The 72,089-nt window shown below is 42.9% G+C and overlaps 2 protein-coding genes across 3 annotated transcripts; one reads left to right on the top strand and one right to left on the bottom strand.

The window, feature by feature from the left end:
• Positions 1-26,876: 26,876 nt before the first annotated feature.
• PRSS54 (serine protease 54) lies at positions 26,877-37,921 on the top strand. The gene is given in 6 exon segments (XM_008702578.2): positions 26,877-26,915; positions 26,917-26,965; positions 29,331-29,502; positions 32,753-33,011; positions 33,595-33,726; positions 37,113-37,921. Coding segments are annotated over 6 exon segments (1,185 nt in total). The 5' UTR covers positions 26,877-26,879; the 3' UTR covers positions 37,650-37,921.
• A 110-nt stretch (positions 37,922-38,031) lies between these two features.
• CCDC113 (coiled-coil domain containing 113) lies at positions 38,032-63,390 on the bottom strand. 2 transcript variants are annotated; one of them, XM_008702579.2, is made up of 9 exons: positions 63,210-63,390; positions 62,003-62,129; positions 60,885-61,046; positions 57,433-57,588; positions 56,367-56,447; positions 53,807-53,962; positions 48,813-48,920; positions 39,153-39,308; positions 38,032-38,183 (listed from the first exon to the last, which is right to left on the bottom strand). In XM_008702579.2, exons 1-9 carry the CDS (start codon positions 63,308-63,310, stop codon positions 38,097-38,099), a joined length of 1,134 nt encoding a protein of 377 aa, XP_008700801.1. In that variant the 5' UTR covers positions 63,311-63,390; the 3' UTR covers positions 38,032-38,096. The 2 variants fall into 2 exon arrangements, with proteins under 2 accessions (XP_008700801.1, XP_008700802.1); XM_008702580.2 differs by lacking the exon at positions 56,367-56,447.
• Positions 63,391-72,089: the final 8,699 nt, after the last annotated feature.

The following is a 72,089-nucleotide window of genomic DNA, read 5'->3' as shown; positions in this document are numbered from 1 at the left end:
ACATCGCTCATCCCTGCTTCTTGGGCAAACTAGGCTGCCTGCTGTATTTTAGATTTCTTTCTTTTCTTTTCTTTTTTTTAAAAGATTTTATTTATTTATTTGACAGAGAGAGACGGAACACAAGCAGGGGGAGTGGGAGAGAAAGAAGCAGGCTCCCAGCCAAAGAGCCTGATGCGGGGCTCAATCCCATAACACCGGGATCATGCCCTGAGGCGAAGGCAGACGCTAACGACTGAACCACCCAGGCGCCCCTAGATTTCTTTCTTATTCAGTACAGAGCATGGTAAGACTACCCATTTTCCTCTGAGTGCAACTCTATCCGTGGGTTTTGAATGTGGTCTTTTCATCAGCATTATTTCCCAAGGAGTCTACAAATTTATTTTTTGTCCCAGGGTAGATTGATAGAAAGTCCAGACATTCTGAAATGGTTGATGTTTTGTTTCTACTTTTTAACTTATTTCTAGGTTTATGGTGCTATGATCAGAGAATGTGATTTGTACTATTTCTTTGTTTTTCAAGATTTTATTTATTTGAGACAGGGAGAGAGAAGAGAGTGAGTGCCCGAGTGGTGGGGGAGGGGCGGAGGGAGTCTGACATGGGACTCGATCCCAGGACCCTGAGATCATGACCTGAGCTGAAGGCAGACGCTTAACAGACTAAGCCACCCAGGTGCCCCGATTTGTACTATTTCTAATTCATTATGTATAATGAGTCTTCCTTTGGGTTCATTTTTATAAAATTTTTCTGTTCATGCTTGAAAACAAGTCTACTCTTTTCAAGGAATGCAGTTTAGAATATTTAGTTACTGATTACATTTTTCTTTTAGTTTATTAATAAACACATATAGTATTACTAATACAGTGTTAATGTATATTATTTTATGGTATAGAAATACTATAATTATTTAGATAATCATATTAATTATACTATTATTATTGGTAATTTTCTTACCTTTTCCCCACTATCTAGTCCGACAAGGACTGACATAAGTGGGTGAAAGTCTACCTCCACTATTGTATTTCTGTCCGTTTTTCTTGGTTATTCCTGCACTTTGTTGTTACGTAAGAAATAGGCTGCCTCATTCCAGCTTCTGCTGAGGACCCAAAGTGGGGTGAGACCAACGCAGCAGACGCCAGGAACCCCACCTCCTAATCGAGGGGCAGGATTGCCTGCACAGGACACACTAAGAGGCTGTAAAAATGCAAAGTATAAGAATTACACTTCAGGGGCGCCTGGGTGGCACAGCGGTTAAGCGTCTGCCTTCGGCTCAGGGCGTGATCCCAGCGTTATGGGATCGAGCCCCACATCAGGCTCCTCTGCTATGAGCCTGCTTCTTCCTCTCCCACTCCCCCTGCTTGTGTTCCCTCTCTCGCTGGCTGTCTCTCTCTCTGTCAAATAAATAAATAAATAAAATCTTAAAAAAAAAAAAGAATTACACTTCAATTAATCTTACAATTAGGAAGAAATGAGGCAAAGCTTAAAAATAATTTTTACTTGGTCTATGTGATAGAACTTTATGCCACTGTTAATCTTAACATATCTGAAATATTTTGATGAATAATGACATGGGGAAAAAATCATAACATTATTAATTCTAATTGTATGAAATAAATGCACATGCAGAAAAAAGGAAAGAAATACCTCAACTGAGATTTCAGGTACTTTTTCTTCTTGACATTCATCTGGGTTTTAGAAATTTCCTACAATAAATATGAATTGGTTTCTTTTTAAGTCATTTTTATGATTAGGAAAACACCAGTTTTAAAAAAATAATTAAAATGCCTAAGTAATAACCTTCCTGTGCTACCTTTACTCCCCAACTTAAGACCAATACATGAATGAGAAGCTATGGATTTGGGGGTGATGTTCCTCTTATTCGAGGTCCCAGAGGAGAGCAGGGGCCGATGACCTGGCTTCATCAGCAGGCACTTTAAGCAGATTCTGTTGTTTGTTTTCCTAGTCAATGGCCAGAACATCTCAAGAGCTGCGTCAAGTTTGACACTTGCTCATACACTTATTTGGGGCTGGTGCTGGGACTCATGCAGTAGTTCTAGTTTGATGTCTGATCACGGCTCAGAAATTCAGTTGCCATAGATACTGAGGACCAGGATGATGTCTGATGTCACTGTTGCCATTTGCCTCATGAGCTGGTTAAAACTGACCTTTAAAAGTTAAGCTTAATTACCTTTGCTGCCAAAATAGGCCCCTAGGGAATATGCCTTAATGAATTCGTATTTTGACAATTATTTCCATCTTTCTTCATCATTAAAACTTATTTTCTGGGTCTGCCACGGAATCCACACCAGACCTCTCTGAATTGCACATTTTCCAAATCCATATAAGACAAAATCCTTATTTGCGCTCTGCCTTCTCCCCAGAGAGGAGGGCCTGAACGGAGATTCACAAAGAGATTCCTTGGTCCTTCCGCTCTCCCCTTTAATGCGGTCACTTGTCAGGAGCAAAAGAGGGGGAGGGGTGGAGAGTGTGATGATCCAAGTCACAACCTTCCTCTTCCTGTCTCTCTCACTCAGCACAGCAATACCTTGTTCTACAGATGCACTGGAAAATAAATTCTATAATGAAGCTTGCTGTGGTTCGTTTTTTGTTGTTGTTGTTGTTGTTTTTAAGTATCCAGCCATGCTTCCACATTGTATGCCCATAAGCACAGTTGCAAAGCACACAACCCATAGCTTCAGCTGGTCCACATGTAGACAAATACCCATTTTCATTTATTCATTCTTTGAACAAATATCCTAGAAATTCAGGATCCAGCAATGAACAAAAAGATAAGGCCACTAGCCTCCTGGAGCTACGCTGAATGCGGGAGGCTGAAATGACACTAACCTTCTCAGAAGTAACTCTACAGTCTCCCAGTGTTAAGTGCTGTGAGGGATACAGGGTATGGCGAGGGCCTATTTCTCCTCTGTGGGGTGGAGTGGGGCAGGGGCAAAGTCTCCCTGAGGAAGTGACATTTAAACCTGAATAATGGCCATCCAGATTTTCTGTATAGGAGATGATTCAGGACAGTATTCAGGTTACAGAAAATGCCAATTGTTCATGTCAGAGAGGGGGAGGTAATGGATAAGACTTCTCCAAACATCCCTTTTTCACCAACAATGGACGCTATAATTGACATAGTAAAAGGGAGCAAGTGCAAAGGTCCTGAGGTCAGTCTTTGGGTGGGGCATTCTGATAAAAGATCTAAACACAAATTATTGTTGTAAAGAAGTGGTTCTCAAACTTTTTGGTCTCAGAACTGGGATAGACCGGTGATGGGTATTAAGGAGGGCACATAGTGCGTGGTGCACTGGGTGTTATACGCAAATAATGAATCATGGAACATTACATCAAAGACTAAGGATATACTGGATGGGGACTAACATAACATAATAAAATATTATTATAAAAAAAGAACTCTTTTACTCTATGAAAATTATTGGGGACTCCAAAGAGCTTTTGTTTATATAGAATATACCTACCAAAAATAAACTGCCTATTAGAAATTAAAACAAATTCAAAAACTTTTAAATTTTAATTCTTTAAACAATAATAAACCAATTACATATTGACATAGCACATTATTTGAAAAAAAATTTTTCCCGGAACAAGAAATATTTGGGAAAAGAGTGGCATTGTTGTAAATTTTTGGTAAATATCTTTACTATCTAGCTCAGTAGAAGACAACTGAATTCTCATATCTGCATCTGCATTCAATCTGTTGCACTAGGTTATTTTAGTTGAAGCATATGAAGAACATTTGGCCCCCACATACAGGTAGTTGGAAAAAGTAGGATATTTTAATGGCCTTTTTAGATAATTGTTGGTATCCTTCTTTGATACTACACTCAAACTCGACAACTGATAGTTTTTCCTTTAAGGTTAACTGCAGTGTGGAACCTGAAACCCTATCAGTGAATTTTTTTACTCTATTAAAATCCATTGGTCCAGCTTGCTCTTTGAATGGACATTTTACTCATGCATGATTTTGTAATATTATGCTTGGGTCATTTAGAAAATATTGGTTCATTGAGTTGTACAGATTTTCCAAACGTTTTCATAATATAAGTTTTAAAAATCATGTTTGTTAATATCACTGCCCATCTCATTTAAGTACTGGAAGACTGTCTACCTCACAGTAATCGATACAAGTTTTCCAAATGTTAATTTCACCTGAAAGCTCAAATTTTATCATTGTCCACAAATATTTCTGTGGTTTCCCCAACTTGACAGCCTCCCTTCATTCATTTTCAAGAAAATGTCTGCCAAATACTCAAGTCTGAATAATCACAGTTTGTAAATCATTCTTTCAAGTAAAAGTGATGTTACATAGTAAGTAAAGGAGATGGTTGGCTGGCAGTTCAGTCACAAAGGGCTTTTCCTCTACATAACCACGGTCTCTCGCTTTGCAGAAGAAATGTTTTATGCTTACTTCCTAGTTCATCATGCAGAATCTTAAAAAAAAAATATGTTCAGAGGTCAAGATTTGATAAAATAATTTAAATGGCTTCATCAAAGACTTTATTAAGTGAAAATGCACCCCCCCACTCTGCCATGAGTGTGTGATGGAGGAGAATGAGGCCAAGTTTGTGTTTAGATCTCTTTTACTGTGTTACCTTTGAAATATTTCTCCAATTCCACCATTTCTCTCTTGAGGCCACATTTCCTTCCCTGGTCTGAGCCTTGGCCATCCCCGTCAGGTTGCTCCAACAGCTCGCTAACTGGAATCACACTGCCACGCTGGTGGCACATTGGGTCACTAGTGCAAGCCCACCGTCGACTCCCTCCCACACACAGCCTCCTTCCTGAGTGCTCTCTCCAGAATGGCGCACAGCGTCCTGTTGCACCTGCTTCAGGTTTCCTTCCGAGCAGCATTATATCGTTTCTGCATGTGGTTTTATTTTTCTTTCTTTTACTATCTAAAGGCAAGCTCAGCAGGCAGGGACTTTGTTTCATGCATTTCGGGCTGTGTCCGGCAGAGAGCAGCGGCTCAATGAACGTGTGTGGGATGAATGAAGGAGTGCGTGCTCAGAGATGCCCGTGCCCAGTTCTGTCTAACTCAACACCCCAAAGACGTGTTCCCTCTCTTCCTCTCTCACTCCCTGCCTTGTGTTTGGGGCCAGGCCCTGTGCTCCACCTTGGGAAGATAAAGGCAAACAAGACACAGCCCTCCCTTCAGGAATCTCAAGTTTCCATGCAGAGCACACACACGTCTACACATGATTCTCAAGTAGCTCAGTGGATAGCAGCCCAGGACTCGGAGTGAGCGGGACATGAGTCCAGACCCCCAGACTTAACCCTCTGAGCCTCAGTTTCTTCATCTGCAAAATGCCAAAAACCACAGGATCTGCTGCTCAGATTGGTTGTGAGAATCGAGTGAGCTAATAATACAATGACATGTCTCACATATTATTAATAGTAGATGTTTTAAGTGGTGAAGGTGGAATTTGAGTCTTGAGGACTGTATATTAAAAATACACACAGCATTCACCAGATTCAGGGAGAGGGGAGGCAGCAGGATAAGGGGGGCCTTCCTGGAGGGTGGGTGGGCAGGTGGAACATTGCCTGGGGCACTGCTGACATAGGGGATTTGGTGAGGTGGGTACTGAGCAGGGAGTGATAGGATGAGGCCAGAGAGGTTGGCAGGAGCCTAATGACAGGAGTTTGTGGCCATGCTGGGGGCTTCTTGTCTGTGGGCAGGGAGGGGAGACCGAGGCAAAGCGGCGAGTCAGATGACTGGCAGCATGGTGCAGGATGGACGGGGGAGGTATGGAGACCAGGATCTGTGGGGGCAGGATGCGAGGGAGATAGTGGAGGGGTTGGGGGCAGACTGGGAGGCTGGGGGTAAGCCTGCTCTGGGGAGGACTTTGAGTGCCATGCGTAGGACTTGAGCCAAGATTACAACACTCTTCTCGCTTTGGTCCCATCTCATGCAACTGTCAGTCGAGGTATTTGTTGCCCCAAATTTCCTGTCCCTCCTTTCTATCTCAGTAAAGTGATGTGGATAAATCCAGATGTCTATTTCAGCAATGAGGCAGAATATCTTAACACCAGTCTGACAGTCTCTTAAGTTGTTTTAGTTTATAGCGAGGGACATTTGGAGTCCTTCCTTAATTAGTTAATTGGCTGGTGTAGATACATCACATTTTGTTCCAAAGAAAAAAGATCTTCTTGTTCTAACTCTTATTCAGTAAGTGCTTACTGGCCGATAAATGTTAAAGATATGATGTATTTTTTGAAGTACCATAGTCTTTGTTAATTATTTATAATAGAATGTTTTTAAAATTAACTCTGCTCCTTTGAGCTCCACGGAAGGGCTGGAAGGACTGCAGCCTGTGTTCAGTAAATGTCCCTTACTCTATAAAGGTAACCCGTGCTTATTCAAGAGAAAGTACACAATTAAATGAAGCCCAAAGCAAAAGATTCTTATCTCCTCTCCACCACCCCCACCTTCCTAATCTACTCAGGAGTGTGGATGTGATCCTTCAGACATATTCTATAATGTACCTTAAAAAAACCCAAAACCAGAAATGAGCTCACAGTCTACACTCTGTTTTGTAACTTGCCTTTCTCCTTCAACAATAGATGGCCCCGCCTTTTGGGGGTCCCAGCACGGAGTTGCACCCCCTCCTCTGTACTGGCTGAAGAATCCTGTCCATGCAGATTTGTTCTTAAAGGCACAGGTGGCCTTGAGCACAGCCATCTGTATTAGAAAAAGGAGACCTCGAAGACGTCAATACAATTTGCAAGGGGATCCTTGGAAAAAGGGAAGTTTTTGTCTTTTGTAAAGCGCCAGCCTGTGGCTGGATGCCATGTGCCTCCGGCTTGGGAAAGCTGCAAATCTCCGCCAGCAGCAAGAGGGTCCTGGGCGGAACTGGACCAGCCAGAGAGCAGGAGAAGGCGTGGGCAAGCTAGAGCTGTGCTGCTGGATCAGATTCTTGCTCTAGGGGATCCCGGAGCCCCAACAAAGCACGTTTGGGTCACATTTTCCATTTCCTCTGGGGCTTTGGTCATTGACAATAAGAAATATGACAAGTTGATTTATTCTATGTGGTGGAAATGTTCCTCCCGGGAAAACTAATTATAACATTGACTCAGCACAGTCAAGCAACGATGTTTGGTGTAATGGGTTAGTTCTATGCAGCGCAAGGAAAATCCTTTATGCTTACATATGGAGACCTGTACAAAAACAGTTTCTGCTGGATTATTTGGCAGTATTTTTTTAAAAATTGGGCACAATTCAAACATCCATCAGCAGGTGAATGAATAAATAAATTGGGGTATATTCATAGGCTAGAACACTTGACAGCAATTAAAATGAATGGACTATATCTTGAAATCATGTTGAGTGAAAGAGCAAGCAGCAGAATGTCAGTATGGCGTAAGACTGTTTTAAAAACACAGACAGAATGCTGCATATTGTTCATGGATGTGTGTGATTTGTGGTAAAAGTGTAAAAAACCATCAGAAACCGTGGTGTTGACCTTGGGGAGGGAGATGTGGAAGGGAATGCCTGCCTGGACCACATCACATGCTTTGCAAGCACCTATGATGTTAATTTCTTTTTTTTATTGTAAGAAACACATAACGATTTATCATATTAACCATTTCTCTCTTTTTTAAAGATTGTATTTATTTATTTGAGAGAGCGAGCGAGTGGGCGGGAAGGAGAGGGAGAGAGATTCTGAAGCAGACTCTGTGCTGAGCGCAGAGCCCAATGTGGGGCTTGATCCCACGACTGCGGGATCGTGACCTGAGCCGAAACCAAGGGCTAGGTGCTTAACTGACTGAGCTGCCCAGGTACCCGCCAACTTAACCATTTCTACGTGTACAGTTCAGACCCCCAACAACAGATCTTCAGAACTTTCACATTTTACAAAATTGAAACTGTCCCCATTGAACAATAACTCCCCACCCCACCCCCAGAACCGCCATTCTATTTACTTCTATGAATTTGACTACTTCAGGCATCTCATAGAAATGGAGTCATACCGTAATCATCTTCTTGTGACTGGCTGATTTCATTTAACATCATGTACTCAAGTTTCATCCATGTGGTAGCATGTGTCAGAATTTCTTGCCTTTTTTAGGCTGAATAATACTCCATTGTTTGTATGTACACCACATATTCTTTATCCATTTATCTCTTGGTGGATTTGGGGCTGCTTCCGGCTCTTGGCTATTATGAACAGTGCTACTGTGAACATGGCGTGCGAATATCTCTTCAAGATTGCTTGCAACTCTTTTGGACGGACACCCGGAAATGGGATGACTGGATCACATGGTAGTTCCGTTTTTAAGTTTTTGAGGAGCATGCATGCTGCTTTCCACGGCAGCTGCACTGTTTCCCATTCTCAACAGTGCACAAGGCTCCAGGTTCTCCACATCCTCGCCCACACCAGATATCTTCTGGTTATCGTTGTTGCTGTTGTTCACAGCAGCCTTCCTGAATGGGCGCAAGGTGATAACTCATGGTGGTTTTGATTTGCTTTTCCCTACAGCCTCCTTTAAACAGGGTCCCTGCTTCCCACTCGCCCCAGTTCCTGCTGCTTCAGCTGCATCTCCCCTCAAGGCTGACGAGCGTGGTAGCATTTTGTCATCACACCTGTCTTGCTGTTGTGTCAGAGTGGTGTTAAGAGGAATATGAAGTAGTTTTTGTACCCAAGCCTCTGTCAAAAATTAGGGAATAGCAGATCGGTAGACAAGGTTGTACGTTTCATAAAAAATACGAGGGCACATTTCTTCCTGGAAGTGAAGAATGTTCCTTTATCTTTAATAAGTAAACAAAGTGACTCTGTATTACAAAATGCAACTTAAGACTTCATTATCAAATAGATCACTGTAAGAACTATGACCAGCATGTATAATAGAGGAGTGCTGGAGAATTAATGACAATCAAAAGGATTAAAATTTCAGGGACCCCTGGGTGGCTCAGTCAGTTGAGCGCCTGTCTTCGGCTCGGGTCATGAAGGGTCCTGGGATCGAGCCCCGCATCAGGCTCCCTGCTCAGTGGGGAGTCTGCTTCTCCCACTGTCTCCTCCCACACCCTCCCTCCTACTCATGCTTTCTCTCTCTCTCAAATAAATAAAATCTTAAAAAAAAACAGATTAAAATTTCAGAAAGGTTTGACTTTGAATGTCTGTGAGATTGCCGTTGAACAGCTAAATAACACATGTCACCCAGTCACAGATTTCCATGGGGAAATATCACTGCTTTTCGGTGAGTTGCTCTTATTGTTGAAGAGACCTTATTAGGCAATAGTCACTCATCAGACATGTGATGACAATTCTTAGACATAAAAGATAACTCCGAGCTGTCGTGCAATGCAGTGGTCAAGTTTTCCTTGGTCAGAAGCAACAGAAACTGCGCCTGACTCTTATGCAGTAGAGAGCTTTGCAGGTGGCAAATGACCGGGAAGAGCCTGGTCTCGGGGAGGACAGGACAGAAAGGAAGAGCCGGTAGGGCCTGCTGTCCGCCTGGCTCGGTGGCTCCAGCAGTTTCGGTTTCTCTGTCCTTTGGCTCAAGACTCAAATTCCAGGGGTGGGAGGGTCTGCAGGGCCTGGCTAAGGTCATAGGTGCACCCCTGGGCCTGCGGGAATAGCAGGCCTGTGTGGTGTTAACAGTTCAAACTCGCAAATGAGGGGATAGTAAAGAGGTTCCATGAAGTATAAAAATAGTGGTGAAAAATAGAAGCATAAATACTGTAAGTCAGAAAAAGAGTGGCTAGGACTCAAATACGATTCACTCATTCTGGGATAAGTGACTCTGAGCGTATGATCGGTTCAAGTAAGCAGCCAAACAAGTGAATAAAACCAAACAACGGCAACAAAAAAATTCAAAAGTGAAATGGAAAGTACAACAACGACTACCTGAAAATTATATTTTCCTCTACTGGGAATCTATTCATCCAATTTCTAATGTGTGGCTTGTTGTGAGCTTTGAGCATCGTGGCAGACTAGGTGGTCTGAAGAGCCTTCTCGTTGCAAAACAGTCAGAGGACACACCCTTTGAGTTATCTTTGCTCTTAACAAACTACAGGAGAAGATTCCAAGAAAAGCGGGCTGCGGCCAGAGCTCTCAGGGCAGCGAGAGGAAGGGTTGCCTTAGGGCAGGGGCTTCAGCAGCACGGCTGTTTAAATTCTGAGCTAGTGCAGAGAGTGGGAAGCCAAGCCACAGTCCCTGATAGCGGTGCCCTCTGGTGACTAGACACAGAAGCAAACTCTGGAAGAAAATGCGTCCAATTTAGACCCATAGGATGCTCATCGATTAACAACAAGAAACTGACAAGGCTCATGAAGGCTCGTGAGAAGGCACGCCACTCTGGGCAGCACTTAGCAGACAAAGCAAAACTCGGGTTTAGAGTTCCCTAACCCCTGAAATAGCAGATCTTGAAAATGTCAGATATCAAATACAGAGCAGATATGTAGGAAATGGCTGAAGAAATAAAGGATGCAGTGACAAAGATAAGGACCAATGAGATACAATCAGAAACAGGGAAACTTTGGGGCGTCTGGGTGGCTCAGTCAGTTAAGTGTCCAACTCTTGATTTTGGCTCAGGTCATGATCTCAGGGTCGTGAGATTGAGCCCTATGTTGGACTCTGTGATGAGTATGGATCCTGCTTCAATTCCTCTCTCCCTCTCTCTGCCCCTCATTCCCTATGTGTCCCTTGTGTGCTTGCACTCTCTCAAAAAAAAAACACACACACACACAAAGAAAGAAAAAAAACAGGGAAACTTTAAAAAATGGATCTTCTAGAAATAAAAATATTCCTTTGTTGAATTAAAGAAAACACCTCCAGAGGATAATTGAACAGCAGATTAGACACAGGTGAAAATGGAATTAGTCAACTGGAAGGTACATGCACAGTAATCACCAAGAACGCAGCACAGGGTGACAAGGAGAAAGCAATATGAAAGCGAGGAGCTTGGGAAGATGGCAGAGAGGAAGGATCCTGAGCTCACATCTTCCTATGGACACATCAAGGCTGTAACTACATTTGGACCATCACACTCAGAAAACAACCTAAAGACTAGCAGAATGGCTTTAGCAGGGCGCAGCTAAAAATATGAAGAAAAACCAACACTGAGAAGGGTAGGAAGGGCAGAGACACAGTCAGGAACCAAACCACTTGTGCTGTGACCCACAGTGGGAGGGATATCACGAGTGCCCCTGGAGGAGTTGGGGTTCAGGCTCCACACTGGGCACCCACCACCCTGGGGATCTGCACCAGGAAGGTGAACCTCCACAATATCTGGCTCTGAAAATCAGTGGGGCTTAACTCTGGGAGAGCTAGAGGGCTGTAGGAAATTAGGACTCTGCTCTTAAAATGCCAGGGCACTCTATCACTGGGTCTGAGACCCAGCACGGCATTTTGAAGAGGGCCTCGCTTATACATGAAGGAAATTTATTGATTACTTTTAGGGCACATGCCTGAGAGGCAGATATCTGCAGGAACTTTCTCCAGGAACAGAAGTGTTAGCAAGCACCATTTTACTTGCTCTCCTTCAGCCTAGCTTGCCTGACACTGGCAGGAGCCAGTTCTGACACTCTCAATCTGTCTACATACACTTCTTATCCCACCCCAGCATTCCCCTAGTGACTTACCCCACCCAACCCACTCACCTTGGTAGGCACCCCTCCAAAGTGGCTCCTGTTCAGCCACACTTAGCAGAAAGCCTCAGCTGGGACCAGCACCCCTCCAAAGCAAGTCTTGCCCTGGGGAAGGGGATGGCAGGCCTGCCCACCAGCATGCCTGCAACAATTGTGTCTAGGCCTGTCACCCAGCTGTATGAGGGGCCAGCCTTGCCCACCAGTGCACCTGCAGCATTTGCAGCCCATGCACAATAGGAGGACACACACAGCCCACACAAGGGATACTCCTGGAGCACCTGGTTCTGGTGACCAGAGGTGACTGTGCTACTGGGCCCCATAGGATGCCATCTACACTATGCTACTACTCTTAAGACCAGGAGATGTAGCTGACTTACCTAACACAGAAACAAACACAGAGAGTCAGACAAAATGAAGTGACAGAGGAATATGTTCTGAATGAAAGAACAAGACAAAAATCTCAGAAAAAGAATTAAATGAAATGGAGTTAAGCAATCCATCTGATAAAGAGTTCAAAATAATGGTCATAAAAATGCTCACCAGATTTGAGAGAAGAGTGGATGAATTCCATAAGAACTTCAACATAGAGGGGCGCCTGCATGGCTCAGTCAGTTAAGTGTCTGCCTTTGGCTCAGGTCATGATCCCAGGGTGCTGGGATTGAGCTCTGCATCGGGTTTCCTGCTAAGCAGTGAGTCTGCTTCTCCCTTTGCTCCTTCCCCAGCTTGTGTTCTCTCTCCCTCCCTCTCTCTCCCTCCCTCTCTTTCTTTCTCTCAAATAAGTAAATAAAATCTTAAAAAAAAAAAAGAACTTCAACAAAGAGAAAATATGGAAAGGAACCAATTCAGAGCTGAAGAATACAATAACTGAAATGAAAAATACACTAGAGGGAATCAACACCAGATTAGAGGATGCAGAACAAATCAGTGATCTGGAAGGCAGGATAGTGGAAATCATCCAAGCTGAACAGCAAAAAGAAAATAGAATTTTAAAAAAATGAGGATAGGTTAAGAGACCTCTGGAACAACATCAAGTGTACCAGCATTCACATTATAGGAATCCTAGGAGGAGAAGAGAGAAAGAAAGGGGCAGAAACCCTCCTTGAAGAAAAAACAGCTGAACATTTCCCTAACCTGGGGAAGAAAACACACCCAAGTCCAGAAAGCACAGAGAGGTCCAAACAAGATGCACCCAAGGTTGCCCATACTAAGACACATAATTAAAATGTCAAAAATTAAAGATAGAGAATCTTAAAAGCACCAAGAAAGAGGTGCCTAAGTGGTGCAGTCGTTTGGGTGTCCAGCTCTGGGTTTCAGCTCAGGTCATGATCTCAGGATCATGAGAGTGAGCCCAGCATTGGGCTCTGCACTCAGTGTGGAGTCTGCTTAAGACTCTCTCTGCCCTACCCTCCTCCCAGTTTCTCTCTCTGTCAAATAAATAAATAAATCTTAAAATAAAAAAGCAGCAAGAAAAAAAAAAAAAAAAAGAAATGCAACTAGTTACATACAGTGGAAACCCCATAATGCTATCAGCTGATTTTTCAGCAGAAACTTTGCAGACCAGAAAGGAGTGGCATGATACATTCAACGTGCTGAGATGAAAAAACCTACAACCAAGAATACTCCGCCCAAAAAGGATATCACTTTTAATTGAAGAAGAGGTAGAGTTTCCCAGACAAACATAAATTAAAGGAGTTTATCACCACTAAACTGGCCTTACAAGAAATGTTAAAGGGACTTCTTTAAGCAAAAAGAAAAGACCATAACTAGAAGTAAGAAAATTATGAAAAGAAAAAAATTCACTGATAAAAGCAAATATATAGTAAAAGTGGTAGATCAGTCACTTAGAAAGCTAGTACAAAGTCTAAAAGACAAAAGTAGCAAAATCAATTATATCTACAATAATTGGCTAAGGTATACAAAAAAAAGATATAAAATATGATACCACGTACATAAAATATGGAGGGGGGAGTAAAAATGCAGTGTTCTTAGAAAGTGTTCAAACTTATGTGACCATAAACCTAAAGTATATACATATAATGTTATTTATGAACCTCACGATAACCACAAACCAAAAACCTATAATAAGTGCATAAAAAATGAAGAGAAAGGAATCCAAGCATAAAACTAAAGAAGATCATTAAATCACAAGGGAAGAGAGCAAGAGAAGAAGAAAGGAACATAGAAGAACAACAAAAACAACTAGAAAACAATTAATAAAATGGCAATAAGTACACACCTATCAATGATTATTTTAACTGTGAAAAGACTAAACGCTCCAATCAAAAGACATAGACTGAATGGATTAAAAAAACCAAGATTCAGCTGTATTCTGCCTACAAGAGACTCACTTCAGACCTAGACTGAAAGTGCAGGGATGAAAAAATATATTCCATGCAAATGGAAGCAGAAAGAAAGCTGGGGTAATAATACTTACACCAGACAAAACAGACTTTAAAACAAAGATTAACAAGAAACAAAGTAGGGCATTACATAACGATAAAGGAATCGATCCAATAAGAGGACATAATAATTATAAATATATGTGCAACCCAATATAGGAGCATCTAAATATATAAGGCAAATATGAAAAGATAGAAAGGGGAAATTGACAATAATATGATAATAGAAGGAGACTTTACCACACCACTTACATCGATAAATAGATCATCCAGACAGAAAATCAATGAAAAAATGGTAGCTTTGCATGATACATTAGACCAGAGATACTTAACATACACACAACATTTCATCCAAAAATGGCAGGATACACATTCTTTTCAAGTGCACATGGAATATTATCCAGGATAAATTACATGTTAGGTCACAAAACAAGTCTCAGTAAATTTAAGAAGACTGAAATCATATCAAGCATCTTTTCTGACCACAAGAGTGTGAAACTAAAAACCGATTATAAGAAAAAAAAAACTGGAAAAAACCCACAAACACATGGAGGCTAAACAATGTGCTCCTTAACAGTGAATGGGTCAACAAAGAAATCAAAGAGGAAATAGAAAAATATCTGGGACAAATGAAATTGGAAACACAATGGTTCAAAATCTTTGGGATGCAGCAAAAGCAGTTCTAAGAGGGAAGCTTAGAGCAATACAGGTCAACCTCAAGAAATAAGAAAAAACTCAAATAAGCAATCCAACCTTACACCTAAAGAAACTAGAAAAAGAAGAACAAACAAAACCCAAAGTTAATAGAAGGAAGGAAATAATAAAGATTAGAGTGGAAATAGGTGAAATAAAAACTAAAAAAGCAATAGAAAAGATCAATGAAACTAAGAGCTGGTTCTTTGAAAAGATAAACAAAATTGATAAATCTTTAGCCAAACTCATCAAGAAAAAAAGTAAGACAACTCAAATAAACAAAGTCAGAAATGAAGCAGAAGTTATAACTGACATCACAGAAATACAAAAGCTTATAAAAGACTACTATGAAAAATTATACAGCAACAAATTGGACAACTTAGAAGAAAAAGATACATTCCTAGAAACATAAAATCTTCTAAGACTGAACTAGAAAGAAATAGAAAATGTGAACATATCAATTACTAATAATGAAATTGACACAGTAATCAAAAACTCCCAACAAACAAAAGTCAAGAACCAGATGGCTTCACAGGTTAATTCTGCCAAACATTTAAAGAAGAATTAATACCTGGGGTGCCTGGGTGGCTCAGTTGGTTAGGCATCTGACTCTTGATTTCAGCTCAGGTCATGATCTCAGGGTCATGAGATCAAGCCTGGCTCCATGCTCAGTGCAAAGTCTGCTTGAGATTCTCTTTCTCCCTCTCCCTCCCCTTGCTCATGCTCTCTCTTTCTCTCTAAAATAAATAAATAAATAAATAAATAAATAAATAAATAAAATCTTTTTTAAAAAAAGAAAACCCTAAAGATTCCACCAAAAAACTATTAGAACTAATAAATGAATTAAGTTGCAGGATGCAAAATTAATATAAAGAAGTCTGTTGCATTTCTATAAATGAATAACAAACTACCAGAAAGAAATGAACAAAATAATCCCATTTAAAATTACATCTAAAAGAATAAAATACCTAGGAATAAGTTTAACCAAGAAGGTGAAAGATTTATACCCTGAAAACTATAAGACCTTGATAAAGGAAATTGAAGATTATACAAATAAATGGAAAGATATAACATAATCATGGATTGGAAGGATTAATATTGTAAATGTCCACACTACACAAAGCAATCTACAGATTCAATGCAATCCTTATCAATATACGAGAACTAGAACAAATAATCCTAAAATTTGTATGGAACCACAAAAGACCCCCAAAAGCCAAAGCAATCTTGAGAAATAAGAACAAAGCTGGAGGAATCACAATCCCAGATTTCAAACTACACTACAGAGCAATAGTAACCGAAACAGTATGGTATTCACACAAAAGCAGACACATAGATCGATGGAACAGAATACAGAGTCCAGAAATAAAGCCATGCTTATATGGTCAATCAATCTATGACAAAGGAGGCAAAAGTATACAACGAGAGAAAGACAGTCTCTTTAATATATGGTGTTGGGAAAACTGGAAAGCTACATGCAAAAGCTACATTCTTACACCATATACAGGAATAAACTCAAAATGGGTTAAAGACCTAAATGTAAGATCTGAAATCATAAAACTCCTAGAAGAAAAGATAGGCAGCAAACTCTTGGGCATTGGTCTTAGCAATATCTTTTTTGGCTCCATCTCATCTAACAAGTGCAACAGAAGCAAAAATGAACAACTGGGACTACATCAAACTAAAAAGCTTTTGCACAGCAAAGGAGATCATCAACAAAATGAAAAGGTAAATGAACAGGAGATGTTTGCAAATTATGTATCTGAAAAGGGTTAATATCCAAAACACATGAAGAACTGATACAACTCAATACCAAAAAACCCCAAACAATCCAATTTAAAAATGGGCAATGGACCTGATGGGCATTTTTCAAAAGAAAACATACAAATGGTCAAAAGACACATGAAAACATGCTCAACTAATGTATTTTGGATATTATCGGATATATAATTATTGGATATATAATTTGCAAACATCTCCTATTCATTTGCCTTTTCATTTTGCTGTTTACCTGAAGAAACTGAAAACACTAATTTAAAGATATATGCACCCGTATGTTCACTGTAGCATCATTTACAATAGCCAAAATATGGAAGCAACCCAAGTATCCACTGGTAGATGAGTGAATAAAGAAGATATGGTATATATATTGGAATTAATTAATTAATTAATTAATTTATTTATTTATTTATTATGGAATATTACTCAGCCATAAAAAAGAATGAAATCTTGCCATTTGTGACAACATGAATGGACTTAAAGGGTATTATGCTAAGGGAAATAAGTCAGACAAGACAAATACCATATGATTTCACTTATATGTAGAATCTAAAAAACAAAACACATGAACAAATAAAAAACTAGAAACAGACTCAGATGAAATATGTGAAGGGGATTAAGAGTACATTTAGAGTGATGAGCTCTAGGTAATGCATAGAATTGTTGAATCACTATGTTGTACACTGAAACTAATATAATATTGTATGCCAACTGTGATTTAACTTACTTAAAGTCTATGTTCAGTTGAAGAAAAAAATGAAAGTGATAATAAAAGATATGAAGGACAGAATGAGAAAGTCTAACATGTCTATTTGGAATCCCAAAAATAAAGAATAGAGAGCCTGAAGAAGCAGCAATACTTGAGAAGATAATGTCTGAGATAGTTCCAGAAACTATAAGAAAATAAAAATATACAAAACCGGAGCATAACCTATCCTAAACAGAATAAATAAAAATAAATTCATATACTTCAATTCACTTTAATGAAACCATAGTGCACCAGAAACAAGATGATCTTAAGGGCCAGAGAAAAAGAATCTCTTTTACAAAGAAACTCAGTTAGATTGAGGGTAGAGTTTTTCAAAACAATGGAATCCAGGACACAGGGATAGAACACCTTCAGAGAACTGAGAGGAAATAACTCTCAACCTAGAACTTTTGTGTACCATCAAAACAATTTTTCAAGAAAAATGGTGCAAAAAAGAAGATGTTTACAGGTTAGCAAAAATTGAGGACATTTGCCGTCAAGAAATCTGTACTAAAGACACTTCTAAAGGGTGTTCTTTAGGGAAGAGATATAAACCATAGATATACGTTTTAAGATACAAGAAGGAACAGAGAGCAAACAGCAGAGTAAATACTATTTAAAACAAAACTTTGAATAAAATAATAACAATAGTATAATGTATGGGGTTAAAAAAAGAGTGAAAATACAGAAAGAGAATTGCATGTAATAGCATGACAGGGAGATTGGAGCTAAAGCATTCCAAAGTTGTAGTATTATCATGGGGGAGTTAAGACAGTAATCGATGTTAGGGGTGATTAAGTTACGTGCACATGGTGAAATGTCAATGGTCCCCTCTACAAGAATAAGCAGAGAGTGTACAAATTCCAAACCTGTAGCAAGAAAATTTGGAATAAGCAAAACAAAACAAAAACAAAAAAGGCAAGAAACAATGGAAGAGGGGTACAGAAAAAGCAGAACAATCATTTTTTAAAGGAAGATGATAAAACAATTCCAAATATATCAATAATCCCTAAAATAGTATATTTGTCAATTAAAAAGATTGTCAAGTTAGCTTCCTCTTTAAAAATCCAGCTGTATATTGTTTACAAGAGATATATCTGAAGTATAAGGATACAGAAAGTTTGAAAGTAAAAAAGTAAAAGCATGGTAAAAGAAATATCAACAAATAAAAAGCAGGCATAGTTATTTTCATATCAGATTAACTTTAAGCCAAAAGATATTATTAAGGATAGAAATCAGGGACACCTTGGGTGGCTCAGTCAGTTAAGCATCTGCCTTTGGCTCAGGCCATGATCCCAGCGTTCTAGGATCAAGCCCCATATGGGGCTCCCTGCTCAGCGGGGAGCCTGCTTCTCCCTCTGCCTGCTGCTCCCCCTGCTTGTGCTTGTTCTCTCTCTCTGACAAATGAATAAATAAAATCTTTAAAAATAAATAAATCTTTAAAAAAGGATAGAAATCATAAATATAGTTGATCCATATTATTCATGGATTCCATATTGCAAATTTGCCACTCATTAAAATTTATTTTAACTCCAAAAATCAATACTTGTAGAGCTTTGCAGTCATCTGTAGACAGGCACAGAGTGGCAAAAAAATTTGAGTCACTCAATGCACACATTCCCAGCTGAGGCTGAACAAGGTGACACTCTGAGTTCTTGTGGCAGCACATCCTGCAAACAAGTGTCCTTTTTGCATCTATATAGTGCCACATTTTTGGCATTTTTGTGGATTTTTGGGTGATTTTGCAGTTTAAAATGCCCCCCAAGCATACCGTTGAAGTGCCATCTAGTGACCGTCTGCACAAGAAGGCTATGATGTGCTTTATGGAGAAAACACATGTGTTATATAAGCTTCATTCACGCATGAGTTACAGTGCTGTTGGCCATGGGTTCAATGTTCACGAATCAACAACACATATTAAATGGGATGCCTTGAGACAGAAGCACACATAAAACAAGATTATGTATTGATTGACTAATGAAAATGTTATAACCAGAGACTCATGGGAACCTAACTCCACATTTTCTCTAGGAACAATTAACAATTTGTTAATTTGGTGTTTGCCACACTCACACTCTACAGAACATAGTTACAGAGAAACTGAGAATCAACTGTAGTTCAACTCACAAAGGTACGGCAATTCTAAATTTGGATATCTAATAAAATGGCCTCAAAACACATAAAGCAAAAATTGCTAGAACTATAGAAAGACATTGTTAAATTCACCATCATAACAGGAGGCACCTTTCTTAATTATTGATAGCTAAAGAAGACCAAAAAATCAAGAAAGATACAGAAGATTGGAAAAGAACAATTAACAAACTTAAGGCTAATTGATGGGTATGGACACTATACATTTTCCAGAAGCAAACATGGAACAGCTAGAAAATTTCTTATCACATCCTAGGCCACAGATCAATTCTCAAAGAGTCTGAAGAATCAGTATTACACAGATATTCTCCAACCAATTGCGCTAGAAGTGGATAGTAAAAGTTAAATAAAGCTAGTCATATATTTAGAAACTTAAAAACATACTTCTAAATAGTTCAAGAGTAAAACACATCATAATGTAAATGTAAAAGTACTTAGAACCGAATGATAAGGAAGGAGCAATGCATCAAAACTTAAAAGATGCCAAGAAAGTGTGACTTAGTAGGAATTAGATAGCTTTAAAGGTTTATTTTAGAAAAGGGAAAAAAATTAATGAGCTAAATGTCCAGCTTAAATTTTAGAAAAAGAACACAAGATAAACTCAAAGGAAGCTAGAAGGAACAGATAATAAATATAAAGGCAGAGGGGTACCTGAGTGGCTCAGTTATTAAGCGTCTGCCTTCAGCTCAGGGCGTGATCCCAATGTTCTGGGATCGAGCCCCACATCAGGCTCCTCTGCTGGAAGCCTGCTTCTTCCTCTCCCACTCCCCCTGCTTGTATTCCCTCTCTCGCTGGCTGTCTCTATCTCTGTCAAATAAATAAAAACTCTTTATAATTAAATAAATAGGCAGAGAATAACAAACTAGAAAACAATGACATGAAGTAATAAAGCAGTACTGGTACTGGCAATAAAAGAGATATTAGTAATAAGCTACAAGATAAAGTTACAGGATATAAAAACCAACCAAACAAACAAACAAAAAAACAAAACAAAGAGATGACCAACAAAGACAAAAGTTTTCCTGAAAATGCAAATTGGAACTCTGGAGAAACTGATAAGGAATAGAGGCATGAGTGAACAATATTAGGAATGAAAAAAAGAATGTTAAATTTAAAAATGGAGATTTTCAAAGATAATACTATAATCCTTGTGCCAATACATCTGAAAACAAAATGGAAAAGTTCCTAGAAAAACAACTTACCAAATCTGCCTCAAGATAAACAGTGGATAGTCTTAAAGACTTAGCTAAAAATAAAAATCAATTAAGCAGCTGTTAGAAATTACTTCACAAAGTAAACACCAGGCCCAGAGAGTTTTCAGATGAATTCTGCAAACATTCAGATAACAGACAATTTCTATCTCCCCAACTAATTCCACAAGGCCAGTAAAACTGATAAGGAACATATAAGAAAGGAAATTAGCAAGCCAATCTAATTCACAAACACTGACGCCGAAAACTCTATACAAAACATTGGTGAATAGTAGTATATAAGATGATAAAACATTAATCCCTGAAATTCAAGAGTAGCTTAATTTGAGAAAATCTTTAAGTTTCACCAATCATGTTAACAAAGTAAAGAAGAAAAACCATATGATTATCTTAATTAATGCCAAAAAAATTATTTGACAAAATTCAACCCCAGATTTTGATTAAAAAAAACCCTAGAAATAAAAGGGGAGTTCCTTAACCTAATTAAGGAAATCTGTTTAGCAATCTATACCATATATTATTCTAAATGAGGAAGTGTTGGAAGTCTTCCCTTGACCAAGACAAGGATGCCCATTTTTACTGATCCTATCCAATCTTATAGTGGAGGTCTTAGCCAGGGCTGTAAGACAAGAAAAGAAACGAAAGGCATAACAATGTGTAAAGGAAGAAACAAAACTGTCATTACTGGCAGGTAATATGATTCTTTACATGGAAAACCCAAAAGAATCTAATGATAAATTATTACAAATAATAATAGTTTAGTAAGAAATGGTTAAAAAGCATAATAAAAGCTTAATTGCAACCAAAAAGTATAAGATATGTAGGAATAAATCCTTTCAAAAGATGTACAAGACCTTTATGGGGCAAATCATAAAATTTTACTAAAAAATCTTAAATTGAGCTAATTAGTAACCTAAATTGAGTTAATTAGTCACCTAATTAAATTGAGAGATACATTGTGCTTATGGATAAGAAGATTCAATATTGTAAAATGTTAATGTAGACACAAATTGAATTGTTGATGCAATGCAATTCTAATCCAAATCTTAGGAGGTTTTGTTGGTTGGTTGGTTGGTTGGTTGGTTGGTTCGTTGGTTGGTGGCAGTTGCCTAGTTGATTCTAAAATACATGAAAGTACAAGGCGCGTGGGTGGCTCAGTTGTTAAGCGTCTGCCTTCAGCTCAAGGAGTGATCCCAGGACCCTGGGATCGAGCCCAGCATCAGGCTCCCTGCTCCTCTGGGAGCCTGCTTCTTCCTCTCCCACTTCCCCTGCCTGTGTTCCCTCTCTCGCTGGCTGTCATTCTCTCTCTGTCAAATAAAAAAATAAAATCTTTAAAAAAAATAAAATAAAATACATGAAAGTACAAATCAAAAAAAGTTAAGACATTCCTAAAGAAAAAGAATTACGTGGTAGCACTTGCCTTACTAAATAGTAAAACGTTGCAAAGCGGTACTTAAGATTGCGTGGACTTGGCGCAGGGCTATAGATAAAATGACCAGTGTAGCAGGACAGAGATCTCAGAAACAGTCCCAACATGAACATCTGAGGTCACACTGGAGACCTGTGGAGAAATGAATCGTGATCACTTGGTAACCATGTGGGAAAAAGTGGGTCCATACTATGCACACACAAAAAAATCCCAGACAGATTGAGGACTCATATGTGAAGAGCAAAACTTTAAATATTTGAGAAGATGATACAGTAGAATAGATTGCTGATGTGGATCTAGGGACAGGTTTCTTAAACAAGACACAAAGAACCCTAACTTATAATATTGATACTTTTCACTTCATTAAAACTAAAATTAAGACTTCTGCTTATTTGAAAACATCATAAAGAAATTAAAATAGAAAACACAGTCCAGAAATTGGTAGAAGATATTCACAATACATATAGTGAACAATATTCAGAATGTATTAAGAATTCCTACATCTTGGGTCGCCTGGGTGGCTAAGCTGTTAAGCATCTGCCTTCGGCTTGGGTCATGATCCCAGGGCCCTGAGATCAAGCCCCGCATTGGGCTCACTGTTCGGTGGGAAGCCTTCTTCTCCCTCTCACACTCCCCTTGCTTGTGTTCCCTCTCTTGCTGTCTCTGTCAAATAAATGAATAAAATCTTAAAAAAAAAAAAAAAAGAATTCCTACATCTCAATTAAAAAAAAAAAAAGGGAAGCAACCCAACAGGAAAAAAGGACAAAAGGCATAAGCATTAACTCGTACAGGCAATAAACACAGGGGAAGATATCCTCAACCTTACTAGTAATTAGGGAAATTCAACTTAGCAATGAGATATCACTTTATATCCATTGGATTGGCCAATGGATAGTGTTAAGTGTGGGAGAGGACATACATGAGTCAGCAGGGTCACCTTACATTGCTGGTGTGAGTGTAAATTGGTTCAACCATCTTGGAAAACAATTTAGCATTATCTTCTAGAGCGAGGCATATCCTAACACATTCTCTGACATAGCAATCCTATTCCTAAGTATATACACTCTAGAGAGCCTCTAGCAGATAGCTTAGGCATACATACCTATGGATAAACTTGTTAAAGAGCAAGAGAATGAGAGAGAGGGTGGAACATGTAGTTTGGTACAAGATAATGGTAACGTTTTAGCTCTAGTGCTGTAAGTTAGATGACATCACGAAATAAATTTCCTAAATGTTTCTTTTAAACTGAATAACTTAAAAGGGAAATTTTTCATTGGGAAAATTTATATTAACAGATATATTAGCTACCTGTGGTAGAAATGCTGTCAGCCAATCTCAAAGCTTATAGATTGGGTAATCTGACTTGCCGGGCAGGGCAGTGGTTAATGAAATGCATTTCGTTTAGATAAAAATGGAAAAACTCTTGCACACACGCTCTTTCCTTAGGGGTTAAGAATATGATAAGCATGACATTCCATTTTAAAAACTTTTAGGAAAATAAAAACATGCTATGGATGATCTATTTAATGAAAACCTGCAAATCCAACACAAATACCTGAAAATAAAACTGCCAAATAATGGCATGAAATTATTAAAACTTTTTTGTCATTTTCAATCAAGCACAATGACCTCTTTGGTAAATAAATTATAGGTACATTTTTTCCAGAATGAGAGCATTATAATGCTTTTCAAGAAATTCTTGAACTTTTTTGCTCAGTGGAGAAGATATTTAAGTGGCAAAAACCTAATTCAAACTTATACTCTTCAGCGCAGATGTCATACCGCTGCTGAGCAGCTTTCAGTGACGTCCATAGTAATGAAAAATAATTCAAAGAGAACGTAGCACGAACTATTGACAAAATTCCTGTTCAAAAGACTTTGTCAGGTGTTGCATCCTTATCAAGTCATACTATGCAGTGCCCAGTAACTTGATATGTTTGGGCTGGCAGACATCCTGTTTAACAGTTCAACAAACCAGGGGTCAGTAGCAGGCCACACTTGGAAACTGTGTGATATGTAAATGAAATAGTACTTGATTTTTTTTTTTTGTTATTGTTCTGTTCATTTCACAAGAGAAGAGGTTTTGAAATATAGTAAAGCTTAGTGGCATGTTTTAAACATCCTTTTCCAAAACTGCACCAGAACATCAAGACGTATTTTCCAGAGGGAAAAGTAACCGAGTGATTTAGAAATCCAGCCATCACTATCCCCTAGGATGAAACTTCCAACTACTCAGAAGAAATTTTCAACACCCCAGTTTTTGAGCACGACGGACAGGCCCGTGAATAATTGAGGGCAATCATCAGAGAGTGAAAAAAATCTTTCCACAATTTTGGAGTCCACAGTCAATCCGAATATCCAGAACTATCTGCCAGAGATTCCAGAACTTGCTGCAACTTCAGATGTCCTTTAATTGAGACGTAGGATTTTCTAACCTCATAAAAATGAAGAGTAAAAATATAAAGTGACCCGTTGAGAAACTCCATATGTTTCATGCTGTCATGATCCTGGATATGCAGCCCGTGGTGTAAGATGGCAAATGATAAAAAAGATTAAAAAACTGTTATTACCATCATTATTATTAACCTTAAAGAATTAAATAGTTATTTACAAAATGGTGATGGATCCTTTAAAAGTTTACTTAAAGGTGATGCGTCTGCATTAAGTGACCCGAAGAGGCTGAAGATTCGAGGCCCTCCGTTCATCCAGTCTGCTGGGCCCCTGCAGGATTCTGAGCCTTTATCATTATCAAGTTATGCTAGATAATGCCTGTTAAGAGTGAGTGTTGCTGGTGGCCTCACGTGGCTTCTTTTCAGGCAGGAATTAGAGAGGAATTGGAGAGAGCTGGGGTCTTGTACACTACCCTCAGCATCCCCACTCTCAAAGAGCAGTCCCTGGCTTTGCCCTCATCACTCCTCCTGCTTCAGTCCCCTATCAGGCAGCACGAGGTCCAGCTGAGAAATGCAGACGTGGACATAGCTCACCATCCTGGAGTCAGAGGGATCTGGGTTGGAGTCCTGCCCCGGCCACTTTCCAGATGTGTGGCTGTAAGGAAGACTTTCCCACTCTGAGCCACCATGTTCCCATGGGGAAAGCTCACATAATTCCTTCATCCTGGCGAGGTGATTGTGCACCGTGAATCAGAAAATACATGTGAGAGTATTTTGACACCCGAGATGTGGAACAGACTGAAGGGTCAACTCCCCCTGGCCCAAATCTTTCCCATTCTGTTCTCCAGCAGAAGACAACCATTGCTCAGTATTAAAGGTGACAGATTATTGTGAGGCACGAAGAACGTCAGGGGAATCTTGAGGGGAAGGAGATAGCGACTCCTTTCTGACTCAGACTTCACTTCTGTCCAGTCATCTTTCCTTCATCAGTCATTCACCTACCCGTCCAAAAAATATCATTGACGCAACTGAGCCAGCAGCCTGTGAGCCCTGTGATTCCACGGAGTCACATCTTACCACAATGTTGTCAATACTTCTCTTGAATCCTGGCATTTGTGCTGAAACCAAAGCTGCTAATGGTGGCCGGAGTGCAGGCCCCATCTGGCCCCGTGGTTTGGCAGAGCCAGTCTGGTGGCTTAGCTTGGACCAGCAAGCTGAAAGGCTAAGGGAAACTGAGCCCCACAAAACCACACTGGGAGTGTCAGAATGCTCACGGGGATCGGAAAAACCAAACCCAGCTTAGTCGTGGGCTTCCTCCATCCAGTCTGACAAAATCATGTAGACACAGGGCGGGTGCTGAGGAGCTAGACATACCACGGCCACATGCACAGGGCTTTGGGATCTAGCAAAAGGGATGTCTTCTCGGCCAGGACTGGGAAAAGCCAGCCTTCCAGAAGAGCCCTGCCAAGTTTAGGAAACAGGCAGGCTTTTCATCCTGGCTCCTCCTAGGTCTCCATGTCTAGACGTTTGCTTGGTGACACCATGGTAACTATGATGCCACAATGGAACATTCTTCCCAAGGTGGTAGAAGGAATCCCTCTGTTGAGCTCTGCTGTGTAAGGTCAGAGTGAGTTCATTTCTCCTTTGGCAGTAGCAGTTCACAGAAGACTCTGAGAGCCATCCAGACAACAAGAAACATCAGTGTCATGAGTGGAACATGGTGACTGAGAACGGCTATTGTGCATTGTTTGAGGCAAGGGTGGGCCTGGTGGTATGGTGGGTGAGGAGACACGCGTGGGCTTTGAACTCAGACCCCAGCTGAAATTCCAGCTCCACCACATGGCAGTTGTGTGACCTTGGGCAGGCTTCTCAGTGTCTAAATGTCAGTTTCTGGATCTGTAAAATGGAGACCTCACAGGGTTATTGTGCAAATTAACTGAGCTAAATGTTGGGCGGTTACTATGTAAAAGTACAAGCTGTCAGTAGTTAAAAGAAATCCCAGCATGATTTAAGCCCTCCATCTGTAGTAGGATGGGCAAAACTGGGGGTGGGCTTGCACTAAACCCTGCCTTTTCTTTCAGCAGCATTTTATGGCTACAGAGTTAAGAAAAGGGTCAAATTCCATGAGTCAAAAAACAACCCTTTTCTGAGCCCCAACTGTCTGAGAAGCCCGGGGACCCTGGCTGGATCGAGAAAACTGACAAGCACGGGCTGCCTCCTCTCCGTGGGCCACCTTACCAATCCTAAGAATATCAGCGCTGGGCAGCTTGTCCCAGAGCTCTTCACTGCACGGAACCAAGCAATTGGGACGTGACAGGTCTGTTTCCCATGTCTTGGAAGCTTTGTCAGTGGAAAGGAAAGAGAGAGGGCATCCGACGCCGGGGCGGGGGTGGGGTGTGGAGGGGAAATCGCCACTTCGGGGGGGAGAGGAAAAGCCTGTGCCTTCGGATGTTGTGTCTTCACAGCTGCCCATGGTGTCCGCTGCAGTTCGCTTTGGGGATGGCAGAGATGCGAGGGCTGCTCTTAGTACTGCTCTGTGTCTCTCACGCTTCTGCCAGTGAGTGTGCTGCTTTCTTCCATAAGCACTTCAGCTGCTTGTGTCACATGGCGGGGGCAATTGTCCAGGAAAAGGCCCTTGATGTCCAGAGAGGGACCCAGGGGGAAGATGACTCACAGTGCTCTGCATGGACAGCAGGCGTGGGTGGTGGGAGTCAGGCAAAGAAGGGAAAAAGGGGCGTGGATGTAGGCAACTGGCTTCAACAGTCTGATGTCAGAGCTGATCCTCCGCGAGAGTATCTTTAGGAAAGTACGCTTTAGGCTATGGAAAGTCCCGTTTAAAAGCCCACCCTGCTCTTCCTGGGGCTCATCCCCCAGGCGCCATCAGGTGGGGGATGTCCTCCCCATGCCTGGCTGGGGGCCTTTGGTGTACCTGGTACGCTTGGGAGCCATGCCCTCCCCGTGTTTCTACTTCAGCATTGCTGTTCCAATGAAACCTTTTCTCTTGAAACCAAAAGAGTGTACTGCCAAACTGACCCTCAGTTGCAGGGCTGGACCCAGGAGCAAGGAGGTACCTTGGAGCCTGCTGGGGCCTCAGTCCTTCCCTGACCTCCAGGTTGTCCAGGACTAAGATTCCGGCCTAGAAAGGGGCAGGCGGAGAGGGGGCACCTGACTCAAGCAAGCTCTGTCGCATCTGGCTGCCGCCCCAGCTGGCTCTGTCCTATCTTCCCGGAGTTAGATGGGAGACATCACAGAGCATCCACTCCCCTCCCCCCCACCCCACCCCCACACACATCAAGGGGAGAACCCCCTACCTTCCAAGCCTACTCCATCTCCTTGCAGCCCCAAAGAGACCACAGGAAGTGCACAAAACAGAAAGAGCCTCTCCTCCCTCTTAAAAAGCCTCAGGCAAGTGACCCAGGGCAAACATTTCATCTCTGGGTCAGATTTCCTCATTATAGCCCAGGGTTTTATAATGCCAAATAAACTAGCCCACTAGAGTTTGCTTTGAGAAAGCAAAAGTCATCACCCACCTGTAGGCTCTTGTCGGGTTGGGTAAGATTCATACCTTGTTCACTAGAGATTGCCAATGTCCCATGAATTGAATAAATGGCTGAAAAACATAGGCACCAATGATCTGACCCATAGCTGGCTGGTGGTGCCCACCATGTCACACCCATCACCCAGGGCCACCGATTTAGAAACAAGTACTGAGTACTTGTGGTTTGGGATTTATAAACAGCAACCAGAGTAGTGCTTTACTTTAAAAAGAAAAAAAGGCCCCCCTTGGAGGCAACTCACTTGAGGGCTTGGGAAGGCAAAGGCCAAGCAGGCCTGAATGGACGAGATACAGCCTCCATCTGGCGGGACCTTTTAGTCCCTTGATGACAAGACTTCAGGAAGTGCTTGATATGGCAAAATGCTTTTGTTCATTCATCAGATGATTTATTGAGTGCTTACTGAGGGCCAGGCACTGTACTAGCCTCTAGGGATACACTGGCAAGCAAAACAGACATGGGGGAGCCACGCATGCCAACTGCTCAGGCAGGGAACGGCAAGGGCAAATCTGAGGATGTGAAATGTGGCTGGAACAGAGACTGTGAGGGGTTGAAGGTGTATGGAGTTGGAATCCTGGCCCTGTATCCTACCAGCTATGTAACGTGGACAGTGCTTACCAGCTCTAGAACAAGATTTTCTCATCCACAAGTGGAGAATGACAGTGTCCACCTTCGGTTCTGTTGGAGAAATGATATGAAGTGGTATATGTCAGCAGTGTTCAAACTTTTTGGTCTCAGGACCCCTTTGTACTCTTAAAAATTATTGAGGACACCCCACAAAGAATTTTTGTATGAGGCTATATCTTCCTATCTTTATCATATTAGAAATTAAAAACTGGGGAAATTGTAAAACACAAGAATACACAGGTTCACACGTGCTATTAGCCATCAGAGTGATGACATCATGTAGGCTCTGGAAAATTCTACTGCACACTAGTGAGAGAATAAGGGTGAGCAAAACAAATACTGTCTTAGTGTTCTTAGGAAAACAGTTTAAATCTTGCAGACCCTGGAAAGGGTCTTGACTCCCAGAGGTCCCAGACCATGTTGAGAACCACTGATGTACGTAAAAGTTTTCAGATACTGCCTCAAGTGTGCTGCTAAGTGCCCAACAGATGAGAGAGATGATCGGTAGCCTGAGGTTATTTTTAGACTCAAGGATGCCATCAAGCGTCTTTCATGGAGAAGAAGACCCACTAGGAAAAGAAATGAGGGGGTGGTGGCAGAGTTAGTGGCGACCAAGATGGAGAGCCAGAAGGAGTAGGGAACCAGCAGGAGAGGGGGTCCTGAGATCTGATACAGTGGTGGTGGCCATAGGCCACCAACTCCTTGCCCCAATGGTGAGGGCCCCACACACCTTTCCTGCAGGTTGTGGCATCCAGAAAAGCAACGTTATGGAAACTTCCGAGGAGGGTTTGGTCAACGACAAGGAATTCCCGTGGGTGGTGTCACTGCAGGATTCCCAGTACACCCACCTGGCTTTTGGCAGCATCCTTAGTGAGTTCTGGATCATCAGCATCGCATCCGTCTTTCAGAACAGGCCAGTACCCCCACCTCTGGGACTTACCCAGCCCCCTGGGGGTGGGGGGGGGAGGGACCTTTTCCTGCTCAGCTTGGGGAGGCCTGGAAAATGGATTCCTGGTAACGGCACCAGGGCTTTTTACTGGCTTGGCGCTTGCTCTGCTGGGACTCTTGGGGTCCTAAAATCACCAGTTGCCAAAGTCATCCTGTCCAGTGTGTTCTCTGCCGTGGGGACTGCAAGGTGAAATGATTGTTCCTCCATCCTCCGCAGGAAGGCTATCCATTCCCATTTTACTGCAATCCCAGGCACTGACTCCTGATACTACAGGTCCTTACTTTAGTCTCGTTAAGTGAATTGATAGGAGCCTGTACCTTAAAACACTTAACCTCAAGCCTTAACAACACGTCTGCCACAAATATATGTACACAGAGAAAAGACTTGAAGGAAACACGCAAACACTTTAAGAGCACTTATCTCTGGATGCTCAGAAGGCACATGATTTCTAATTTCATCTTTGAACTTCTCTATTCCTCAAATTCTATACAGTAAATGTGCATTCTTGTAAACCAGGAAAAAAACCCTCAAATATTATTAAGGAAATAATTCTTTTGTAAAACATCTTACTTTTTGACCCAATGATTTCACTTTTGAGAATCAACATTAAGGAAATAACTTCAACCACTGGAAAAGTTTTACGCACAAAGTTCATAGGATGGTTTGTTACACACAAAACACTTGAAATGTAATATCCAATTATCATAGATAAATTATAATTACTCTTATAATACATAGTATTTAAATAATTTGTATGATTATATATATATCTATATATATACTATTTACATGCCCATGTGTATTTATATACACATAAATGTATATACACATACAAAGTATGGGGAGAGAGATTATAATTACTATAATTGGCTAAATAGGTAATAGTATAAACCCTTGATGGAATATTGTACAGCTGCTGAATTTTTCACACCTATGATTTATATTATTTGAAAATACATGTATTTAAATGAAAATATTAAAAAAAATAAATCCATGTAAATAAAAATACATACACATAGTATAATGTTCAGGAGGAACCAAAGGGTATACAAGGAGAAGCAGGTCCTTCTTTCCCCTGGCCTTCAGAGACTAACTCCCTCCCTTAAGCCATAGTCTGTCATCAGTTTCTTGAATATTTTTCCTTAGTTACTGCATTTATGGATATCCATATACCTATAGGTCTATCTATATTGATTCTTACATCTATTGACAGAGAAAGAATTTCCCTTACCCCTGTATTAATCTGCTAGAACTGCCATAACAAAATGCCCCAGACAGGGTGGCTTAGACAAGAGAAATTTATTTCTCACCATTTTGGAGGCTGGAAGTCCAAGATCAAGTCCAAGATCATCAGGTCTGGTTTCTCCTGAAGGACTCTCTCTTTGACTTGCAGACCACTGCCTTCTCGCTGTGTCCTCACATGGCCCTTCCTCAGTGTGAGTACTCCTGGTGCCTCTGCTCCCTCTCATAAGGACACCAGTCCTATTGGATTAGGGCCCCACATTTAGGAGCTCATTTAATATTAATTACCTCTTTAAAGACCCTCTGTCCCAATACAGCCACATTTGGGGCTAGGACTTCACCTACAAATTGGGCAGGACACAGTTGAGTCTATAGCAAGCCCAGTACAGCTGGTAGCACAGCAACAGTGTACACTCATAGGCTTTTTCACTCTAGCAGGAACGTGGAGCCATCTTTTCTTCCCGCTACATAGAGAGCTCCCACATTTATCAGCTGTGCAGTATCCCAAGATGAATCTACTATAATTGCACAGTCCTCTATTAATGGAAATTTGGGTTGCTTCCGATCTTTTATTAGTACCAAAAAATGCTGCAGTAGATACACTTGTGTATATGTTATTTCACACACGTGCAATATACTGTAGCATGAATAACCCAGGAGTGGAAAGAATGGGCCAAGTAGTGGTAGCTGTTGCCAACTAGCCTTCCCGAAATGTTCTGCTTTCCATGGAGTGTTCCCATTATTGCTATTTTCTATCTGGTCTGTTTTGGTTTTGATTTTCCCTTTGCCTCAGGGTTTTATTAAAGACAGAGCTTTTAAATACCCAGGTAGTGGGGTGTTTTGTCTGTTTTGTTTTCTGGCATTATTGAATTTTGAGTTATACTACATGGTGATCTGATCTATTTAGGAATTTGTTGGGGTTGTCCTCTGTGGTCTACTATACGTGACCCATGTGAATATTTTCTACAGTTAAAATTCACATTTCATTCTCTGTCTTTGGTGTACAATTTAATATATAAAATTGGGGGAGGTAATCTCTTTGATCTGTCCTAGGCTGCCAAAGGTAAGTGAAAATCTATCATGAGCAAGCTTCTGGCTTTTTCTATTTCCTGGAGTGTTCCCTTTGTGAACGTTACGTCGTGTGCTGCAGGTGTTTATTACTATGACGTCTTCACCGTAGACTGAGTTCTTTCTCATCATTAAGAGCCTCTCTGTCTTACTTCGTGCTCTTCTGCTCTGAATTGATGGTCAGAGTGAAACTCCTGCTTCTTGTTTTTATTTTAGGTTATGTTTTCTGCTTTTGTTGTTTTTCTTCTCACTCTATCGCCTTTGTTTTGTTTTGTATGTCTCTTCTGACAAATTTGGGGAGTTTGAGTTTTTGTTCTAGTGTTCACCTTAGAGTCACAATTTCATGGAAGATGATTACTCAGTTTCTTTCTGGACTGTCCTCTTAGACTCTGCTGTTGTTCCTTGAATGAGTCCCAAGAGGAGAAAGGGAAAACACCCAAAATGAACTCCATCATTAAAATCGGAATTTCTCTGAAGAGTATGTACAGAGTATATAATATGAAAAGATGTTTATGTTAAAATGTTAAGTGCTAAAATCAGGAGCCAAGATTACATCTTGGGCATTAACAATGACTATGTAAAAAAACCAAAAAAATAAAACCATGGAAAAAGCATGAAAAAAAGATAATCAGCCGTAACCTAACAGATTATCTTTGGATGGAGGGACAAATGATGCCCAGATAGAGGATTCCCAAGATGCTATGGGCTCACAAAGGAGAACACAAGCCTAGCGGTTCAGAAAAGATTTCCTAGGGACTGGGTCCAAAGGGGTCAGTAAAAATTAGCCCAGGAAAAATGAGTTGGATGAGTATTCCAAGAAAAAAAAAAAGTAAATACGAAAACAGGGAAATGTGACTCTTCCATTGTGCCTTGACTTCTCAAGATTCCCCTGCTCTCTCTCTAGGAAGGACGTCATCGTTATAGTTGGTATAGCTAAGATGGATGCCAAAGTGATTGCTCATGAAGAGTATCCAGTCAATACCATCATCATCCATGAGGATTTTGATAATGAAACCATGACCAATAACATAGCCCTCCTGAAGACAGACACGGCGATAGAGTTCAACAACCTGATCCGGCCCATCTGCTTCCTTGGCAGAAAGCTGAATATGCCCCCAGCCTTGCGGAATTGCTGGGTGGCAGGATGGAATCCCACATCTGCAGTTAATGCCTTCCTTCTCCTAGAGGAGGCTGTGTGTGTGCTAGCAGTGGGGGTGACTTGGATGAACCATTTTAGGGCTGATTTTAATAATCCAGGTTGTTCAAGATTCTGGAGTTGGGCTGGAACCCTCATGTAATCAGTCAGGATTTACAATGCTTGCCTTTTCTGTGGCCATTCTTACATTTGGTCCTTTTTCTTCTAGTCCTACACCAAAATTAGAAGTATGTAGGCAGTGAACAGCCTGGAGTGCAAAGTTATGGAGAGGCCAGGGGATATTATTCCCTGAACTGGAGCTTATTATCCTCTTGACTAAGCCATCCTTTTCTTTTATTCTTGGGAAATGAACAAGGAAATGTATCCTCTGTAGATGTGGAAGAAGGGTGGAATATGTTCTTGATTTTCACATTCAAGTACAAAGCAAAGGTTTTCAGAAAAACTCACACACAGGTTATGATCTCTATAAGGAAAGGGGGTTTATCAGAACATTTTCTACTCATTCCCATCTGGATATATGAATTGTAGTTGAGTTGACATAGGCAATGTCTTCTTGTTAATAATTCTTGGCTCTCTGTTGCATGGTCCAGACAGGAAATCACATGACGATGAGTATCCTGAGGAAAATCTCCGTGAAAGACATCGACATGTGTCCCTTACACAAAATCAAGAAAACAGGATGTGGCAATCACATAGAGCAGGAAACTGATGCTGTCTGCTTGGTAAGAACATGATGGAGTAAAAGCTAAAGGCTGAGAGAAAGCAGTGGTCACTTCCAGGGAGCCTTGGGACTCTCCTTCATTGCATGGTGAACCCCATGAGGGACTGGCAGGGACTGGCACCTGGCATTCATGGCTGTCTCCAGCACTTGGCAGATAGCAAATGCTCAATAAAAATCTACTGAATGGACTAAACAGTCACCATTTTCAATGTGACGTGATTAGGCATGTCTAAGTCATAGACGTTTTCTCACTGGCTAAAAGTTAGAAAGTATGAGTCCAAACCGTGCATGCAGATATACTTGGAGCATGTCCACAGGGTGGGGCCATTGTATTCAGCTTCTCTGGAACCTAGACTCTGATGCTATTGCTCATCAGTTATTGGTTTTTTTCTATATGAAGCCCTGCCCTCCGTCTGCATGAGGGCTGTAGAGATATGGTTGTTCTACTGCCTTAGCAAGCCGGGGGGAAACTCACAAACCCCTGGCCCCGGCTCCCTCACACCCACACCCAGAGAAGCTGTGGTTTACAGAGGTCCCACAGTTAATAATTGCGGCAGTAAGGATGAGAACAGAGGCCCCCAGATTTCCAGGCAGCTTCTCTCTACGCCAAAATTTTGAAGGTACTGATCATCCACTCTCCTTCGGGTAACTTGCAGGGTTCTCTGGTGGGGAAATTTTTTTTCTCAGATGATCTAGGGAAAGTATTTTAGAGAAAGGGGGAAAAATACATATATGCAGACAATTCTTTCTAAAAGTAATTTTATTACAAATGTGTGAAGGACTTCCTTTCATTAGGCAGTAAATATGCCCTTCCAAAGTTGGCTCAACATTTATTGAGTGCCTACTTTGTGTTTTTTAAAGATTTTATTTATTTATTTATTTATTTATTTATTTATTTAATTTGAGAGAGAGCGAGAGAGAGCACAAGCCAGATGGAGAGGCAGAGGGAAAGGGAGAAGCAGACTCCCCGCTAAGCAGGGAGCCTGACTCGGGGCTCGATCCCAAGACCCTGGGTTAAGTGTCAAGTGTTAAGAAACACTTAACCAACTGAGCCACCCAGGAGGAGGCCCTGAATGCCTACTTTGTACTGGACTCTACCAGGTGGAAGACTAACAACTTTTTAAAGTAGACAATGTGTTAAAATACAGTAGAAAATATAGCTATTTATCAAAATCCTGCTATCAGCCATTCCATTGATCCAGCACCTTATTCCATCAAATCTAAGATAATGTCAGTTGTAGAATGCACCATTATTTTACGGAATATCAAGAGAGAGAAAATGCTGCCAGTTGAACTCTGACATCAACTAACAAGACACATCTCATTCCAAAGATGTTAATTTTCCAAGAGCATCTTAGATTCAATGGAATATGGTAAGCTGCTCGTATTCTAAATGAGTACTTTTTTTTTTTAAAGATTTTATTTATTTATTCGACAGAGATAGAGACAGCCAGTGAGAGAGGGAACACAAGCAGGGGGAGTGGGAGAGGAAGAAGCAGGCTCATAGCGGAAGAGCCTGATGTGGGGCTCGATCCCAGATCGCCGGGATCACGCCCTGAGCCGAAGGCAGACGCTTAACCACTGTGCCACCCAGGCGCCCCCTAAATGAGTACTTCTTTAAATCTATCCACAAAGTTCAGATTTGTTTTTACCTATGGGTTTTTAACTGGAGCACACCTGCAGTCAGTCCTTTGTTTTTGAACTGTGCTTGCAAACTGGCTCAGACAAACAGTGACTTGTCTACCTAGGATCCTTTCCTCTCTCAGAAATGTGTTCTGGTGTCCAGAGATCCTCAAGGTCATTCAAATATGTAGATGGTGGTAGAATAAACCACGCAAGCATAGTATCTGCCTAACGGGTCCCCAGAAACCCAACCCAAAGCAGAATCACTCTGAAGTCACCTCTCCCCTTTTCCCCACAACTGGTAGGGCTTTTGTTCCATGTCAAGGTTAAGGATCACACAATGAAAAAGCCCCTCTAAGCTGGGGCTGCTCCCCTGGGAGATGAGGTGGGTATGCTCCAGAGGAGCCCCTGGTACTACAACTCTCTGCTGCTTGGGCTTCAGGAGTCTGGTCCCTCGGGTTACGAGGAAGAGAAAAACCAGTGTATTCGACCCCTGGGTAGAATGGCAACTTGCAAAACCATGCCACAGCTGGGAAGGTCTACTACACCATCATTCATCAAACCATTTGTCCTAAATTGCCTTGTTTTTCTTCTTTAAGCTATGAAACCACAGTTAAAGTAAACTGGGGGTGGGACTGGTGACAGGAGGGGAGACCACCGAGAGCCTCTCTGCCCCAGGTAGACATGATGAGGTGCAGATGGGAGCCGGTCCAACAGTCCTACCACCACAAGCCAGAACTTGGGATGAAATCTCTACCCGCCGCTCCACGGCAGCACGGGGCAGCAGGAGCAATGTGTGCTTGCCCTGTCCTTCTACGGAGGCAGGCCACGCAGATCAAAGGGGCTGGCTAGCCTTTGAATGACAACCCCTCTTGGGGCAAGATGGACCACGGGGCTGGAGTGGGAGTCAGGTCTTCCCTTAAGGGGAGGGCTAGGGTGGGGCAGCTAAGGTAAATTATACCTAGCAGGTGTCTTGTTGCTATTCCCATATTTCTTAGCTTTTCACATAAAAAATGATGGCCTTTTCTAGACACCAGGATCATGGTAGCTAATTCTTTACTGAGTGCAGACTACATGCCAGGCACTGTGTTAGGAGCTCTGCATGTGGTACAGGCACTTTAACTCAGAGACCAGTAGGTGACTCACCGGGGTCACGAATTAAGTGTGCCAAGCTTCCACACACTCCGCCGAAGGGAGATAAGGGCTGTGTGGCAGAATCTCCCAGTGGCAGAGGACTTCCTGTGGGAGCACAGGCAGGGCTGATGAGCAGGGGCCCGGACAGGCAGCTGCCAGGGTGGACAGGCTGTGAACCTGCCTGGCCAGTGCTCCTGGGGAAGTGACTCTGACCTAAGCAGAAGGGTAGGATGGAGGGAGCAGCTTAAATGAAGGATGGAACCACAGCAGAGAGGAGAAGGAAAAATGTGAACCTTCCAGGCTGGAAGGGGGGGGGGGAGTCAACATTTGAAAAATGAGAAACCAAGAGAGAGTGAGGATTTAGTCAGAGGGGCATGAAAACGAAATGGGAACCAGGAAGCTAGAGCCAAACTGCAGAAGCCTAAAATTAATTTGCATAATAAAAGAAAAAGTCATCTTGTTGGAATTTGTGGTAGTGGCCGCCTAGTTTGGAATTAGTATCCTATAATTTACCCCATCTCCAGTGAGAACTAGTGTAAAACATTTCTAGAACAAATAGTAAATTGTACAAGGATATATTTTAAAAAACAATTTTTTCTAAGACCTGAAGCCTTCTGTCTTTTGTCACAGGGGGACCCAGGAAACCCAATGATGTGCCAGCTACAGCAAGTGAATATGTGGGTGCTGAGAGGAATCTTGTCCCATGGTGGTGAGAAATGCCCTGGCCTATTTCTGTACATCAAGGTGGAAGACTATAGCGACTGGATTATGTCCAAGACTAAGAAAACCAGCCGTCCTCTATCTTCCTTCCACCACTGGGAGGAATCGTTTCCTTTCTCCAGCTACTCATCACATATCATCATGACACCAAGAAAACATTCCGGGCTGGGCCAGGGTGAATGGTCCCAAGCATACGTGCAAGAACAAAAAAAGATCACCTTACATACATGGCCATACAGCTCTAGAGAGAGTCCAGACCTTGGGGAGAAAGGGTTAACGGAATTACGCAAGTCTTCTGTTGTGGCCGCACAACCCATGTACTATGACTATTACGGTGGGGAGGCTGGGGATGGTGGTGGGCCTATTTCAGGTCAGAACAGGTTACATCAGCCCCAAGAAATTACCTTGTTTTTCTTTATGCTTCTTTTCTTTTGCAATGATATCTAGTCTAGGAGCTAACCCTCCCAACTGAAGAGTAAGCTCAGAATGCTGAGTGCCAGGCAGTCACCACGCTGTTCTGGTGTCTGCTTTTTTGATAGTTGGCACACCTGGGCTGCCACGGACAGGCCCACGGTGCATACTGGGCTGGCTCTCCCTCGTCCGTCCCACTCCCACATGCGGGAAGGTCACTTTCCTTTGTGCTTGTGAACTAAATGTGGGCTAACAAGTGTCAAACCATTAGAGTGCCCTGTGATTCTTTCAGTGTTAATGGTCCCAGGGGCCAGGCTGTGCAACACTCCCCGCGGGCAAATGTGGCCTGGGGAGTGCCCGGCAGCCCGGCCGGAGAGTCGGGGACACCAAGCAGCACAGGGAACAGTGAGAGGACCCCTTGACAGGAAAGGAGCTGATTACTTTAATGGATCACTCTGGTCTGCAGCCGTGGCCTCCCTCCGGCTATTTCTCAGGGGGGCAAATTGCCTGCAACTGCTCATTGGTGGTTTTCATTTTATTCCACGCCTTGCGGTAGCCTTTTAAGGACATCTGCAAAAAGGAAAAAGGGGGTGGGGGGTGGGGAGAAGGTCATTTGGGGGAAAAAGCAATTGTGATTTTTCAGAATGCAACCCGCGTCTAGCCCTGCGAGGGTGCAGAGGGGTCTGTGTGCGGCAGGGCCAGGCAGGAAGACTTCCCAAGAGCGTGTTTCTGTTCAGTGAAGCGAGAGCTTGCAGGTTCCTGCAGTGCTACTTCTCAGCTCCAGATCTGATGGGCCTAAGTTTGGATCCTAATTCACTCCCTGCCACCAAGCAGCCACAGGAAGGGCAGGAGAAAGTACTGTGGGAAAAGGAGTCTGGATCTGGATGGGAAACCGCCGGGCTTCCAAAGTGACCTGCCTGGGTTTCTGAGCTACTCTGATGTGTCCAGTGTCCTCAGTATGCAACCCAGCCTGTGGCAGACCTGGTGCTTTCCTTCCCTTTTTTCTGACCCTTTGCATGCTTCCCATTTCTCTTCCACGCTCACAAGGGGCTAGGGTGCTCTGAGCACACTGTATCATATGGAAAGGCTATGCGGTCCTCAAAAATGAAAGACCCACGGCAACTATGTAAATGCATGGAATCAGGCTCTGAGTGATATTAAAAATCCATTATTATCTCATTTTTTTAAAAAACTGGCTTCTCCATATATAAAGTAGCAATCACTAAATCACCAGTGGTGGGGGAAGGGATTCAGAAACTTCCAGAATTCATTAAGAAAACAAGCAACTAAAAACACATGATTACTACTGAGTCTCTTCTTGATCACCTGCAAAGACCCTGTACCTAACACTGAAAAGGGAACTTAAAAAAAAAAAAGAAAAGGCATCTTTCGTTTTCCTATAAGACTTGAAGGGACTGCTGAGATTTTTCACAGCCATTACATGTCCGAACATTGGTATTCTTGGCTTGGAAAGCAAACCCTAGCCAAGAAGGTGAAGGACATAAAAGACTGCCTGTGTTGGGGTTCTCTGAGACTTACCTCTGCAATCTCCACTTTCCTTTCCCACGTCTTGATGGTCTTCTCCAGGTCCGCATTTAAGATCTTCTCCCGCACGTACACCATCACCTGCGGCGAGCGGAACTCCGCCAGCTGTTTGCGGAGCTTCCTGTTCACAGCCTCAGCCTTGGCCCGGTCCTGGGTTGGGAAGGACCGATTAAACCAGGAATCCTGGTGGTTCTGCTTACTGGACTTAATGGCCCTGACATCTCTCCCCAGCTTCCGTGTATTTCTCAAAATAATGTTGAAATTTTCAATGAAGTGGGAAGAATCGCAAGATTCTGATGATGATTTTTTTTTTTTTTTAAACAAATGGTGATGTTTTCATCCAGCTCAGAAACACTAAGTGCGGTCTAACAGAGACTTTTTTCCCTTTCGTCCTTCCTTTATTAAGGAATTTGTTTTCCGTATTGCGATTTCTTAGGTTGGGTGGGTTTTCTGGGGGAAAGCTATGTACTTCAGTACACTTTGATTTGATCAGTCTCAACTCACTTTCCTATCTTTTTGTAAAATACACATGACATAAAACCTCCCATTTTGACCATTTTTAACTGTGCGGTTCTGTGGCATTCAGTACGTTCACAGTGCTGTCCGAGCTTCATCACCATCCATCTCTACAACTTTCTTCATCGTGCAAAACTAAACCCCTGTACCCATGAACCACGGACTCTCCAGGACCCCTGCCCCTAAGCCCTGGCAACCCCCCACCTACTTTCCATCTCTATCAATTTCACTCCTCAAGTACCTCGTATAAGTGGAATCATACACTACTCGTCCTTTGGTGACTGGCTTATTTCACTCGGTATAATGTCTTCAAGTGCTTATCCATGTTGTAGCATATGTAGAATTTCCTTCCTATTTAAGGCTGAATTATATCCCATTGTATGTATATACTACATTTTGCTTCTCCATTCATCTGCCAATGGACATGGGCTGCTTCTACCCCTTGGCTATCACGAATAATACTGCTGTGAACATGGGTGTACAAACATCTCTTCGAGTTCACGCTTTCAATTACACTGGGTACGTACCTAGAAGTAGAATTGCTGGATCAATAGTTATTCAATTTTTTGAGGAATCTCTGTCTTTTTAAGTTTTATTTTTAAAATGATCATACAGTAAAATTAACTAGTCTTTTTCTTTTAATTGAGTGATTTTTTGAATTAGCAATGTCCTTGTTTTTTAATTTTATTTTAAAGACATTTATTTTAGAGAGAGAGAGAGTACACAGGCAGGAGGGGCAGAGGGGGGGAGAGAGAGAGAATCTCAAGCAGATTCCCCACTGAGCGCAGAGCCTGTCACCAGGCACCATCTCACAACCCTGAGATCATGACCTGAGCTAAAACCGAGAAGTGGGACGCTTAACTGACTGAGCCACACAGGCGCCCTGTTTTTTATTTTAACAATTGTTTTGAACAGGCAATACATGCAATTTAAATGGTATAAAAGTATACAGTGACAATCTCCCAACCCACCCTGTCCCCAGCCACACAGTTCTTCCCAGAAGCATACACTATTTTTAGGTTTTGCATATTCTTCTAGAGATCTACACTCTTATAAACATATATATTTACCTTTTTTGCCCAAAGAGTAGCTAATGCTATTCAATTTGACTCCTTCAACTTTTTACTCAATAAATATTGAAGATCTTTCTGTATCAGCGCATAAAAAAACTACTCATTCTTTTTAACAGCTGCATCATTTTCCATTGTGGAGATGTACCCTAATTAGCAAGTCCTCACAAACAGTCACTCAGCTGCTCAATCTCCAGCAAGTACAACAAACAATGCTGGGATTACTAACCTTCTGGGTGGAGGTCATACTGTAAATATGCAAGTACATCAGTAGGATGAACTAACTGAAAGTGAAAATGCCTGTTCTAAGACAGTGGTTCTCAACTGGGGGTGGGGGGTGGGGGGAGGCAATCTTGCTCCCAGGAGACATTTGGCAATGTCTGGAGACATTCTTGGTTGTTACAACTAGGGAGTGCCACTGGCACCTAGTAGGGGGAGGCCAGGGATGCCACTAAACACCCTACAGGGCACAGGACAGTCCCCCACAACAAGGAATTAGCTGACCCAAAATGTCAGTGGTGTCCAGGTCGAGAAGCCCTGCCACGACCATACATGTGTGTTTGGTACAGAGTGCTAAACTGCCTTCTCTAACGATCAAGCCAATTCTGCTCTGCAGCAATGCCTGGGACTGCCTGTGTTCTTGCCCAGTCTCTCAACAGCCTTACCAAATTTTCTACCATTGCTAATCTAGGAGAGGGGGGACATGGTCTCTCACTACAGTTTTATTCTGCGTTCCTTATGAGTGAGGTAGAATATTTTTCATAAGTTTGAGACTTTCTATAAGTCTTTTCTATAAACTATAGCTTTTCTATAAACTGCATTAATCTTTTGCCCATTTTGTCTATTTTTTGTGAGATTTTTCTTATTAATTTATAAAAAGTATTTGTGTTTTAAGAAAATTAACTCCCTGTGATATTAGTCAACACATTTTTCCAGTTATTTATTTTTTGGCTTTGCATATGATGGTTTTTGCTATGTAGAAAAACTTCACTTTTATATAACTGAGTTTATTGATTTCATGGTTTCTGGGTTTTATACTGTAAAAGTCCCCCCTATTTGAAGATTATAAGAAAAATGTTCCCACTATTAAGTTTAGGACTTTAATGGTTTTATCATTTACATTGAAATCTCTGATACATCTGGATTAATTTCACCATAACATATATATAGCTCCAACTTTGTTTTTTCCTAAATGACTACCTAGTCATCCCAAATTACTTAATGAATAATCTGGTTGTGCCTCACTGTAATACCTTTCCCATAAACTAAATGTCAATATCAAAAATTTATCAGATACTTGATCATATACCTGACATATACATGATCTGTATTGGGCTTATCACAGGACTTCTATTTTTTTCTTTAATCTTCCAGTCTATTCATGACCTTGTTTTAAATACTGTAACTTCAGGGGTGCCTGGGTGGCACAGCGGTTAAGCGTCTGCCTTCGGCTCAGGTCATGATCTCAGGGTTCTGGGATCAAGCCCCACCTCAGGCTCCTTGCTCAGCGGGGAGCCTGCTTCTCCCTCTCCCAGTCCCCCTGCTATGTACCCTCTCTTGCTGTCTCTCTCTCTGTCAAATAAACAAAATATTTTTTAAAAATCTCCTTGTTATCTTAATTGGAATACCATGATTTCACAACTCAACTTAAACAGAGCTAACATTTTTATGATGTTGAATCTTCCTAGCCTAGCACTGTCTTTTCATTCCTTGCTTCACAAAGTACAGTCTATGGCACGGGCATCACCTGGGAACTGGTAAAAATGAAGACTCTTGTACCTATCCAATCAGAATCTGGATTTTAACAAGATCCCCAGATGTCTAGTTTGCACCTTTCAGTTTGAGAAGCACTGCTTTAATTCACTTTGGAGCAAACCAATAAAATTATTTTTAATTAAGTTATCAGAATGCAATAAAAACTTGTCAAGAAGCATTCAGTGAATATCTGCTATGTCTAGCATAGACATATTCCTGTAGGGAGATCTAAACATGGACCTGGAACCATCAGTGGACACTCTTGTGAGGAAAATGATTAAAGAATACCTAAGATAAAATATAATGAAGGAGCATGAGCCAAGGCATTAAAAATAAGTTCTACTGGGGCACCTGGGTGGCTCAGTCGGCTAAGTATCTGCCTTCAGCTCAGGTCATGATCCCAGGGTCCCAGGATTGAGCCCCACATAGGGCTCCCTGCTCAGTAGAGAGTCTGCTTCTCCCTCTCTCGTACCCCCACCGCCGCTCGTGCTCTCTCTCAAATAAAATCTTAAAAAAAAAAAAAAGTTCTACAGCTATGAGGGATGTGCTGAGAAGACCAGGAACTGTAATCCCTACCTGGCACCCCACTTGTAGAATGGGGCTGTTATCACAAGACAGGCGGGCCACTGTTCCCATCTCCAGATCCAGTGCAGCAGTACACAAGTTTTGCTCAAGAGGAGAGGCTATAAAATAGAGAGCTCTAGAATGCTGCCTGGAAGAACTGACTTTATTTGGAACAAAGTGTGGGGAGTTCATGCCTAAGTACTTTGTGGAAAACTATGGAGATCTTTGGGGTGAGCAATTAAGAGGCAGCTGTTAGTTCCACGATATTAGTAGCAACAAGCAAAACAGTAGACCAGCTAGACGTTTAACAGAACCAGAGAAAGAACCATTAAGAGACCATAATTCCACAATTTTAGTAGCAAAAAGCAAAACAGAGGACCAGCTAGATGTTTAACAGAACCTGAGAAAGAGACCACTGGGGTTGAAGCAAACCTCAAAGACTGCCAAAAAGGTCCCTGAAAAGAGGCCTGACTTTGATTAAATCAGAACCCAGGGTGTTGTTGAATGCAACAGAACAATCAGCTAGTAACTAATGAAGCCTAACAGCTGGGTATGATACCAATAGAACCAGACCAGCCAGAAGCTTAGTGGGAAGATAAAGAAAAGAGTCAAAGAGAACTGAGCAGAAACACCAATCATTCCTGGTTGTCAGGGACACTATCCATGATTAAGGCTGCCCCCTCTAAGGAGCAACACCAGAGGCTACCAACAGCAGGAGAAATAGACTTTACTACATTAGTCCAGCCAAATAACTAAATAAGCAAGTGGGGGGTGGAATTAGTATCCAGCCTTGCTATAATATTATCTAAAATGTCCAGTTTTCAACAAAAATTACAAGATAGGCAAAGCAACGGAAAGTGTGACCCACACAGGAAAAAAAGCAGGCAACAAAAACTACCTTTGAGGGAGTTCAGATGGTGGACTTAGCAAAGTCTTCAAAGCAGTTATTATAAACATGTTCAAAGAACCAAGGTGACAATTTTTAAAGAATTAAAGGAACATATGATGATAATGTTTCATCAAAGAGAAATATCTATAAAGAGACAGAAATTATTTTTTAAAACACAAATGGAAAATTTGGAATATTTTCAATACAATAACTGAAATGAAAAATTCATGGGAGGAGATCACAGATTTAAGCCAGCAGAACAAAGTATTAGTAAACTTGAAGGAAGACTGATAGAGATCATGCAATATGGAAAACACAGAGGAAAAAGAAGAAAAAGTCAGTCTCAGAGAAATGTGTGGAACACTACTAAGTGTACCAACATTCATGTAATGGAAGTAACAGAGGAGAGGAGAAAGAGAAAGGGGGAAATATTCAAGAAAATAATGGCTGAAAACTTCCAAAATTTGATGAAAAATATTATTTTGATGAAAAATATTAAGCCACACATCCAAGAAGCTCAACAAATCCTGAGTAGGAAACTGGAAAGAAATTCACGCCCAGACACATCATACCCAAAATGCTGAATGACAGGCAAAGAGGAAATATTGAAAGCAGTGAGAAAACACAATTCATCACATTCAAGGGAAACCAAATAAGAGCAAAAGCTGACTCCTCATCAGGAACAATGGGAGGCCAGAAGGCGGTGGGATGACATATTCTAAGGGTTGAATGGGGGGAAAAAAACCTGTCAAACAAGAATCTTATATCCAGCAAAACTATCTTTCAAAAATGAAAGCAAACACTGAGCATACTCAGATCTTGGTTTCTAATGCTATTCTCAAATAAAAGGAACTAGGACTCCTTGGAGAAATGGCTATTTCTAGGGCTGGAGCAGAAACTATAGAAGAGTCTCAAGCATTTTCTAGTACCAGAAAAGAAAAAGTGTTAACACATACACATGCACACACACACATACACAAATGGGGATATGTCAAAGGGACACAGAAGCCAACTGAAAGAGCTCCCAAAGCCCAAGGTGAAACAATGTGAGTGCTTGCTTCGACAGCACATATACGAAAATTAATATCCATGAATTGACACTAATATAAACGATTAAAAAATAAATAGATGGAGGAGAATAGACAAATGTCCCAGACAGAAGAATTCCAAATAGTTTATAACTCCCCACTTAAGTGTGAGCTGCACATAATAACATCCTTCCAAAGAGCTGAGTCTGAAAATCGGAGGAAAGAATAACTGTACAGTAGAGAAACCCTAATAATATTACATCAGGGATGTGATCAAGGTTATCATCTGCAGTGGTTAAGTCATGTTGACAGTATGCTCCCTTGATATGATGTGATGAAAGTGGCACTTGACTTCTGCCATTTTCCTCCCCAAAAACCATTTAACCTCAGTCTAATAACAGGAAAGATAGCAGACAAATCCTAAAAGAGAAACATTCTACAAAATACTTGACCACTTCACAAAATCGTCAAGGTCATCAACAACAAGGAAAGCCTGAGAAACTGTCACAGCCAAGAGAAACCTAAGGAGATGTGGCACTGAATGTAATGTGTTATCCTAGATGGGATTCTGGTACAGAAAAGGACATCAGGTAAAAACCAAGGCTACATGAATAATATTAATCATAATTATTAATCAATATTGGTTTGTCAATTTTAATAAATATTCCACTGTAAGCTGTTAATAATAGGGGAAATTGGGTGTGAGATTTCTAGGAACTCTGTACTCTCCACAATTTTCTCAATTATAAAATAAACTTTATTTTTTTTTAATGAAGGATAAAGACATTCCCAGATAAACACACACTGAGATGGGCGCCTGGGTGGCACAGCGGTTAAGCGTCTGCCTTCGGCTCAGGGCGTGATCCCAGCGTTGTGGGATCGAGCCCCATATCAGGCTCCTCCGCTATGAGCCTGCTTCTTCCTCTCCCACTCCCCCTGCCTGTGTTCCCTCTCTCGCTGGCTGTCTCTATCTCTCTCAAATAAATAAATAAAATCTTTAAAAAAAAAACACACACACACACACACACTGAGAGAATTCGTTGCTAGCAGACCTGCCTTATAAAATATACTAAAGGAAGTTCTTCAGGCTGAAAACAAGTGACACCAGAAAGTAACTTAAACCCATGTGAAGAATACAAATAGCACAGGTAAAGGTGATTAGGTAAGTAACTATAAAGGACAAAAGAAAACTGCCTATTCTCCTTCTATTAACTGGTTTAAAAAGCAATTCATAAAGCAATAGGTATATAATTCTTTTGTGGACCTGGGACATATAAAAACATAATATATTTGACAATAACAGCGAAAAGAAGGCAGGGTGAAACAAAGCTATATTTGAATAAGGAAATAACACCAGATGGTAACTTGAGTCCAGAGGAAGAAATGGAGAGAACCACACAATGGTAAAGAGGAAGGCTAATACAACAAACTCTGTGAACATATTTCATCTCTGGGGCACACGGGCGGCTCAGTCAGTTGAGCATCCAACTCTTGATCTCTTGATCTCAGCTCAGGTCTTGATCTCAGGGTCATGAGTTCAAGCCCTGCACTGGGATCCACACTGAGCGTGGAGCCTACTTAAACAAAACAAACAAAAAAAAACCCCACACTTTATCTCCTTTCTTCTCTCGGGTTTTGGACCCCTTCCTCACAACATTTACAATATTAACTCAAAATGGATCATAAACTGAAATGTAAGATCTATAAAATTTGTAACAGAAGACATAGGACTGAATCTTCATGATATTAGGTCATGGTTTCTTAGATACAACACCAAAAGCTCAAGTGCAAAAGTAAAAATAAACTGCGGCTCACCGAAATTAAAAACTATAAATAGCATCTTCAAGAAAGTGAGAAGGAAACCCACAGAATGGGAGAAAATATTTGCAAATCATATATCCGACAAGGTATTTGAATCCAGAATACATAAAGAGTTCTTACAACTCAATTACAAAAAGACAAATAACTCAATTAAAAACTTATTCAGGGGCTAAGGGTTTGAACAGACAATTCTCAAAAAAACACACGTGGCCAATAAGCAAATGAAAGACTGCTCAATGTCATTAGTCATTAGGGAAATTCAAATCAAAACCACAGTGAGGTATATCACTTCATGCCCACGAGGACAGCCATTAAAAACAAACAAATTTAAAAACTCCCAAAATAACAAGTGTTGGTGAAGATGTGCAGAAATCAGAACCCACACACCTTGGTGGGAATGTAAAATGTACAGCCACTTTCAAAAACAGTGCCACAGTTTCTCTAAATGTTAACCACAGCATCACCATATATGACCCACAATTCCACTTTTAGCTGTATGTCCAAGAGAAAAGAAAACATACATGTACACCAAAACTTGTATGTGAAGGTTCATAGCAGCATTATTCATACGAGCCAAACACAACCCATGGGAAACAACCCCCCCCACTAATGAATGGATAGAATGAGGTCTATCCATACAAGCAACTATGATTCAGCCATGAAAAGAAGCAAAGTCCTGAACATACTNNNGCAGGAATTTTGAAAATATTGTTAAATAAGCCAGTCATGAAAGACTACATACTGTATGATCCCTTTCAAATGAAATGTCCAGAACAGGCAAATTCACAGGGACAGAGAGTGGGTTAGTGGTCACTGGGCTGGAGAGTGGGAGTGACCTGAGGTGGGGAACAGACAAGGATTTCTTGCAGGTACAGGGTTTCTTTCTAGAGTGACAAAAATGTTCCAAAATATTGTGCTGATGATTACACCATCCTGGGAATACACTATAAACCACCAAAATGTGTACTTTAAATAGGTGAATAATATGGTATGTGAATTATAACCCAACAGAGTTGTTAAAAAAAAAAGTTCACAAGAAAACTAAAATATACTAAGCAGTGACTGTCAGGCTTTTAAAAACTGATGTTATGTTTTACTTGTAATCTAATAAATGTCCACCCAAACAAATACCACAGAAATCCTGCATGGGGAGAGCACAGACTTTTGCTCTAACTTTGTTACTGGCAATTCTGTACTGAGACCTGCTTTTGTGCAGGTGTCGGTTCTCCTGGTCCTAACGGATCACAAGGCCTGTGACACCTACTTCACAGATGCGGAAACTGAGGCCTCTCTCAATAAAAGGCTTGTTCAAAGCTAAAACCTGGCAACACCAAAGCTTATGCTCTTTCCCCCATCTTTCGAAAAAGTCCTTTGAGTCACATCCTTGGTGTATTTAGCTCGCTGAATTCAACTGTACGTGCTCAGCAAAATGGTGAGAGCACTAAATCACAATGGAGATGGAAGGAGCTCATATCACGCCACATGTCTGTTCCCACAGTGACCGCAGGCCCGGCAGTGGGCTCAGGACAGAAGTCCCAGGCCTGTCATCCCAGCATCCACCACACCGAGTGAAAATTACACACTTAAAGAACTCTCCTTTACAAAAGACACTATATTTTGGCATGTGTACTTCTCATACCAATTAGATGATTATGAGCATTACAGGCTTTTTTGTGATGTTGTATACAAGACACTTTGAGTATGGTACTTTATGGGTCACTTAAGGAATTCTCGAGGGTTATTTGGACACTACATGATTTCTAGATGATTTCGTCTTTTCTACACAATTTTTCTGACTCTAGACCCTAACCCAGAAGTAAAATACTACTGGACTATGAGTCTCCAGGTACCCCCATTTCCTCTTTCAATGGCCCAGAGTTATTTTGACTTTTATGGTCTAGGCTTTTCTAGACAAAAACCAAGATGGCTTGAGTTTTGGTGTACATTGGCTCATGCCTTTGTAGGCAGAAGGAAACAAACATCAGAAACAGCATATTTTACCCTCTCCTACCTCTTCTACTTGTAGGGTTTCTTTTTCAATTTTTTCAAGTAACTCATTTCTCAGCAAGATCTCCTTGTCCAGATTGATGGACATTTCCATTGCTTGGCGTAGCTTGCTCTGAAATATAACAACACAGCAAGTCTTGAGCAAAAATGATCACTCAGAACTACAGGAAGGACAGACAGCTCTTTATTAAGCAGGATGACAGCCAAGACCATCCAGGAACTTGAGCCTGCCTTTCTCAGAATCTTGATACCTACCTACTTGGTAGGGGAAGTAAAGACCCGCAGAGTGGCCGGACACACCAGGACCCAAATCCTGCCCCACCATTTACTAAAAGAAACTTTGGGCAAGTCCCAGAACCTCTCTAAACTTGGGCTGGTCACCTCATAGGGCTGTGGAGAGGCTTCAGGGAGATAATGGTGGTAAAGTGCTGAGCACAGCCCTGGACACGTGGAGAACACTCATACAAATGGCTGCCATTGCCAGACAAAGAGAGAGACACTCCCTGTGAACTAGGTGCTACGGGCATCCCACTTCACAGGTGGAAGAACTGACTCTTCGAATGGGCAAATGAAGAATTTGCCCAGGGTCATAGAGATAAGAGGTTAAGCAGGGTTTGAACCCAGACAGTCTGACTCCAGGGCCCAGCTCCACCGCCACTGGCCCTGGAGGGCTCCTGCACCAGCTGCCCTGCAGCTTCCCCTTGTATCAATTGCTGCTGCCCGTCACCAGCCCCCCCAGGCCCCTGCTTCTCAGATTCGCCCCCTTTGCTGCACTATTGTCTCCCAGCAGGGAAGGGTCAGCCTGGAGGAGTTGGGACATGCTCTGCTGGGCTGAAGAGTGAGCCAAGTGACAGAAGCCAGTGACTCCAGGGGGATCACTCCACGGACTCTGAGAACGACTCACCCTGCACCAGGCACTGACCAGCACGACAACCTAGGTCCTACCAGACAAGATACCGGCTCACAGTCTGTAAAGCCGCAACCGTGCCTGGCACTGAGAATATGAGGACTGTGGTCAAGGTTTCCCTGGGGGAAAGGATACTGGAAAGGGAGCTGAAAGGCTGTCGAGCATGTCTAGGGAAGAGGGGAGGGGAGAACATGCCAAGCTGAAGAAAAGCCTGGGAGGGGGGCTGCTGGTGCAATATGCTCAGGGTATCAAATCTTAGACCTGGCAGAAAAGCCTGGAGCCACCTGCCTGGGGACGTCAGGGCACTGGGGGCCAGCCCCGCCATTCCTCTTCTCATCAATCCTCCCTTCTTTAAGGCTCATGTCCTGCTCCACATCCTGCACGACATCGCTCTGTTTAGGAAAGCGCCGTGGGTAAGAGACCAGACCAAGGGGGTGGGCTGAGGGGAAGGGGAGGCAGTGCAGGCCTCCACTGCAAACCAGAAAGTCAGGTGGGAGCAAACGAGAGCAGAGGGAAGGCATTAAGCCCACAATGCAGAGAATCAGGGCAGGAAAGAATGGACCTGCGAAGGCTACTGCAAGGCAGTCCCTGGCTCCGCTGGGGCAGGGCCCTCAAGAAGGAGAGCTATTTGTGATTCTGAGCAGGACAGCAGCCACTTGAGGTGGCCACTTCTGAAGAGGCACTTTAGCCTTCTCTCGCTGTGTAACAAATTACCACAAATTTTGTGGCATAAAGCAACACCCATTTATTATCTCCATTTCTACAGGTCGGAAGTCCAGGCACTGTGTGGCTGGATTCTCTGCTAGGTAGGCTCCCCTGAGGATGAAATCAGGATGCTGGCTAGAGCTGGCTCTCCTCTGGAGCTGGGGTACTCTTCCAAGCTCACAGACTGTTGGCAGAACCCATTTCCTTGAAGGTGTAAAACCAATGTCTCCGTTTCTTTCTAGCTGTGAGCAGGAGGTGGCCCTCAGCTCTTCACGGTCCCTCTACCTTCAAGCCAGCAGCGGAGAACTTCTCACCTAGAGAATTCCCTCCATATTTCAAATCCTGACTTCCTCTTCCAGACAAAACTCTCTGCCTTCAAAGGGTTCATGTGATTAGGTCAGGCCCATCCAATAATCTCCCTATCTTAATGTCAACTATGGCATATCATATTACATAATCATAGAACAGAACAGAACCCATGGGATGCCTGGGTGGCTCAGTCGTTAAGTATCTGCCTTCAGCTCAGCGCATGATCCCAGTGTTCCGGGATCGAGCCCCACATCAGGCTCCTCCGCTGGAAGCCTGCTTCTTCGTCTCCCCCCCCACCCTGGCTTGTGTTCCCTCTCTCGCTGGCTGTCTCTATCTCTGTCAAATAAATAAACAAAATCTTAAAAAAAAAAAAGAAAGAAAGAAAGAAACAACAGAACCTAATAGTAGAACCCATCATACCCACCGCCTTGGAGCCTGTACTGGGTATATACACCAGGGGGTGGGGAGTCTTGGGGAATATCCTGGAATTCTACCTACCACAAGGCACTAGTTTACATGGGGATCACTAGTTTACAGTCAGTTAGGAATGACACACCATGGCTGTCATCACACACTTATATTCTACCAGATTCCACCAGGCAGGCCTTGACAGCATAAAGTTGGAGAAAAAGGTGCCCCTTTGGCTGAAGCTCACGCACCAAACTGACAGAAGAGACCACATCTGTCTCCTTCATACCTATACCCTCGGCACTTAGCCTGGTGTCTGGCACGCCACAGGTCCTTGTATATTTGGTAACAGTTATTCTGTACATGTGCTGTCAAAGCGAACACACTGGTAATAGTTATTCTGCATGCTGTCAAAAGGTCTTACATGTGGGAGTTGGATATTTACATGCAAGTGGTACCTCCTGCCACCCTCCCATCCCCTAACATACACCTCAATTGCTAGCAGCTCATTTGACCATACTGGCTGAGGACTTGCTTTGGCTAGGCACTGTCCTCAGTGCTAGGAACATAGCACAGACCAGCCAGAGCTCTGTTCTGGTGGCGAGTCACAAAAACCTTCCTCTGACCCATGGTCCCTAGTGGAATCTCCATGCAAATCCAGCTGAGGCCTGACTCCAAAACTCAACAGTTGTTCCGCCTCCATTTCTCCCAGAAGACCAAAGAACTGACACACGGAAGAAATGAGCCTGTTTCTCTCTCAACCCATCGCTGTGTCCACCGGAAGACTCCTGTGGGCATCTCCTTCCAAGCTCCACCATCTGCTTACTATTCTTTGAAACAGGTCTACAGGCATGACGATCCCTGGGATTCTGACTGGAGAAGCTCCCATTCCACCCACTGTGGCCTGTGTTGCTGCTGCATGTGTGTCGCAAACAATCTGTCCTCTGCGTTTAGACCTGTCCTAAAGAGCTCAGGCCCTGGACCTGGCAGTTTCATTTTATAAACCAGTAGCTCCACTCCAAACCTCTGGCTCTTCTACACAAGACCTGACAGGCCCTGTGCTACTTAAATTGATTCCACAGGATATGATCAAGATCATACGTAACCACGTACTACCCAGCTCTCCAGCCAACAAGGGCTCAGGAGTCACGGGTATTGGCTTCATCTTGAAACAACAGTGATCAGATAAGCTAACCACTGATAAGATCAAAGTGGATGATCTGTTGCAGACGGATGACACATAAATTTCAAAATGCCAGCACAATGTTGTCTACAGGCTTTATGCCGAGGGGAGGCAGTTGGGTTAGGTGGGACACGTGCTGGACTAGGAGCCTCAGCCCTGTCACAGACTTGTTGCTTGAAGCTGGAAATTCCTCTCTCTTTGGACTTCAGGTTTTTCATTTTTAAAAGGAAAGTGTTGGACAAACATAATGGTCTAGGGGCGCCTGGGTGGCACAGTCGTTAAGCGTCTGCCTTTGGCTCAGGGCGTGATCCCAGCGTTCTGGGATCAAGCCCCACATCAGGCTCCTCCGCTAGGAGCCTGCTTCTTCCTCTCCCACTCCCCCTCTCGTGTTCTCTCTCTCGCTGGCTGTCTCTATCTCTGTCAAATAAATATATAAAATCTTAAAAAAAAAAAAAAACCATAATGGTCTAATCTAAACACTTCCAAATTTACATTTTAAAATGACACTGTGTGGGCCGAATGAAGACCACCTGAGAGTTACCTAAGCCTGGAGCCACCAGCATCCTGTGGGCACTAGGCCAGGGGTCAGCCACCTTGCTCTGTAAAAGGCCAGATAGCAAATATTTAGGCTTTGCAGGCCAATAGGCAAAATTGAGGATATTATGTAATTACTTATATTAACAAAAGAAAAAAACAAATTTCCACACGTTTTATTGATGAAATTCAAAATATAATCATTACGTACATTCTGGAATACAGGTCTACTAATGAGAAGAATGGAATTTCTGGGGGAGAAATCAATTTTGCTTAATTGGGTTTCAAAGGTAGCATTCTCTATCGAATTGGTTACAAATATCCTTCTGTAAAAACCATTCTTAGCTCACAGGCCAGTGGGCAGGATACTCTGGCCCACAGTTAGCTGACTATTGCATTATACAGTTGCTGGCAGGGTGGCTGGGTATTCATGGCTATAGTCCCTGCTTAATTATTACTAGTACCTCTTTTTCTCCCACAAGGGTTTTGTGTGGATGAGGAATTATATATTCGTTTTCTGATCTTTAGCTAGGAGAGTTTTCTTCTGAAGGGTTTTAAGCAGGGAAGTGCCTCTTACAGGCCTAAATTAAATAGGGCCCTAAATGTGGTTAGTTCTCAAAACTCACTATGCATAAAAATCATGGGGGGGGTTTAAAAAAAATAGATGCATGGCCCTCATCCCCTAATTCAACTGGTCACGGTTGGACTAGGGTGTTTGTAAACTTAAAAAAAAAACAAAAGTTCTCTGGGTGGTTGCAATGCACAGCTAGGGTTGTGGGAACATTTAGAGTATTTGAGAAGAATGGCTTTGTCAAAAGAAATCAGGGAGCAACAGTAGACGGAAGAACCCCAAGCCTTTGTGTAGCACCGCAGGGGTGCACAGGAACCTCACTGTGGCTGGAAAGGGGGATGTGGGAGGCCTCGGGGGCCTGGGCATCAGGGCGGACCTTACTTTGTATGCGCTGAGGACCTGCAGGGTGTTTCCAGACACCAGCTTTAGCTGGATCAGTTCTTGATTCTTTGCTTCGATTGTCTCTAAAAACTGAGCATTCTCAATCTTCAGCTGCTGAAAATCAACATCATGGAGGGCCTCGCCCACCTCTTCCTTCTATAGCTCAGAAAGAAGAAAGAAATGATGTGAGGTTGTGACTTTGGAATCTGACTCACACCTTGCAGTTCTGGATGAGATTCTGAAAGTCAGTCATCATTCAGTCATTCAACAAACATGGACTGGGGATCTGCTTGGTGCCAGGCATGGTGCAGGGCTCTGGGGTGGAGATCTGAACAAATACAATACTCCCTGGCCTCAAGGAACACATATTCAACCAGGGTTCACAGAGGTCACAGTGTGGTATAGTGGGAGGGGCAGAGGGCACACGGAAGCCCCTCAGCCAGGCCAGAGAAGAATGGAAGACTGGGTCAGGGAAGGTTTCCCACAAGAGGTAGTGTCTAGACAGGGCTATGAAAGAAGAATAAGAAGGAGACCATATAAAAGTTATTTTTACCCTGGAAAACCAGGACCAGCAGCCTGTAAATTCCCTTCCTGTGATCACATGACATTCCTGACCTGTGGTTGTATCAGGGTACTGGGTTCCCTCCCCGACCTGGCCCGTCTTACCTGCCCCACCAGGTCTAGGCCATCTTACATTGGTGGTAGGCAAGAGCCAAACCCGGGAACTGTTCCTCAGCCCCACGCTCTACCCACGCAATACTACCTCTGAGGAGGCTTTTTCCCTTTCCCCTAAACCAACACAACAATTTCCTTAAGCCCCAGTAATGACGTATCCTCCAGCTCAAACACTCCTAAACCATCTTCCACATGAGGCAAATCCCCCGCTGTGGCTCTGTGGTCCCCGCTGCTGTAGCCTCTGGATTAGCAGTTATACATCCTGCCTTTCCCTACCATCCCCACTCCCTGCAAGTCCATGAGCGCCTCGGAACAGGACCACCTCAGTCTCAGCTTTGTGCAGCAATGGCTTTTAGGCTAAAAGTCACCCGTCTCCTCCCTCTCTTCCACTTAAATCCCGTCCTCAGGATGCGTGAGCTTGCACAAAGCCTGGAGTGGCAGGAACTCTCTATCCGGAGACAACTCCTCTCTACTTCTTTCTTACACTCATCTCATAATCTCAAATCTCCTTTGTTGACACAGCCACTCTGGCCTTCTCTTCGCTGGGGACCTCCAGGGCAGTGCGTTCTGTCCTCCCCACAGCATGTGCACTGGGAGCCCGCAGCAGGCCCTCCTGAGTCTGTTTGGGCCCATCAGCCCCAGGCTGTCTGACGGGCTCTGTTCCCCGTGCTCTTCAGCTCCCTCTCCTGTGTGAGCCCTACAGTACCAATTCTTTCAAGAGTGCAGCTCTCACAGAGACGCGGTGCTCCAGGTAGAGCTGCTCAGAACAAGAGGAGCAAGCCCACCCCTTTCTTGGGGGGGCCCTGTGGTTCTCTGGGTGTAGCCCAGGCCACAACGTCACCTCCGGCTGAGCTGATTTTATCAGATACGCTACGGTTAAGCCACCTGGTACCTGTGCAGACATCTTGGGGGATCAAAACGGAGGAGCTTACATTTGTCCTCAGTCACTTCGTGTTGTTGAAGCTGTCCCAGCTTGCTGTCTTTCAGGATCCCAAGTCAATCAGGCAACAGTTCCGGATGCGTTAATTCTCCTGCACAACTCTGTGTGGTTGTCAGTGGCCACCTCTAATGCACAAGCTGTCAGTGCCCACATTCGAGTTAATTAAAAAAATATTGAGCTAGGAGGGATGGAGCCATGTAATCACATTCGAGAGGCCCTGGGCCAGGTCTGCTTATGGCCTTCAATCAGGAGACTTTAGGCGCTGCACAGGCAACCAAAGCACCCTCAAACTGTGCCACCCAGGCCACACTCACCAAAAAAGGTCAACAAGTACATCACGAGGGTCTTTTAAATTCAAGCCAACTCCATCTACAGATGTGCCGGCACTGTGACTGTAGGAGCTTCCTATCGCTGCTGTGACAAATCACCGCAAACTCAGTGCCTTAAAACAAAAACCTATTACATTACAGCTCATGAGGTCAGAAGTCCAAAATGGTTCTTGGTGCTGGCAGAGCTGCATTCCTCCTGGAGGCCCTAGAGGAGAATCTATTTCCTTGCCATTCCCAGCTTCTAGAGACTGCCTGCTCTCTTTCGTTCACGATTCCTTCCTCTGCCTTAAAAGTTCATCACTCTGATCTCTGCTTGCAGCATTCCATCTCTCTCTCCTGCCTCCCTCTTACAAGGACCTTTGGGATTATATTGGGGCCACTCACATAATCCAAGATAATCTCTCTTTGAGTCAAGGGGAGATTATTTTAAGATTATCTCAAGATCCTTGACTTAATCACCTCTGCAAAATCCTTTTGCCATGTGAGGTAACAGATTCACAGACTCCAGGAATTAGGACATGGACATCTTTGGGAACGCACTGTTCTACCTTCCACGGTAACCTTAGGAAGAAAGAAAGAGAGAGAGAAAGAAAGGAAGAAAGAGCAAGTCACATACCTGCCTCAACTGTAAAAGCATCTTTTTCCTCTGCACTTTGAGAGAAACATTTTTCAAACGTAATTTATCCTTCATATTATCCTAAAAAATACAAGTAAACTTTAATCCACTTCTCTTCATCTTCCCTGTTGGTTTGAAAAGTTGGTAGGTCTGGGGATGAAAACCAAACCTTGAGCCCTAACATTCAGCATTTACTTTTAGGTCTTTTACATTTACCCAAGCTGGTATTGCTGTAACACTTCACTTATGATAGGGGCACCAGAGTGGCTCAGTTGGTTAAGTGTCAGCCTTGGGGTCAGGTCATGATCTCAGGGTCCTAGGATGGAGTTCTGCATCGGGCTCCCTGCTGAACAGAGAGTCTGCTTCTCCCTCTCCCTCTGTCCCTCCCCCCACTTGCGTGTGCTCTCTCTCTCAAATAAATAAAATCTTTAAAAAGAAAAACAAAACACTTCACTCATGACCAAGAAGCAGAGGTAACTTGGTCTCCTCTACGCAAATTTTCTACTGCTTTTCAATTCAAGATAATTTGGGCATATTCCTGACAAAACAAACTTATGATTCTTTGGTCTTTTATTCTCTTGGTAGTTTATATAATTTTCATCACTTATAACATGTTAGATTTAGTAACCCTTACTATGTTCAGGATCCAAAGCTTGACATGCTACAAAATCTTTGAACGTGAAGGAACGTTTTATGTCTCATGGTTATAATAACGGAACTTAAAGAGCTTGAGATTTACCTGCCCCCCTCCACGCAGTCACCTGACTAGATGGACTCGCACCACTTTTCTCTAGAAAACATATCAGATCTTGAAACAAACAGCAACAATAAAAAAGAAAAAAAAATCAGTCTGAGATACTATTAATATTCAGCTGGACTGATTGACTCTAGCCTTGATAAATGTGCATTTTAAGACACGCACTTGGGGGGATGCAATAACTCCGCAAGTGTAGACAGCATTTATGGTGGACCAAATGGAGCGGGGCTGCTTCACATGGGTCATTTTTATGTCTGCATCCTATGAATCTACTCTCCCTTTCTGAGCCCCAGCCTCCTTCCAACTCACCCTCCGGCGGTTCATGTCCTCAATGTACTTCATCACTTTCTGAGTGGCCAAAATACTCCCTTTCTTCTTGGATATGGTTTTTAGAATATCTTTTTTAAACTCATGCACTGCTCTCTGAACTTCAGCCCATCGAATTTCAGCTTCCTCAATGATAGCCTGGAGGAGTCAGCACAGAGAAAGAACAGTTTCCAAAAATCCTCAGGGACATCTCCCTCTAAGGAAACCTAAGTTCTCAGGCCTCTTTGTGTCCTAATACATAATGTTTCTTCTTAGCCTTAGAAATATATCTGTAAGATACAAATTTGACTATATGAATGTTATTATTAAAAAGCAGGTCCCGGGGCTCCTGGGTGGTTCAGTCCGTTGAGCATCTGCTTTTGGCTCAGTTCATGATCTCCAGGTCCTGGGACCAAGCCCCACTTCATCAGGCTTCCTGCTTAGCAGGGAGTCTGCTTCTCTCTCTCCCTTTGCCCCTCCCCCCCGCTCGTGCATGCTCTCTCTCTCAAAAAAATTAATAAAATTTTTTTTAAAAAGCAGGCCTCAGGGGCTCCTGGGTGGCTCAGTCGTTAAGCGTCTGCCTTCAGCTTAGGACGTGATCCCGGTGTTCTGGGATCGAGCCCCACGTCAGGCTCCTCCCCTGGGAGCCTGCTTCTTCCTCTCCCACTCCCTCTGCCTTGTGTTCCCTCTCTCGCTGTCTCTCTCTCAAATAAATAAATAAAATTAAAAAAAAAAAAAAGCAGGCCTCAAAAAAAGGGGGGTATCCATAAGAAGGGAGTGAAAAACAAAACCAGGGCCTCAGGTATCTCTGAAGTATTACTTATCCACTAAAAATTATAACATTAATATAATGTGATAGGATATAAAAAATATCTGGATAAAAGATATATACCAAAACATTACACCACAGTCACATCTGGAGAGACGGATTACTAGGGAGACCAACGCTCTTACTATATATACACTTCAGTAATTTGAAAAAAGATGCTATAAATGAATATATGTATTGACATGGAAAGACAGTAAGTGCAAAATACAATTTACAAAATAATATAATACTTTTTATAAAGAAAATTCAAATATGCCTAGAAAATAATCTAAACGCTAGGAGATACACACAAGAGTCAACACTAATTATCTCTGGGTGGACTGTGGATGTTTACAAATGTTCCTTTATCTTACCTGTACATTCAAAATTTTGCTACAACATAGAGATTGTCTTTAAATAAGAAAACACAAACACGTGCACACATTATTTGAAAGAATAAAATGAAAAGATATCCATAGCTACAGAGCAAATCATCTTTGTCCCGGCTTTGTCCCTGGGCACCAAGAAGCAAAAGCATCTCACTTCTCTGGCCAGTCCCTGCCCTCCCCATGGTCTTCCCGTGCCGGAACATCAATCCACGGTAACTGCCACTTTCAACGTATCACTCACTCTCCTACTCAGCCAACCTTATCAGGGTCCTGCTTTCTAAGGCATCAAAGATAAACTCCCCTGCCTGGCTCTCAAGGCCTCATAGCCCTACTCAAATGGATTTCCTCATACAGCCCCCCAATCACACCGGTCCCCTCGATGTCTTGGACTTGCCCATTCATTCCCACCTCCACTTCCTTGCTCCTGTCATTCACCTGACCTAGGGGGCCCTTCTTTTCCTAGTCCTCTACTTTATTCCTCATCGTTCTTCAAGATCATGTCAAGCCCTATGTATAGCCCTACCTCTTCAAAAACATCTTCTTTGGCCACACTAGCCCACATTAACATGCTATAATTCAACAATGCGTGTTTAGGGGTGCCTGGGTGGCTCAGTCATTAAGTGTCTGCCTTCAGCTCATGTCATGATCCCAGGGTCCTGGGATCGAGCCCCACGTCAGGCTCCCTGCTCAGTGGGAAGCCTGCTTCTCCCTCTCCCTCTGCTTGTGTTCCCTCTCTCACTGTGTATCTCTCTGTCAAATAAATAAAATCTTAAAACAAAAACAAAAAAACAACGCATGTTTAGCAAGGGGGGAGGGCACAAATGGGGGGAAGGTTAGGTTTATGTGGTATAGATGATTCCATCAATAAAGACATGAGTCTACCGATCTGTCCCTCTGGAGACAATGAGTGTGAGTCTGCGTGCCCAGGTTTAGAAACAGAAACATTTAGGGGCGCCTGGGTGACACAGCGGTCAAGCGTCTGCCTTCAGCTCAGGGCGTGATCCCGGCGTTATGGGATCGAGCTCCACATCGGGCTCCTCCGCTATGAGTCTGCTTCTTCCTCTCCCACTCCCCCTGCTTGTGTTCCCTCTCTCGCTGGCTGTCTCTCTCTAATAAATAAATAAATCTTAAAAAAAAAAAAAAGAAACAGAAACATTTAGAAACAGAACAGAAATATCTGTCCTTCATACAATAGTGCTCTCTAATATAAGCCAACAACTACATTCCATGGGCAACTGAATTAACAGTGATGTTTCTTCTCTGGAGGAAAACTGACCATTATTGGTCTCCAACAAAACATGGACCATGGTCATGCGTGCTGCACACAGAAGACGATTTAAAGGATTTTTCAGCTAACTCAGTGACTTAAACCCCAGACTCCTTATATTATTAAGGAATTACCATGCATTTTTAAGGGCATTTACGGTTATTGTGGGTTTTTTTTTTAAGAATCTATATCTTAGGGGCACCTGGATGGCTCAGTTAGGCATCTGCCTTCAGCTTGGGTCATGATCCCAGGGTCCGAGGACTGAGCCCTGCATCAGGCTCCCAATTCAGTGGAGAGCCTGCTTCTCCCTCTGCCCCTCACTCAGCTCGTGCTCTCATTCTCGCTCTCTCAAGTAAATAAATAAAATCTTAAAAAAAAAACAAGAATCCATATTTTAGCGCCATATACTGAAATATTTATAGATAAATGATATATTGAGGTGTCACTTCATAATAGCCCAGTGGCCTATCATGAGAGAGAAATTGGAATATGGAGGAAACAAGGGTGGCCATATGTTCATGACTGCTGCATGTGGCTGTTGAGTACAGAGGGGTCCACTGTGCTAGCCTCTGAACATGTGTGCACTTTTGAAATTTTCCACTTAAGAAGTTTAGGGGTGCCTGCGTGGCACAATTAAGCATCTGACTCTTGGTTTCAGCTCAGGTCATGATCTCAGGCTTGTGAGATCAAGCCCGTGTCAGGCTCCACGCTTGGTATAGAGTCTGCTTGAGCTTCCCTCTCCCTCTCCCCCCACTCTTCCTCCCTCTCTCTGTGTCTCTCAAATAAATAAAATAAAATAAATCTTAAAAAAATTTTTTTAAATGTGTTGTCTCCTCAAGCAGGCGGGAAGCTCCTTAAAAGAAGGCCTTCAATTTGTCTTCTCCTACTTATGTTTCTTTCAAAATAAGAAAAATTATATGAACACACATACTTCTTGATGAGGTGGAAGTGGGGAGCCCAGGTAGGATGGGCTACAGAGAAAATGGTATACCTCATGATGCTGCAGGTCTCGTTCGGCATTTGCTCTCATGTGCCTTATTTCATCCTTCATGTCTTCCAGCTCCTTTTGGACAAGCTCACATTTTTGGTCGCAACTGAGGCCTATGACACGGTCCGTACCTACGCGGGATTTGGATCTACGCCTGCCTCGTAACTACAATACAAGAAAAACAAAGCCCAGTAGGAATTGATCAAGTTGGAATTGATGCTGAAGTTGGGCATCAAAATGACAACTCAAGTGACAGAGAGAACAAAGTCAACACGAAAGGATTCAGGATATTGGGCCCAAAATGATATGTATTTCACAAGTCAGCCTAAGGCCCCGTGCTAAAGAATTCAAAGGCCTATGGTGGATAATGAACTGAAATAAATAAGGGAAAGTGTCTTGAGGGTGTGGAAGGACTGTGAACCTGCTATAAACTAGCATTCAAGTCAGTGTCAGGGGAAGCCCAGGTCTCAATGCTTCCTAAACTGAACACAGAAGAGAAATGGCATCTGGGGGCACAGTGTTCAGCTAAAAAACCAGACAAAAATATTTTGGTTCTCTACACATTTAAGCCAAAGGTCACCAGAAGATGGCCCCAGGGAACATGTGGGCCTGAAGAGACATGAGACTGGCCTTCAAAATGTGTAAATATATTTACATCCAGTTTAAAATTTTCAAAAATTAAGTACCCACATTTGAAAATCAGGAGGTTCCACCAGAATAATCTAGATTTCCAGCTTCTCTTGTAAAATCAGCTGCTCTGGCAATAGCAGGCCACCTGGTTGGACTTTTAGATGGGCAAGGAACTCTCCCGTGGCCACAGCAGACCCACTTCGCTCCTATCTGTGGCTAGCTGGGCTTTGTAAACACTTGAGTCCCCCAATTTAAGGGAATTATTTCAAACAAAGATATTCTGGGTCAGTCAATCCACTATTAATTGAAATTGATTCCCTTCACATTCACTTGAAAGAGAAACTAGGGAGGGAAGGAAGAATCACAAGTAGCACAGGGAGAAAATCACATGCCACTTGGCCAAAGAGGGCACACCAAAGGCAGAGACCAAATACCCCTCGCATCTAAAGGGACAGACAGAATAAAAGAATTCTTAGGTCTCCACAGTGTACCTGTGCAAATTCTGCTCCTGACATTTTAATTTCCGATAATCGTGGATGTCGCTGATCCCTGGGCTCCAGTTTATTATAATATTTCTCAAACATCTCTGTCTCAGCTTTCAGAGCAGAGTTTCCATAGCTGCAAGACAGGGTACCTGAGTAAGTTTAAACCCCAAATAACTAGTATTTAACACTTTATAGCTATTACATATGACCTTCTGCAATACACTTAACCTCTTGGCGCCTCAATTTCCTCATCTGTAAAATGGGAATAACAGTACCCATTATCCGGGGTTGCAATAACGAATGCAAACAGAGCCTTTACAACAGTGCCTGGCACACACTAAGTGCTGTTTAAGTATTTGATTTTTTTTAATGTCTAATGAGCCACAAAGTTGAAAGACCTGGGATCATTTTGAAAATTGTTGCTGAGATGAAGCTACAAGTTCCACCTTCCAGTATCCTCTAACCCATTTGTGAAATTCCTTCTGAATTACTACATGCTTGAAAGTTATTACATAGCCACAATCTTTGGATGTTTCCTTTGGTTTATGTTTCTCAGCTGTTCTCTCCAGCACCGGAGAGATGAAGTATCCACAAGAAGTGTATTATAAATGGTGGAAAAGCTTTGAACAGATGGTTTTTAAACAACTAGAGATGACAACTAGAGTTTATCCTGTATATGCCTGCCAAGATTTTGACCTTTTTAGCATTTTCATATATATAACACACAGGTTATGCATATATATATATATATACACACATATCAACAGCTTGGATATTTTCATATACTACTGAGTGAATTCCTGTAGGCTGAATTTTAGGATTAATGGAAAAGACTCAATGGAAAGCCCGAGAAATCAAAGCGCCTTTTTTTTTTTTCCAGCATGTCATGTTCCCAGCGTCGGCTGTGGAGTCGCACCTGAGTCTGAATCCCGGCACCACCACTGACTAGGAAAGTGAATTAACCTCTGTGTCTTGGTTCCTCACTCACTTTCTAGGGCTACTGTGCCATTATAGAAGGTCCTCCGTGCAAAATAATGGGCACATAACAGGCATTCAAAAAATTGTAGCTATTAATAATATTACCTCAGTTCTGACCTCAACTATGTATAGACATATAGAAGGTACATCTGTTCAACTGCTAGAGCGGGATATGCCGTGAGACCAATAAGTTGTACAATTGACCTCCGAACCTCCGGAAGCGGGCCGGCCGTACCTGAGCTCTTCCACCAGCCCACAAAGCTGGATAACAGGCAGGTCGTTCTCCTCCCCGCCTTGCAACTCGCTGACAGGGGTGTCAGAGTCCTCGTCAGTCATCACGCACCCCAAAAGTGGCCCTTGCCAATGCTCTGTGAAGCCAAGAGCGCTGTGCGCTAGCGGCCGAGCGTCACGCGGGCTACGACCTAGCCGTGCGTTGCCTGAGCGACCGGACGCGTGCGTGAGGGGCGGGACTTCCAGAAGCTCCGCCCGGCGCCGCTCCGCCCTCCTCCGTGCTCACCGGAGCGCAGACATCTCCGCTTCAAAGATCATTCTTAACATAATAATACTAGCAGCTACTGTTTGCGCCGCACTTACTATGCCCTTGGCACCGTGTTAAGCATAGTTTATGCAAATCCTTGCGACAACCTTGTAATGTTATCTATCATTCTGTTTATTCTCCAAATAGAGGAAACAGACGCAGAAAGTTAATTCGATTTGTCGGAGTGTCTTCCTTCCCCTATCTCACTCTGAGGCCTCTCTACTCCATTCACCCTGTAGTGCTTCATACATTCTAACGGCAGTTTCTCTCAGATACTGATGTGCTGCATTCCTAGAAGGAAAAAATTTGGTTGATTATTAAATGGTATAAATTCAAAAGACAAACCTAAATAGAGATTACATCCTGGGGGAATGGATGGAACAGACAATTCCGGCTCTCGCTTCCAGTTAAATTAGGAAGAGTCCCTAAACCCGCTGTTGCAAGTGGAGTGAGGATAGCAACACTGTCCCGCCTCGCACTTTTTCATAGTCATCGTCTCATTTAATCTTCAAAACGGTCTTATGAAATTGGTATTACTGTCTTCATTTTACAGATCAGGAACTGAGCAATAGAGTAGCTAGTTGAGTTGTCCGTGGTCACACAGGAATGGAATCAAGCTCTGGCAGAACCCAAAATCCATGCTGTTAACATCTACCCTGATGTGTGTCATGGCAAGGATAGGCAAGGCAGCAGGGCAGCTTTCTATCCACTCCCACTGGGATGGAAGAGGGCAAAGAACAGAATGGGCAATCTCCTCTGAGGTGGAGGTGGGCACTGGATGTGGTTAGTTAGCAAGCTATGATAAACTGCTTGGAGTGAAGGTCAGCCACCTTCTCCCACCAAGGGACATGCCTTAGCATTAACATATAGTCACTAAACTCCAAAGAAAGGCTTTTGTTTTTTTGCATAGGGTACACAAATTGGGGGCCAGAGTGGAATTACTAGAGATGACAGCAAAGAGGCCAAGCCCTGCCATCACCTTCTCTCTACTGGCAGGCCTCTCTAGGAGCAATGCAGACCACATTTAGAAATACTTAATATGCTTGTATACCAGGTGTTACAAATAGATGCCAGCCCCAATAGGGCCTGGGGCAAGAAAGGACTCTGCCGCAGATCCAGGCTCTGGTGCAAACAGCCCTGTCAATTGCACTATATGATAGAGCAGACCCTGTGGTGGTGGAGGTATCCGTGGTGGGAAAAGATGCAGTGTGAAGCTTAAAGCAAGATCCAGTAGAGGGACAACAATGCACGACTTGGGGTTTGGGAAAAAGACCACGCCGTCCACAAGAAGAAAGTTCACGCCTTTTGAAAAACAGCTCCTGGCCAGTTACTAGACCCTGGTGGAGATGGGATGCTTAAGCATGCATCCAGCCCCACTCATCATGACCTGGATTCTGTTGGACCGACCAAGACATAAAGTTGCGCAGGCCCAGCTTCAGACCATTATAAAATGGAAATGTTCTGTCCAGGATTGGGTTCCAGCAGGACCAGAGAGCATGAGTATGCTGCATGAGCAGGAAGCCCAGACCAGCTTGCCATCCACCACGCTCGCACCAGCTTACACTCATGACCATATTAAGGGAGGGGACGGGGTCTCGACCAGCTAAAAAGGAGGGAAAAGCCTGAGCTTGCTTTAGACATGGCCTGGCTTAGAATGTGGGTACAAGCCAGACATGGAGGGTGGCTGCATCACAACCACATTCGTGGGAGGCCCTGAAAGACAGTAGAGCAGGAGAATCTTTTCCAGGGGCAGACCTGTGAGTGGTGCATCTGGTCATCTATTTTGTATGGAAGGAGTAGTGATCTCAGGTGAGAAGTGGTTACAGAGACTCATCTAATGGGCAACTGTGGTGTAGGGACTCCCCATCGGCCTGGCAAAAATGCTGTTAGATGCTATCATCTGAGACGTTTCCTCTCCAATCCTCCCTCTTTTCTTTCCTAAGTGTGTGACCTGTATCGTGGTCTGAACTCTCTCACTGGCTACTCTGGCTTCATCTCCTTTGTCCACCACAGGCATTTCCCATTAAATAAATCTCTTCACGTCTAATTCCATCTTGGCTTCGAGGCCCTGAACTAACACAAATAACAAATTTCCACCATAAAGATTTTCTTTGAATTGGGCTAACGACATAGTACATGCAAACAAAAATACCTTGTCATTCACACTCTGTTTCACTGCATTGCACTTTTTAAATTGTGGTAAAAAAACACATAACATAAAACTTAACATCTTAACCACTTCTAAGTGTACAGTTCAGCAGTGTTTAGTATATTCACATTGTTGTGCAATGATCGCCAGAGCTTTTTTTATGTTGCAAAGCTGAAACTCTATACCCATTAAACAATAGCTCTCCATTCCCCCCTCCCCCCAGCCTCTGCCAACCACCATTCTACTTTCTCTAAGCCCTTTGTGACTGCTTTAAATTCCTCGTATAAACTCAGTCAGAAAGTATTTGTCTTTTTGTGACTGGCTTTTTCACTTAGCATGATGTTCTCAAGGTTCATTCATACGTAGCACATGTCAGTTTCCTTCCTATTAAAGGCTGGGTAATATTCCATTGTATGTACATACCACATTTTGCTTCTCCCTTCATCTGTCAATGGACACTTGGGTTGTACTCGTCCGTGCTTTACATTTTAAACACAAAATTTCAAAACTTATTGAGTAGTACTCTGTTCAATATTTAAATATGTGCAGTGTACTGTATGTCAATTATACCTTAGTAAAGCTGTAAAGCAAGCAAGCACGCACGCTCTCTTCTCCAGCCCAGCCCTATAAACAAAGCACCTGCTTAGCAGCTGCACTCAGATGTGTAGTATGTCAAACTTGACATATGGCCACCAAACTCATCATTTTTCTCCTCCCTCCAAATCTGCTTTTCACCCATTCTTCTCCAGCTCAGTAACTGGCAACTCCATCCTCCCAGGGACTCAGGCCAGAAAACGGGGAGTAATCCCTGACTAACCCTTGACTCCCCTCTTTTTCTCACCCCTACATTAGATCTGTGAGCAGATCCCACTGGCTATGCATTCAGAATAAATCTAGAACTCTGCTCATTGCTATGACCACCGTGGTCCTACCTACCACCGTCTTGTGCCTGAATTATTGTAGTCGACCCCTCACTGTGCAGTTTGTTACATGTCAGTTATACTCCCAATAAAACCTAGGGTGAGGAGGAGAAAACACTGCCTATTTGCCAAATTTTTACCCCTTTTGTACTTCCCCTCCTTCGGGTCTTTGTTTAAATTAGTATCTTTACAATGAGCCTTTCTTCATTTCTCTAGGGAAAATTAAGACCCCCTTCTTACTCCCCTTCCCACCCCATTGTTGGTATTCTTTATCCTTTATTTTTCTCATAATGCTTATCATAAATAAATTACCCTATATTTTACTTATTCATTTTTAAAAAAGATTTTATTTATTATTTTGAGAGAGAGAGAAAGAGAGGGAGAGAGTGCAAGTGGGGGGAGGGGCAGAGGGAGAGAGAGAATCTGAAGCAGACTCCCTATTGAGCACGGAGCATGACTCGGAGCTCAAGCCCACAGCCCTGCGATCATGACCCGAGCCGAAATCAAGAGTTGGACGCTTCACCAACTGACCCAGGCACCCCTTACCTATTGATGTTTTTAAAGATTTTATTTATTTATTTATTTATTTGAGAGAGAGAGAGAGAGCATGAGCATGAGCAGGGGGGAGGGAGAGGAAGAGGGAAAGAACCCCAAGCAGACTCCATGCTGAGTGCGGAACCCAACTCAGGCTCCATCTCACGACCTGAGATCATGACCTGAGCCAAAACCAAGAGTCAGATCGCTAAAAAGACTGAACCACGCAGGTGCCCCACTTATTGATTTGTTTATCTGTCTTTCCTCCCCAGTCCCACCCTACACCTAGCAACTAAAATATAAGCTCCACGAGGGCAGGGAATTTTGTTTTGCACACAGCTTTATCCCCAGTACCTAAAACAGCCTCTGGGATATAGTAGATGCCCCACAGATATCTGTTAAATAAATGCAAGAATGTGAAGGCAGGACTATGACGGGGTTTAAAAAAGAGCTCAAGTTCTGGGATCAAACAGATTCAGGTTGGAATCTGGGCACAGTTGCACTTCTGTTGTATGAGCGACTCTGGGCAAGTCCCTCACCCCCTGTCCCAAGGTTTCTTCCTTCAGAGAAAGGTGAATAAATGGGATAAATTCCTATCTCATGGGCAGCCAGGAAGATTTACTAAGGCAAGGGGGAGGTATAGAAGAGAGGTGACAGGAGATGTCATTCTTGATCTAATTCTGCCACTACATTGCCACTGTCTTCACTCCCACCTGGGAGGGAACAGTAAACCTTGGGGACCAGCAGGGAGGCCATTGAGCTAGCACCAAATTGAGACTTTCCAGACACTAGTAAGGAAAGCTAAGTCAACTGGACATGCTTCACTCTTCTGGGCTTAAACCAGACGTTGAACCCTCCCCGGAGGTGGGCTGGTAAGGAAGGAAAGGTGGAGACTGCTCCCCAAGACAACCTCCCATGCACTGCCCCCTTTACCTCCTTCCATTTGTAATCCAGAATCCAGCCTTGCCAGGCAGATGACAATAGGATCCTCTCCCCAGGATGGGTGGGTGTAGCTGGTCTCAGAAAGCATTTGCTTCGGGGTGCCTGGGTGGCTCAGTCATTAAGCGTCTGCCTTCGGCTAAGGGCGTGATCCCGGCATTCTGGGATTGAGCCCCGCATCGGGCTCCTCTGCTTGAAGTAAATAAAATCTTTAAAAAAAAAAAAAAAAGAAAGAAAGAAAGCATTTGCTTCTTCCCAAGAGCACAGCCAGACTTAGCCATCTGACTGCCAGCTTCACTGGTTCTCCCTGCACACACACATCCCCACCCCACCCCCACCCCCAACATCTATGCCCTTCAAAAAGCCAATTAAACACATAATCTCTGCTCTCATCACACCCCTTGTGAGCACCAGTTAACTAGACAGCTTGTTTTCAGAGGACATAAATTACTAGGTTCAATTATCTTTCAAGGATATCTCCTTCTTCTTGTCCACTATTGAGTCCTGGCGACTTAGCAAGCAAAATTGGTTGGTTTTGAAATAAGCAGTTAGGATACAAAAGGCACAATCAATATGTTTGGGCTTCCTGTGCATGGCCGAAGAGTTCACAGGAATATTGCCCACCATCACATCAACTCCTCGCCTGTGCTGCTTGCTGATTCTGCCTCTGTCCCCTTCACATCACCACCCTTCCATCTTTGTGCTGGTGTATCTTGCACTCCTGCAACCCTATCCCTCCATCCTCTATGCCCTGGGAGATTACTTCCTGTTGACTCCATTTCCCAGCCTCCCTTGCTGGATGACTTCCTGCTGGCTTCAGCCAATGAGAGGCACCCACAGAAGACAGGAGGGTGGGAAGAGAGAGCATCCAGGGGATTTCTTCCCTGCTGCTTCCCTGCTTGGGCACCACAGTCCTGGTGGGGCATAACCCCTCTGTGACCACACCTTCTGTCTGGCATCCCCTAACTCACAGTACCAGCCATCGATAGACAACTGGTTTCACCATCCCTCCCCTTCCCTTCATACCTAGAATGCTGCTGGTCCCTGGATGCCTCACCATCCTTGCTGGTTCCTTAGCTCTGCCCACTTGAGTGTAAATACTCCCTTCACTAAGGTCTATTCAATTGAACTGAGTGGAATTCTCTTTCCCACAGGACCCTGACTAATAAATACAACTGGACTCCACCTGACTGAAGAGTTCATCTCAGCTCCAAAAACTATCTGCCTGGTAGCCACAGACATTTGCTGTGCAGATACCCTTGGGAGAGACAACTGTTAAATAAGAAGATACTCAAAACTGTAGGCCATCGGTTCCCTGTCTAAGAGTCCAGTCTTGATAGGGAGGTAGTATCAGATATCTAAAAGAAATGGGAAAGGTAGTAACTTAGAGGTGGGGGAGTCAGGAGCAGAGTGGTTTAGTGGTCTAGGATTCCAGGCTGGCTTGGCTGCGGGCCACTAAACTTGGATAAATCACTCAGTGTTTTTGTCCCTCAATTTCCACCTCTATAAAATGAGGATGATATATTTTAAGTGACTACCCTATGCATCTTGCAAGTTTATTTTCAGGCTGAAATGAGCTGGAGGAAGAAAAAGCAGTAGTTTGGAAAGTATGACACCAAGATGGGGACCCAGCACCTCCTCCACCTGGAAGGAGCCATGACCCCAGTTTGACAACCATCTGTAGTAGATTACTAAGTGAAAAACTGACTCACCTTGCAGTCCTGAAATAATAGTGATGATAATTGCCATTATTATTTCTTAATATATTTATTACCAATTAGGTAATATTATTATTGCTCAATGAAAACACTTATAACAATTATTGTTTAAGTTACTATTTATTGACTGCTAGCTATGTGCCGGACGTCGGGCTAAGCACGTTCCACACATTCTCTCATTGCATCAGTTTGATGGTTCTGAGAGATACGGGTTCCTTCTTCACTCCCATTTTACTTGTGAGGAAACTGATGTTCAAAGAAATTAAGCAACTTTCCCCAAATTACGTGGTTGTCCTGGGGCTGAAATTCAAACGTGAGTTCATCCTACTCTGCTCTGTTCTCTCATCATATCCACCTGTTAGAGTGGTGGATCTCAGTTGGGGGGGGGAATAGCACCCCCAGGGGACATTTGGTAATGCCCGGGGATACTTTTGTTTCCCTGAGGGGGGTTGCTATTGGCATCTAGAGGACAGAAGACAGTGGTGGTGCTTGGATTTGTTCCCCAGCACTGCTGTAACAAATTACCATGCACACGTAGCTGGAAAGAGCAAAAATTTATTATCTCGTGGTTCTGGAGGCTAGAAGTCCAAAATCAAGGTGTTAGCAAGGTCAGACTCCTTCTGAAGGCTCGAGGGAAGAATCCTTCCTAGGTTCTGGTGTCTCCCAGCAATCCTTGGCCTTCCTTGGCCTGTATCTCTATCCCTCCACTCTCTGCCTCCATCTTCACACTTCTTCCTTGTGTCTTTGTGTATTCTCCCCTTTTCTTATGAGAACAACAGTTGTTAGATTCATGGCCAACCCTAAATCCAAGATGATTTCATCTCACCGTCCTTAACTAATTACATCTGCAAAGACCCTTACTTCAAACAAGGTCACAGTATGAAATTCTATGTGGCCATGAATCTGGGGGAACACTATTCAATGCAATAACCCTTCAAAGCACAGGACAGCCCCCCACAACAAAAAATTATCTGGTTCAAAATGTCAATAGTGCTGAGGTTGAGAAACTGCTTTAGAGGGAGGCATTTCTTCTCTGGGAAGCAAGGAGAATGTGCCTCTGTCAATCCACACAGCTCCAAACAGAAAGGTTCTCAGTGTGCCTTAAAGTTCGGAGGTCACCCTCTCCTTCCACTTTTCTGGGATGACTCCTTTTTTTGATAGCCTCCAGTCTCTCCATGTGGATGCTGCCCCTTGCCTAGCATTTTTACAGGACTTTGCATTTTGACTTAAGAATGATATGGTCAGGGGCGCCTGGGCAGCTCAGTTGGTTAAGCGACCACCTTCGGCTCAGGTCATGATCCTGGAGTCCCAGGATTGAGTCCCGCATTGGGCTCCCTCCTCAGCTGGGAGTCTGCTTCTCCCTCTGATGCTCTCTCTCTCTCTCATTTTCTCTCTCTCAAATAAATAAAATCTTAAAAAAAAAAAAAGAATGATATGGTCAGATCCACCCAAAGTATTAAGCTTCAATCCCAAATAAGAATGCCTGGCTTCTAGGGGGCGCCTGGGTGGCACAGCGGTTAAGCGCCTGCCTTCGGCTCAGGGCGTGATCCCGGCGTTATGGGATCGAGCCCCACATCAGGCTCCTCCGCTATGAGCCTGCTTCTTCCTCTCCCACTCCCCCTGCTTGTGTTCCCTCTCTCGCTGGCTGTCTCTATCTCTGTCGAATAAATAAATAAAATCTTTAAAAAAAAAAAAAAAAGAATGCCTGGCTTCTTCTTTCCCAAAAGGGAAGATACTCAAAAACCAGAGAAAGGAAATCGTCACTTGTGGACAAGTGACAATTTGCAAGTTATGGGAAAGGGACCAGCCCTGCGAGGTGGACCATCCTCTGATGGCTGCCAGGGCACTTTCCTCCATTCTTTCAACAAATATATGTTGAGCACCTACTATGTGCTTAGCACTGGGGATGCAGTAGTGAGCAGCAAGGCTGGTGTGCCTGCTCACATGAAACCTTCCAGTCTGATATAAACACTTACAGTCCACTGTGGTAAGTGCTGCAGGAGGGAAATTCAAGGTGCTCAGATTTCAAGGGGTCATAAAGGGTTTTCTGGAGCAAGTGAGGTCTAAGCTGAGATTTGAAGACTGAGTAAGATTCAGATGCAGGTGGGTCAGGGTCATTAGTCCAAAGTCAACCACAACCTTAGTCCTGAAGCAAAGACCAAGGGAAGAGCAGGATTGGGAGAGGAGAGCTTGTGCAAAGACCCAGAAGGGAAAGCAAGCACGTTTGGGGAATTGAAGGAAGGTCAGTCTAGGCTTCTCTCCTGCAGAAGAACAAAGCAAAAAAGGTCATTGCTAAGGTCCACCTTCTGGTTTTCCT

The sequence above is a fragment of the Ursus maritimus genome, unplaced genomic scaffold (assembly GCF_017311325.1).
Source record: "Ursus maritimus isolate PB19 unplaced genomic scaffold, ASM1731132v1 scaffold_19, whole genome shotgun sequence".
Lineage (NCBI taxonomy): Eukaryota > Metazoa > Chordata > Mammalia > Carnivora > Ursidae > Ursus > Ursus maritimus.
The sequence above is the reverse complement of the archived record's forward strand: the minus strand, read 5'-3'. Positions and strand labels throughout refer to the sequence as shown.

Excerpts from the sequence above, each read along its gene's own strand:
- CCDC113 (XM_008702579.2), bottom strand. The coding sequence starts at position 63,310 with ATGACTGACGAGGACTCTGACACCCCTGTCAGCGAGTTGCAAGGCGGG. Across the intron at positions 57,589-60,884 it reads GAGACCTGCAGCATCATGAG|GCTATCATTGAGGAAGCTGA; the intron begins GTATACCATTTT and ends TGACTCCTCCAG. Across the intron at positions 56,448-57,432 it reads AGGACATGAACCGCCGGAGG|GATAATATGAAGGATAAATT; the intron begins GTGAGTTGGAAG and ends TGTATTTTTTAG.